Source organism: Tetrao urogallus (assembly GCF_951394365.1).
Source record: "Tetrao urogallus genome assembly, chromosome: 32".
In the NCBI taxonomy this organism is placed as follows: domain Eukaryota; kingdom Metazoa; phylum Chordata; class Aves; order Galliformes; family Phasianidae; genus Tetrao; species Tetrao urogallus.
The window spans coordinates 933184-1004221 of record NC_136845.1 but is presented as its reverse complement, the minus strand read 5'-3'; the positions used below and the strand labels follow the sequence as shown (position 1 = coordinate 1004221).

The 71038-nt window shown below is 49.1% G+C and overlaps 5 protein-coding genes and 1 pseudogene across 6 annotated transcripts in view; 2 read left to right on the top strand and 4 right to left on the bottom strand.

Moving 5' to 3' along the window:
* Positions 1 to 24213: 24213 nt before the first annotated feature.
* On the bottom strand, positions 24214 to 25173 carry LOC306956557 (olfactory receptor 14A16-like; the record flags this gene model as incomplete). The annotated part of the gene is made up of 1 exon (XM_079547836.1): positions 24214 to 25173. The coding sequence occupies one exon, from the start codon at positions 25171 to 25173 to the stop codon at positions 24214 to 24216; it is 960 nt and encodes a 319-aa protein (XP_079403962.1).
* An 8696-nt stretch (positions 25174 to 33869) lies between these two features.
* LOC306956599 (olfactory receptor 14I1-like) lies at positions 33870 to 34790 on the top strand (the record flags this gene model as incomplete). The annotated part of the gene is made up of 2 exons (XM_079547874.1): positions 33870 to 34163; positions 34527 to 34790. 2 exons carry the CDS (start codon positions 33870 to 33872, stop codon positions 34788 to 34790), a joined length of 558 nt encoding a protein of 185 aa, XP_079404000.1.
* Positions 34791 to 46215: 11425 nt separating this feature from the next.
* Positions 46216 to 47194, top strand: LOC306956553 (olfactory receptor 14A16-like; annotated as a pseudogene). The gene has a single exon. The product of its transcript is annotated as an olfactory receptor 14A16-like (transcript).
* Positions 47195 to 51479: 4285 nt separating this feature from the next.
* The window catches only part of LOC306956598 (olfactory receptor 14J1-like), a gene marked incomplete at both ends in the record, with an annotated part of 171431 nt that continues 151872 nt past the window's right edge, over positions 51480 to 71038 (bottom strand). The window contains one exon of the mRNA XM_079547873.1: positions 51480 to 51680. Coding sequence (XP_079403999.1) covers positions 51480 to 51680 — 201 coding nt within the window. The remainder of the gene's footprint in view (positions 51681 to 71038) is intronic.
* Positions 64824 to 65542, bottom strand: LOC306956565 (protein MANBAL-like; the record flags this gene model as incomplete). The annotated part of the gene is made up of 2 exons (XM_079547843.1): positions 64824 to 64931; positions 65393 to 65542. The coding sequence occupies 2 exons, from the start codon at positions 65540 to 65542 to the stop codon at positions 64824 to 64826; spliced, it is 258 nt and encodes an 85-aa protein (XP_079403969.1).
* Positions 70368 to 71038, bottom strand: part of LOC306956564 (protein MANBAL-like) — a gene marked incomplete at both ends in the record, with an annotated part of 719 nt that continues 48 nt past the window's right edge. Inside the window, 2 exons of the mRNA XM_079547842.1 lie at positions 70368 to 70475; positions 70937 to 71038. The exon at positions 70937 to 71038 is cut by the window's right edge and continues 48 nt beyond it. Coding sequence (XP_079403968.1) covers positions 70368 to 70475; positions 70937 to 71038 — 210 coding nt within the window. The remainder of the gene's footprint in view (positions 70476 to 70936) is intronic.

The window sequence follows — 71038 nt, the reverse complement described above, 5'->3', positions numbered from 1 at the left end:
ATCAGTGACATTGACAGTAGGGTGGAGTGCACCCTAATGACACCGAGCTGCGGGGTGCAGTGACACACCAGAGGGACAACGCCATCCAGAGCGACCTCAACAGGCTGAGTAGTGGCACTCAGCAATGTGCCTTCCTGGCCCAGAAAGCCAACTGTATGCTGGGCTCCATCCAAAGATGCGCGGTCAGTAGGCGAAAGGAGGCGGTCCTGCCCCTCTGCTCTGCGCTGTGAGACCTCACCTGGAGGTGCTGTATCTGGATGTGGACACCCGCAGTGCAGGACAGACATGGAGCTGTTGGAGCACATCCAGAGAACGGCCACGAAGATGAACCGAGGGATGGAATGCCTTTCCTGTAAAGAGAGAGAGCTGGAGCTGCTCAGCCTGGAGAAGTGAAGGCTCCGAGGTGTTCTGGTAACAGCCTTTCAATACCTAAAGGGAAGAACAAGAAAAGATTCAGCTTAGATATAAAGAAAATCTTGTACAGTGAGGGTGGTGACACAGTCGAACAGGTTACCCAGACATGTGATGGATGCCCTGTCCCTTCCAAGGTGAGGCTGGGTCAGGCTCTGGGCAGCCTGATCTGGCTGTGGATGTTCCTGTTTGTTGTGCAGCAGTTGGACGAGATCACCACCAATGGTACCAGGTGCTCCAGCTGGGATAATCCACATCTGTCACAGAGCCTCTCTGGGCCGGTCCCAGTATTCAGCAGACCAGGGTCTTCATCACACTGTTGGGAACCAGAGCTGCAGAGCTACTGAATGTGGGTCAGGGGTTGGGAGGAAGAGGAATTGGGGTTTGCAAGTCATACAGATTAGGAAACTAACAACATCTCCAGACAATTAGGATGGAGATATCTGGGGTGATGCTGAGTACAGCAGTCCAGAAGAGGACAATCCTTGGCTTTCTATAAAGATAAAGCCAGATCTGCTGTTCAAACAGAAAGGACTGTAGGACCCCAAGGTGGTCAGTCACAATGTGCTCTGAGAACGATGCCTTGGGATCCATTACCATTGATGAATTTGTAAGGGAGATACAGGAGAGAACCAGACAAAATAGGAACAAATACCTGTTATCACTATGCTCGAGTGGTGCAGACTGTATTATGCTCAATGAGGATGAAGCAAGTGGCCACTGAGGTCCAGGACTGTTCTTCAGGTTCTGGTTGATGCACCTCACTCTACCACCAGCCGCGTAGCGCATTGGGCTGGGAGAATAGACCCCATGGAGCGACCCATTCGATCCCTAAGTGAGCTTCCCACAGTCATCAGAAACCTGCCAGCATACAAGCTAGTGCACAAACATGGGGCTCACGATGTTCCGTTATCTGCTCAGATCTCACAGTGCTTACACCACTGATTAGACAAGCTCTGGAGATCCTTAAACCCCGTCAAGCTGAAAAATTAGATCAGCTGATTTATTACACCTAAGGGTGCACAGAATGCCCTTAAACAACTCTGCATCATTGGAAGCAGTGCATAACAGCCCTGAAATAAAGAAAGAATAAATTACTGCATTCCAAAGATGAACACTCAGCCCACAGTGCCAAGGAAGCAGTGTCCAGGTAGAGATGCTACCCTTATGGCTTCCACCCCTTAAATGTGGTCAGCATACTGGGAAAAAAAAAAGATTGCAGCCCTGAAATAAAGAAGAAACCACTTACACCCTTCTCAAAGACCAAAACTCACCCATGCTCCACAGGAGACAGCCTCCAGAGATCAACACTGCCCTTACATCTGCCAGCACTTCAATGTGGTTAGGATGCCCCCAAAACAGGAAAGACTACAGCCCTAAAATAAGAAGGAATCACTCACCCTTGCTCAAGGACCAGACCTCACCCCACACTCCCAAGGAGACAGTCTCCAAAGACAGACACCACCTTAAAGGCTGCCAGCCCTTAAGTGGGGTCAGGATCCCCCCAAAAACAAAATATTGGAACTCCGGAATAAAGAAAGAATCACTCACCCTGTTTCAAGGGTTCACCCCACATTCTAAAGGAAGCAGCCTCCAGGTACAGTAGCTGCTCCTTCTGCTGGCAGACCGTAAATGTAGTCAGGAGCCCCCCAGAAAGTGAAATTACAATCCAGCAATAAAGAAGAGATCAATGAACCCATTCCAAAAACACTCAGCCCACACCCCCAAAGGAAGCAGCCTCCATGGAGAAATGCTGCCCTTATAGCTTTCAGCCTTTAAAAGCAGTCAAGATCCCCAGAAACAGAAAGACCAAAGCCCTGCAATAAAGCATCAGTCACTCACCCCATTCCAAAGAGCAGAACTCACTCCCAATGCTCCCAAGGAGGCAGTTCCCAAGCACAATGCTGCCCTTGCTGTTCCCAGCCCTTAAATATGGGCAGGGAGGGGTGGAGCCAAGCTCAGCCCTATCCAGTCCCACAGGTAAATTGCTTCCACCTGTACTGGCAGGGCTGGCCACACCCCTCACCAGGTGCTCAATCACTGCTTCAGACTGTAAACAACAAAAAAAAAGACTGATAACGAGCAGGTGATTGGATCTGCCTGTCCGGCAAGGGGAGTTTGATCAAAGGATGAGCAACAATGGCAAGCGTATTTTGATTGAAGTCTGTCCTCAAAGGCATTCGGTAAAATTTCTAATTGATAGGGGAGCACAAATTTCAGTACTGATACAGCACACAAATTTCAGTACTGATACAGCAAGGTGCTGAAAAGCTGTGTGTGCAGCCTGGATGGCAGAGTTGAGATCACCGGTGTGATTGGAGCGAGCGCTGTTTGCCAAACTAGTGGGGACAGCTTGTGGCTCTGCAGTGAGAAACATGTCGCCTACTTTCTTTGCAATTAAAGACCATCGTGAAAACAATTCAGGATTTGACATCCTCAGTGGGTGAACCTGGCACCTGCCTGTATGGCAGTGTGTGGCCTTTTGGGTCAAGTTTCAATCCCAGACTCTGAAGAAATAGGGAGGCTGCAGCGTGTGTAGTTCACGCAGCCCCTGTGCTCCCTGAAGCAGGGGTCACTAATCGGGTCGCTAACCCCTGTATTTCTGCTGCACAGCATGCTGTGCGATTTCTGAACTCATAGCAGGTTTGGAGAAAAGACAAATCGTTTCCAGAACAGACTCCCCACATAACTCATTGTCATCTGGTTTGGAAACCAGATGGAAGGTGGTGATTAACAATCGATTATCGGTGTCTGAAAGCTTATACAGCCCCGCTAGGAGCTGCTGTCCCAAACCTTGCTTACTTGGCAAGCAAGTTGGGGTGACGCCATGGAGTGATGCTGGGATGACACTGGGGTGGAGTTGTGGACTGAGCCTGGAGAGTGACGCTGGGGGGTGATGCTGGGGTATCATGGGGGGGAATCAGAGAGAGAGAGATACTCGATGGAGACACTGGGGTGACTTAGTGTGATGTTGGGGAGTGACATTGTTGGCACAACTCTGGGAGTGACATTAGGGTGACACTGGAGAGTGATTCTGAAGTGTCATTGTAGTGGCATGGGTGATGTTGGGGCTTTTTGGGGAGGAAGGGTGGGTGACATCAGAGAGTGAACACTGGGCAGTGACGTTGTTGGGGTGTTATACTGGGGACCTAACGGCCCTTGACTGAAGAATGGTCCTGGAATTGAATAAGGTATTTTGGCAGTTTTAAGGGAGTTGATATTTGTGGCTGTGGCTGCAAATGTTTTGTAGAGAGAGCTATCCCTGGTATTTGGTCTTGCTCTTGCAAAGACTTGTTTTGCAAGCCAATGTTCTGCTTGGGCTCTTGTATGGGAACTGCTGAGTCACAACCTGAACCCCTGATTGATCACCTGGGGCGGGCACTGAGTCAGCCAGAGGAGCACAGGTGAAGGCAATTCAATTCACCTGTGCTGCCGGAAGGGGTGGAGCCTGGCTGCCCCCTCCTAGAGCTATTTAAGAGCTGGCTGCCAGGGAGGCAGGATCTCTGCTGGAGATCTGCTCTGCTGGAGTTTTGTGGGTGAGTCCAGGGTAGGGGTAAGCCTTCTGTTTATTCTTCTTTGTTATCATAGCCTGCTTTGTCTAACTATTGTTTATTTTTGTGATTGTAGCTTCCTAAAATTCTTTGATTGTACAGCTCTGTATTGTGCACTGGCCATACGGGTACAGCATGGAAGTGGAACAAACCTTGCAGACCCTGGGGAGAATAAAATGGGAGAAAGAGTGGAAATGCGCTTTGAAGTAGGGGATGCCCTGCTGGTGATGTTGATCAAATCCACTGCTGGCATGTTCCTTCTCTTTCCTTTTCGGTGCCTTGCCATCTCTCAAGGGTCAGATTACTGTTACTAGCACACTTGCTTAGGGAGATTCTGCTTCTCACTTAATGGAATTATCTAAAATTTCAGAGTGACACCTGGAGGGAGTGACAGTGTGGTTATGTTGGAGTGATGTTGGGGTATCAATAGATAGATGTCAGGGAGTAGCACAATAGGGTGACATCACTGGGAGTGATGTGGGAGTACCACTGGGATTTAACATGAGTGACTGATCCTGGGGTGAGAGCGTTGGGGTGACACTGGGGGATGACAATGTTGGAGTGATGCTGAGGGTGGATATTGTGGCGATGTTGCGGGGTGACATCAGCAAGTGACTCCATGGTGACATTGTTGGGTTGGCACTGGTGGGTGATGTTGGGATGACAGGGAGGTGATATTAAGGAGTAATGCTGAGGGAGTGATGCTGGGGCATCCCTAGGGGTGACGTCAGGGAGTGGTGGGACTGATGTTTGGGACTAGAGTTTGGGGAAAATAGTAAGGATTTGGGGCTGTCATTTGGGATGAAATAATAAGGTTTAGGAGCTCAATTTGGGGTGAATTAGCAAGGACATGAACCTGGAGTTTGGTGTGAAATACTGATGATTTGGGGCTGGAGTATGAGGCGAAATGGGCTTTGGAGCCTATTTGGATGTCAGTTTTCAATGTAAAAAATGTTCTTTGTAGTTTCCTTGCAGGAAGAGGACAAATAAAAGTTTGCTTTCACACAGGAGGGGATACGAGATACCTTTAGCTGACTCCCACAGGGGTGTAAACAGTCTCCCACTATTGCTCAAGCCACCTCAGTGAGCTTTGACAGAGTTTCACTGCCTTAGGATGTGTATTGTGTGTAGATGATATTTAATTGCAGGCCCATACACTGGGAAGGTGGAGGAAGTGGCAGCAGCACTAGGTGACTCAGAAATTGAGATTCCACCTGCAAACTGTCAGGGACTAAGTAAAGAAGTAAAATTTTAAGGCAGCAAAGGCCAGCAAAATTGTGCAGACTTGAGTGAACTAAAGGTACGTGAACCAGTGTGAACAGAAGCGAAGCCACGCAAAATTTTACAAAACCACGTGAACTTCATGGAACCTCAGGGAAGACCGGTGATCCTGCAAAGTCTGCAGTGAACCAGGGTGGATTTCTGTAAAGCCCAGTAAAAACCCACAAACCTGTACAAAAATACCATGAATCCGCATGGACAATACAAGGAACCCAAGTGAAAACCCACAAAATCGGGCATCCTTTGGTTTATTCAGGTTTGGAATCCGGCAATGCAACCCAGCTGGATAAGGCTCTTGTAGACTGACAGTATTTTCCTCATGAATACTGAAATCTGAATCAGTGGGACATCATTCGTGACCTATTACCTGACTCTTACCTTCTCCTTGCCCGGTTTCTCATTGCCTGAGTACTTCAGGTTCACGGAAGACAAAAGCGGAGGGGGAAAAAAAAAAAAAAAGGGGAAGGGGAAAAAAAAAAAAAGGAAATGATAAAAGGGAAACAAAAATGAAAAAAGAGAAAAAGAAAGGTGAAAAGATGTATAAAAAGAATAATAAGAGAAAACAGAGAAGGAAAAGGAAAAAATTGGAATTATGAAAAGAAAAACTATTAGAAAAAGAAAAAAGAATAACGCATGCGCCTAGAAATGCGGAAGTGGCGGTGCGGCGGGCGGGGGGGGGGGGAGGGAACGGCAGCCTCGCGCATGCGTGGTGGGGCCCCAGGCCGGCACGGCTCCACCGCGCATGCGTGGGGGCGAAGACAGGGAACGTGGCTCCGCGCGTGCGCGAAGGGCCCGGGGCTGGGATTTTGTCCCAGGAATACCTGTTTTTCCCCAAAAATATGGCTTTTTTGCCCAGAAATACCCGTTTTTCCCCTTAAACGTGGCTTTTTCTTCCAAAAATACCTGGTTTTCCCCAGAAAGCGGGGTTTTCTCCCAGAAGTACCTGTTTTTTTCCCCAAAATATGGCTTTTTCTCCCAGAAATATCTATGGGGGGGGTGCGGGACGGGACACCCTATAGAATCTATAGGGGGCGGCTTTTTTTTGGGGGGGTGGTTGGGGGGGAACCCCTCCCCGTGCGGCGGCTGCCCCCCAATCAGCAGCAGAGTTATTTGCGCCTCGTTTCCATGGCAACGGTGGAGGCACCAAAAGTCCATCGGCATCGCTCCGGGTGGGGGGAGGAGGTGAGAATAAAGGGGGGGGAGAGGAGGGGGCAGCACACGTGTGTTTGTCCCCGCCCCGCCCCCCCCCCCCCCCCCCTTTCTCCCCTCATTTGTTCCCTTTTTCTTAATTATTATTATTACTGCTTTTTTTGGGGGGGTCCCGAATTCCACCCCTTCGTACAACGGCTGTAAGCAAAACCCCCACCCCGTCACCCCATTCATTTGAGGGGGGGGGGGGGTCCTTCCCCCTCCCCATCAAATAGCCTTCGGGGGGGGGGGGGGGGGTGGGAAGGGGGGGGGGGAGAAATGGAAAGGGGCATGGCTTGATTCGGCCCCGCCCCTCCATGCCCACGGCCCGCCCCTTTCCCTTGCCCCCTCCGCCCCCTTCCCCCCCCCATCACCCTTTCATCGCCATCACTGCATCAGGCCCCCCCAGCACCCCCCCATTCCCCCCCATCTCCCTCTGAACCCCCCCACGACCCCCCCCATCATTCTCCCCCCCATTTCGCCCCCACCTCCTTCAACCCCCCTCCCAGATTCCCCCCCCTTATACCAATTCCATTCCAACCCCCCCCTCCCCCCAATCTCTCTCCGGACCCCCCATCATTTTTCTTCGGACCCCCCCGGATCCCCCTTCCCCTTATTCTTCCCCATTCCCCCTAGGACCCCCCCCCCCACCCAAAGACTCCCCCTCTCCCCCCCCCCCGGGACCCAAAGAAACCCCCAGAATACCCCCCCAGAACCCCCCCAAGACCCCCCTCACGACCCTCTTTATCCTCCTCAATTCCTTCAAAACCATTCCCACGACCCCCCCCACAACCCTCTGACCCCCCCCCCCCTCTCGGTACCAAACAGCCCCCCCAGAACTCCCCCTCCCGGAACCCCCCCAAGACCCCCCCCATTCACGCCCTCGTTTCCTCCCACACCCCCCTCATTGCTCGGCCCCCCCCCGAACCCCCCCCATCTCCCTCCAAACCCCTCATCCTCTTCTGAACCCCCCCAAACCCCCCCCCCATAACCCTCTCATTCCCCCCATCATCGCCCCCCCCATCACCCTCACGCCCCCATAACCCCCCCCATTTCCCCTATTTTCCCCTACAACCCCCATAAACCCTTATTCACCCCCACACCCCCACCCGCCCCCCCATACCCCCCTCATTTCCCCCCAAACCCCCCTTTATTTTTCCTACAACCCCCCCATAACCCCCTCTATTCCCCCCATAACCCCCCCGTATTAGCCCCATTTTCTCCCCTTAATCCCCCCATTGCCCCCCAACCCTCTCTATTCCCCCTATAACCCCCAAAATCCTCCCTATTCCCCATAACACCCCCATTCACCCCAACCCGCCCCCTCCAAATCCCCCCATGCCCCCTCATTGCCCCTGAATCACCCCTATTCCCCCATAACACCCCAAATCCTTCCCCCCCCTTATTCCTATTCCCATTCCTTCCCCCTTTTTAAACCTCCCAACCCCCCACACCAATGGAGGGCGCCCCCGGTCCTTCCCCCCCCCCCCCTTCCGGACCCCCCTCCGGACCGTGCAGTCAAATACCTGCTGGATCTGAACCGGATCATCGCCACCCAACGGCATTTATTGAGCGCTCAGCGGCGCCGCATCGCACAGTTGGAGGGGCAGCTGCAGCGGCTGCAAAGGGAGAACCGGCATCTGAGGAGGGGGCACCGGGTGGGGGGGGGGGAATTATGGTGTGTGGGGGGGGCTGGGCGGTCTGTGGGGTTATGGGGGGTGTGGGGGGTTATGGGATTTGTGGGGGTATGGGGTTATGGGGTCTATGGGGTGGGGGGTTATGAGGTTACGGGGGGGTCTGTGGGGTCTGTGGTGTTATGGGGTCTATAGGGCCTGTGGGGCATGGGGGTTTATGGGAGAGTCTGAGGGGTTATGGGGGGGTCTGTGGTGTGTGGGGTTATGGGGTCTATGGGGGGAGTCTGGGGGGTTATGTGGTTATGGAGTAATGGTGGGGTCTGGGGGTGTGGGTTGTTATGGGGTCTATGGAGTCTGGGGGGTCTAGGGGGTTATGGGGTCTTTGGGTCTATGGGGTCTTTCTTTGCAGTCTTTGGAGCCTATGGCATTATGGGATACATGGGGACTATGAGGTCTGTGGGGGTGCATGGGGGTCTATAGGGCATGGGGGGTTGCGGGGTCTATGGGGTATTTGGGGTCTATGAGAGCTTGAGGCCCACTCCAATTTATAGGAGGGAGAGGAGGTTCTTTTATTATCTATATACCCAGCGTGAGATTAAGAAGCAATGGTTCAAATGTTGGTCCGAGCAGTTTGTTACAAATCTTAATCAGGGAAATGGGGAAGGGGAGGATGGACACTATTATGAATGAGGGTAATGGGGAAGGGAAGGAGGGTGATAGAAAAGAAAGAAAAGAAGCAAGGAGTCTTTATAGGCAGCAAGAGGGACATAGTCACCACCATGGATCCAGCGTGGTTCGTAGTTCAGTCTTTGATCTTCAGTAGTGGTGGGTCATCGGGCAGAGTTGTTCTATTGACAACAACAACGACGACCATGGTGATGATGGCCCCTTTTCAATGCTTTCAAAGTGGTCAAGTCAGCTGTCTTTGGAGTGGCAGCTTCTGGCTCTGGGATCTTAGCAGAAAGTCCTTTGTTCTCATCTTCTGGGCCTTGCCAGCAGATAAGAGGGAGCAGGGATGCCCGTCTGCATCCTGTTTCTCACAGAACACAATGGTATCATTCCCCAATTTTCCTATACCTAGCTGGAGCTGTTTAGTCACAGGCCAGATCTTCAGTGAACACTTGAGCACTCTCATCCGCTCTTCTACAGAGCAAGCAGCTCTGGAGGAAGGGGCTTTCAAATGTTCCCAAAGCGATGTCGATTGTCACATGGTTAGCACCCATCACTTGCCTCCTTAACAAATCACTCAGAGTCTTATCACAAGCAATACCTCAGGAAGCAAGCTTTGAACCAAAAAACAAAGAAGGACTCTCACACCACCCCGTGGCTCAAAGATTGCTTGAAATGAAGCATAAGTGACCTTCCACGGTGGTGAGGAAAAGAAAAGGGAGAAAATAAGCAAAGAAGCAGGAGGGAAAGAGGAGGGGGAAAAGGGTGAGATAATCGTTACACAATTACTATGAAAGATTTCTTGGGCTTGGTTACAGATGTTGCCCTGATCTGTTGGACTTGTCCATCATCAGTTGAAGTGGTTACAAAGTACATGGAGGATACAACACGTTGTATAAGTTGAATAAAACATGGAATCATACAAGGTACAAACACAAGAGTTGCAACAACATACAGTAGAGAAAATAGGATACGTTTGACCCATGGGCCATCTGGAAGCCAGGAAAAGAAATCAAAGTCTGGGCCTTTCCAGGTTTGGACAGGAACATGGGCTATTTTCTGTATACCCTGGGCAATTTAACAACTTCACCATTGTCATCAATCTTAGACAACAATTAGAATCATTCAATTTGCCACAGACAACACTCAGTGATACCTCAGGAGTGGTGACACGAATGTTACAAGATGAATAAAAGGTGGAAAGTGAAAAGAGTACATTTGACAATGACCATACATTTAACAACAAATAATAATAACAAATAATAATAACAAACAAATAATAATAAATAAATAAGTAAAAAAAACAGAGTTTGTTTTACAAATATTTGTGTCAGCTGCTTTCCCCACCCAGGAACTCCCAGTGTAAGCCAGGATCCAGATGGGAATTCTTCAGTAGAGGTTGTGGTGTTTATGAATAGCCATACAGTATTACACTTCAGTTAATTCACTAAAAGCGTATCTAGACGAATTTGACAATATGTGGACTTGCCATGTAATGTTTTCTAAGATGATTTAGTGTCTTGAGAACTTTCCACTAGAGCATTTCCAAAGCAATTCAAATGCTGAGAGGCAAGTTCAAGTATTGTTACAGTCCACAGAACTTTTCCCAGGATGGTGTGTGCAGGATACCCCCACAGTACAAACCATCAAAGAGGGGCAATCCCAGAAACATACACATCTCTTATTAAAACTTAGGCACTTTCCAACAACCATGTTTTGGATGGAACTCCTGGACTGGTGTGACACTGAAAAGCATCAGTGCAAAGGGCTTTCTGATAGATTTCTTTTGTGACCACATCTAACAGATATCAGATGGGTCCCTTGATTCATTTCCCAGTTTGTTAGGAATTTGGAAACATTGTGGAGGAGTTACATGCAAATCATAATCAGTTTGGTAAAAAGGGGTGAAAGAAGCAGTCAGAAGAAATGGTATTACTGTGCAGGGAGTACCAGTAAGCCAGGATGACCTGTAAAAAACCTGAACCCAGTTGTGAAGTTTAACAGATCCAGGGACTGATACCAATCACCACCCACACCCACAACAACACAGAACATAACACTACTGCAACCAAAAAGTGCAATCAAGAGATACATTCAGTATTCTAGCATGATCAAATCTTCAGTATTTCTGTCACAAAACACAAATAGTTAAAATCAGCTATTAGCCTTTTTGTGTTCTGTCAAGGTCCCACGGGGATCTTCTGTTAAAATAAAACAAGACACCGACTTGCCCTTGTTGGACTTTGTTAATATGGTTAAAAAATGAGGGAACAATCCAGTAAGTGTTGATTTCATATTCCTTTTTCGGGGTGTCTTTAGCCTTCCAAGCATATTTGTTAAGGGACTCCATTAAGGTTAGGGGAAACTGGCCTTAGGCTAGCTGAGTCAATCAACACAGTCTGGCCAGGGAGGTAAGAGTGTTTTCCTGGCTTGTCAGCCAATGGATCGTGACTCACAGGGATAACTGGCAAGAGTGGTGAGGCCTTTGGCAGAAGGTGTTAAATCGAGGATCTTGTTTCCCTTTGTTGTGAGCTTTCTCATGCATCCACCCTTCAGCGCCCCCTCCCCGCTCACATGGGAGGGGCGAAGACATCAGTTTTCTAATGGCTTGGATAGCCGTTCAGGTTCCCTGAAAGAGACCCTAGGACCTGGGGTTTTGCTTTCCTCAAGATTCTGGAGTTTTTGTTCTGGCCACCTGTCATGGTTCTGTGTTTTTTTGTTTTTGGGTTTCAGCATTCCACATCAAAACATCATGTAGTGTACGGGGCATTAAAGTGTCACTGCCCCAATCCCAGGTTCCTATCCCTGTGCATCACAGCAGTCACGGGATCTGGCCCTTCCGGGTGGGGGGTCGCTCTCTTGCTGCCTTGCAGTGGGTGCTGGAGGTGCTTTCCTGGCCGTTCCAAGCTGTTCAGGTTTGACTCTGTCCCGGGAACTCTCTCTCTCATCTTGTCTGATTTATTAATCTCAATTTCAATTAAATTGTATATGTTGTGTTATCTTGTATTCCGATATTATAGTAAAATAAGTTTTCCATGATAGATTGCTGCCGCTGCTCTTTTCCTTCCTTCCTTCCTTCCCATTTTTTGTGGGACTGGGGTGGGGGGGGAGGGCAGAGGCCTGTTGCCCCTGTCACGGACATCGATGGATCTGGTCAACTCCGTGACATATAGTAATCTTTCTAAAGGTCACAAATCAGGCAGACAGTTGGGAGGAATCTGAGTGAAGAGTGAGCTAGGGATGGGGAAATCTGGAGAGCAGTGGGAAGAGCATGTGTCCAGATGGCTTGCTAAAAAACATGCCCTGAACCATGGTGATTGATTTAGGAGAGCTGGAGACACCTGGAGGATGAGGGACATCAAATACGCAGCAGGGCAGAGCAGCGGTGGACGCTGGGCATTGGTCACTCTCACAGAGCACAGTCGCCCTTCCTTGGCTCCTCACCCATCCATCATAAAGTCTTTGTATACCCTTTGTGCTACAGTCCAGTTGTGCAAGTCATTTCACCGTGTCCCTGTGGTCCAAACAAGAGCTCAGGCCTACAACTCCACCAACATTTCTAGCTCAGCATGTGTTGGTGTTCTCATTAGTGTGAAAACACATAAGGCAACAACCTATCCAGAATGAATAATTGGATTTAGTGCATCTATGTTATTTTTGTTCAGAAGGTGGCACACCATCATTAGACGCATAGTGAGGCTTGGAGTTGTCCAAGCAGCACAGACACTCCTAGGGAATGGATTTCCTGAAGGCCTTGTGTGGCATTTGCAGCTGCATGTGATTGTTGTGGACAGCCCAGGGAACTGGCATGGCATTCGGCTGCTTCTGATGCCACTCACATGTAGGCCCAAAGAAAACTGAGTTTTCATCAGTTGAAGAATAAAGATGTGTGTCAGCTCTGTAGTTAGCTCTTGAGCTGCAGAATATGCAGCAGATGGAGGACAGAGAAAGATGTGCCTCCTCTTTCATGAGCTCAGCCATTTAGTTAGCTGCATAACTCTGCTTGCTCCATGCAGACAGGTAAAACAGGCACACCTGAGTGCCATAAATACAATACTGTTGTCATTTAGAATGGCCAAGAATAGCTCTGTGCCCTCTCTGGCCCTCAGCTGATGCTCAGGAAGGAGGTGTCTCTCTCAGGGATATCCCACACGCTTCACAAGCAATAGCACACATCCAGGAGCACCCCAGGTCATCACCCAGGGTCTGTGTGTGAGCAACTGACTCCCTGCTGAAGGACCAAGGAGTCAGAGCAGGAGCTCACATGCAGGCAACTCCTTGTGCACTCCTGAACTGAACCAGAGGAAGCCCTGAAACTCCTGTGGGTCCATGGGGAGCAGAATCCCATTTCAGCCATAGGATTTCCATCCAGGGCTGAGATGCTTGCACTGCCTCATCTGGATCACTGCCCTGCACAGGGGAAGTCCACCCCTCCCTGTCCTTGTCTGTGTGCCCTTTTGTTACAGTAAACACTCTCTGGTAGGACTAACCATATGTCTGCAATTATTCAATGTCCACTGGACATTTGGTGCTGAATTCAGCAGATTTAGACGTACCATCATGACACTGCTGCCTTTCAGGAGCTGTTGGCTGTGGAGACCCAGGGTTTTCTCAAGAGTGATCAGTGGGGAAAAAAAAGAAAAATGACGTCCTCTGCTTCTGAGCTGAGCCGGGCTCCTGGGACACAGGGAGCTCATACAAGTGGGCAGTGCTGCAGGGTGACAGCTCTGAGTAAGAGCAGCTCCCCTGTGCTGTGCATCAGTACTAGGGGCACGTTCTGCACGTGACATGAAGATGGAAGAGAAAGGAGAGAGGGATTACAGGCTGTGTGGGGTGTGAGCAGGCTGCGACCTCACTGCAGGAGCATTGCTTTCAGCCACGGACACGGTAAGTCTCTCAATATGGGTAACTCAATAAACCCTGGGAGTTCTCTTAGGTTTCCTTTTCCACTTGAAAAAATGAACATGCACTTAGGTAGTGCCCTGCAAACAGGGTGGGTTCTGGACAGCAGATAGGAATGCAGTGTGTTTGGGCTGGTGTCTGTATACGCAGTCAGGGAAATGAGAGGAAAACAGCCCCCAGGATGAAAATCTGCAGACCACAGGGATATGATCAGGGAATTACTCCCTTCAGTGGATAAAAGACCTTCCTCTGAGCAAGCTCCGACCTAGAAACAGATCTGCCCTCGTGACCATGGGGTCCAAAGCACGAACCACCTCCTGTGCAGGCAGGGCAGCATCTCCCCAGGCACGTGTCCATCCCCCTCTGCAGTGCACAGGGGCTGAGAGCAACTGCCTGGGGCTGTGGGCAACGCAGTCTGTGAGGCCGGGAAGGAGCTGGCTTTTCCTTAATGAGATGCCATCATGAGGACACATCTCCCTGAGGTGTCCTTCAGAGCTGTGAGCTGACCTTCAGAATGCAAATCTTTCCCATAACCTGGAAGTCAAAGTCAGTGAAAGAAGCAGAGATGCAATATGCAAGGAAATGCTGTGGGGCTGGTGAAATGAACGTTAGGTTTCGATTGCAGGATGTGTGGTGATGAGGGATTGCTGAAGTACCTTGAGAAAGGGTGAATACTGAGTGATGGGCAATGGACTCCTGTATTCTGAGCTGGATCTGACTTCAGAATTTTATGGGAGTGCAATTGTTTTGTGTCTGCAAAGTAGTCAAGCTCAGAGCAAGTAGAAATAAAGTCAGTCAGTTCCCCTTACCCTGCACTAAGCAGCAGTGAATCCCTTTGCATCTCAGGTCTTACAGCTGTTCAGACTTCAGCAAGCACTCCTTAGGCATGGTGAGCAGGATGAGAATTTGTAGGAAAAACGTGATCCCTAGAACTTCTAGTTTTGGAGTACAATTTTTGGCATTACAGTTCGGATGCTGATCGGCACTTCTGCACTAGAAGTTATTATATCTGATACATTCTAAAACGAGCTGAAGAAACACTCCCCACATAGAAAGACTTGTCTTTGACTTTTTTCCTCCTTGAACAGGTCCTGGTGCACAGAAGTACCAGATTGCCCAACAGCAGCTCCATCAGCGAGTTCCTCCTCCTGGCGTTGGCAGACACGCGGCAGCTGCAGCTCCTGCACTTCTGGCTCTTGCTGGGCATCTACCTGGCTGCCCTCCTGGGCAACGGCCTCATCAGCACAGCCGTAGCCTGCCACCACCGCCTGCACACCCCCATGTACTTCTTCCTCCTCAACCTCGCCCTCCTCGACCTGGGCTGCATCTCCACCACTCTCCCCAAAGCCATGGCCAATGCCCTCTGGGACACCAGGCACATCTCCTACACTGGGTCCCTATAAATCTCTATAGGTCCCTACAGGTCTCTATGGGTTCCTATGGGTCCTTATGGGTCTGTATGGGTCTCTACGGGTCCCTATGGGCCTCTATGGGTGCCTTTCCCAAACCTGGTCTCAGCAATTCACTCACAGGTCTGTTCTCTGAAAAGGCCCATTGCTCTGATTGGGTTCTCTGTGGATTGAGGGGACAGTTTCACAGTCCCACAGTAACCTGAGAGGCATGAAGGCCCAACCTTTTCGGTTGCAGGGCGTCCCAGGGCTATTTAGATCAACCTGTGCCCATGACAGGAAACAGCAGGGCTGTAAGACCCTGGACCCAAAATGGGAAGGGAAAAGGGGAAGGGTAGGGATATGGGAGCTGGGCCCAAAACAGAACAGCTGCAACAATCCAAGGAGGAAAACTTAATTTTACTAAACATGAAATCAAGAAGCAAGATAACACAATATATAATACAATCAGAGGCGGATGTTGGAGGTATGGCTGTAGAGGCTGAACCTTCCCACCAGTGTCCCATTACATGTTGCTGCTGTGTGACAGATGGCAGCAGAGGGGCAGTCTGACAGAACGGCATCTGACATGGCAGTGCATATGAAGCAAAGGTGTGCCGCTGAATTCCTCCAAGATGAAAAAAAGCTGCACTCCTTGACATTCACCAATGCCTGCTGAATGTTTGTGGAGACCAAGCAGTGGATGTGAGCAGAGTGAGGCAGTGGGCAGTGTGTTTCAGCAGTGGTGACGGTGGGTCACCTTCGCTGGTGCAGATGGTGATGAGTATGGTATGCAGGCTCTTGTTCATCACTGGCAAAAATGCATAGCTAATGGTGGCGACTGTAGAAAAACAGTGCTTTGTAGCTGAGAATTTGCTCTATCCAATAGTGTTATTGTGCTCTTTGTGTCTGTTGTAGTTCCCATGGAAATAAATAGGAAGCCTCGCTTTTGAAGGAACTTAAGCGTATGCAGCCTGAGAAAACTTCCATTCACTAAATGTGGCCCAGGTGAGCCCAAAGGTTGGACACCCATGGGCCAAGGATTAGAGTGGGCAAGAGAGTAAAGGCATGGCTAGGGTATTGGAGTTCTGAATTTGGGCTTCGGGAGAAGCTTTGAGGTTCAGCGCTATTGCGGTGGATTCTTGTCAGGGTGAGGAATGCACTTCGAGGTACAAAGAAGGCTTAAGGTCTGTGGGTTTTGCAGTCTGAGTGAGTCATAGCAGCACCAACGTTGCCTGAACCCCTCTTTCCTTTTCCGTGTCTTCATTTATTGCAGGGCAAGCTCCTCTTCCCTCCCCTCCATCTCCCATCTCTGTTCTCCAGGCTTCTCCTGATCTCCCCATCTCATTAGAGGCAGCTTTCTACCTACCAGCCTATGCTCCAGGATGGCTGCTACAGGTCCTGGGTAACTTTTGTCAGATCTTTGTACATGATTTCTCTATCACAGATCATCCTGAAGACAGAGGAATCCTCTGTGTGCAAAATGGAGAAGCCCTTAAGGAAGACTGGAAACTTCTGAGATGAGAACCCATATCCAAGTCCTTTTACTATGCAGGGTGTCACAGGGACTGAGGAAGAGGGGATCTCACAACCAACTTGCAAACCAGGTGCTGCTGCTGGCCTGTCAGAGGCACTGGCAGATGTGAGCCTGCAAGCACAGACCCCAGCCAGGAGCCAAGGGATGGCCAGTCAGCTATTGCAGGCTGAAGTCACCACACAGTTGGATTAACAGCCATATTCTTCCTGCTGGATTGTGGGTTTCTGAGAACAACTGACCCCAGCAGCTCCAGAAATGTCTCCCAGGAAGGAAGACAGACAAAGTCACTGCATGTCCTTTGTTTTGTTAGGCTTCACAGAGAGTCTGGTTCTTCATATACAGTGTTTCAGGGCTACACAGCATAGCTACAAGCCAAATAGGAATTGATAGGCATAATGTTGTTTCAGTGAAAAACATTAGAATACATAAAACAGAGAATAAAACATTCAATAAATTACACTTTGACAATGAATACACAAACCAAAAATATACAGTTTGATACTGTTAAAATCTGCATTACAATTCTTAGATAGAAAAAGTTGGGCAGCTCACTGATTTCAAAACTCATTTGTTCAACAGTTTCCACACAGCATCCTTGAGTTCCTTATTCCTCATGCTGTAGATGAGGGGGTTCATTACTGGAGGCACCACCGAGTACAGAAATGACACCACCCGGTCCAGGGCCCGGGAAGAGATGGAGGGTGGCTTCAGGTAGGCAAACATCACAGTGCTGACAAAGAGGGAAACCACAGCCAGGTGTGGGAGGCACGTGGAAAAGGCTTTGTGTCGTCCCTGCTCAGAGGGCATCCTCAGCACGGCCCTGAAGATCTGCATATACGACACAACAATGAAAACAAAACACACAAATACGGCAAGAATGGTGGCAAGACATGATGGTGAGAATGCAATACTCCGCTGAATACAGAGATGCAAACAGAAAGGTCTGGGCAACACATCCAGTGTAGGAGATGTGCCTGGTGTCCCAGAGGGCATTGGCCATGGCTTTGGGGAGAGTGGTGGAGATGCAGCCCAGGTCGAGGAGGGCGAGGTTGAGGAGGAGGAAGTACATGGGGGTGTGCAGGCGGTGGTGGCAGGCTACGGCTGTGCTGATGAGGCCGTTGCCCAGGAGGGCAGCCAGGTAGATGCCCAGCAAGAGCCAGAAGTGCAGGAGCTGCAGCTGCCGCGTGTCTGCCAACGCCAGGAGGAGGAACTCGCTGATGGAGCTGCTGTTGGGCATTTGGATCTTCTAGGCACCAGGACCTGTTGAAAGAATAAAAGCATCAAGGACAAGTATTTCTGTGTGGGGAGTGTTCATTCTCACACTCCTGGGAGTGTCCCAGGAGCCCAGAGTAACTCAGCAGCAGAGGATGTCATTTCTGTCCTTCCCACTGATCTCCCCTGAGATGTCCCTGGTCTCCTAGGCCAACAGCTCCTGAAAGACAACATCATGATTGTACTTTGATATCTGCTGAATTAACCACCAAATGTCCAGTGGACAGTGACTAATTGCATACATACGGTTTGTCCTACCAGAGAGTGTTTGCTGTAACGAAAAGGGCACTCAGGCAAGGACAGCGAGGTGTAGACTTGCCCCGTGCAAGGCAGTGATCCAGCTGGGGAAGTGCAGGCATTTCAGCCCTAGATGGAGACGCTGTGGCTGTTTGGGATTCTTCTGGTTGAGTTCAGACTTGCACAAAGAGTTGCCTGCATGTTAGCTCCTGCTCTGAGTCCCTGGTCCTTCAGGAGGGAGTCAGTTGCTCACACACAGACCCTGGGTGATGACCAAGGTGCCTGGGGTGCTGCTGGATGTGTGCTATTGCTTGTAAAGTGTGTGAAAAATCCCTGAGATAGACACCTCCTTCCTGAGGCCCAGAGGAGGATTAGCAGTGTTCTTGGCAATCCTAAATGAGAACTAACCCCTGCATTTACGGCATCTTAAAGTGCCTCTCTCACCCGTCTCCATGGAGCATGCAGAGTTATACAGCTGACTAACTGGATGAGCTCTCAAAGAAGATCAGATCTTCCTCTGTTCTTCATCTGCTGCACATTCCGGAGCTCAAGGCAGTACAGAGCTAACACACATCTGCATTCTTCATCTGAAGAAGCATCAGTTTTCTATGGTCTCACATGTGAATGGCATCAGAAGCAGCTTAGTGTCAGGCCAGTTCCCTGGGCTGTCCAGCACACACACAGATGCAGCTGCAAATGCAGCACAGGGCCCTCAGGAAAGCCATGCCCCAGGAGTGTCCGTGCTGACTGCATAACCCTGTGCTCCACAATGTGTCTAATACCTGCGTGCCACCTTCTGAACACAAATACCATAAATGTGCTGTACAGCCACTCTAAATCTAATGATGCTTCCCAATTAGGATGTTTACTTATGTGTTTTTATGCTAATGAGAACACCAACACCTGCTGAGTCACAAGTCATTGTACAGTTGCATGCCTGAGCTCTTGTTTGGACCACAGAGATGTGGTTAAATGGCTTCCACAACTGGATTGTAGCACAAAGGGCATTCAGAGTCTTTACAATGGATGGGTGAGGATCCCACTGTTTCTTTGAGATACTTGTTCCACAGCTGTCCCATGCCTCACTCCACGATTGTTGGATTGCAAGGAATGTCTTCAAAATGTCGAATGTAAATCTCCCTTTTAGTTTATTGTCATTCTTCCATGTCCTATGTTAGTCTTCAACTTTTTATTTTTTTTTGTCATTCTTCCTATGTCCTAAGTTAGTCTTCAACTTTTTTTTATATGTACAAGAGCACGGCTAGGAGATGGAGGGAAGGCATTATCCAGAATAGTGCCTCCTCATTTGAGATCCCCAACACAAGTAATATGACAGCAAGCTGGAGTGGATTTGGGAAGGCTCAGGTAAAATGATTCAGGCTGGAACACTTCACCTGCGGAGAGAGGCTGAGGGAGCTGGGCTTGTCCAGCCTGGAGAAGGGAAGCATGAAGGGGATCTCAGTACAGCCTGCCAGAACCTATGAGATGATGGAGAGCACAGAGCCGGGTCCTTCTCTATGGTGCATGTGGGAGATAAAAGAGAATGTGTGGGAAGTGAGAGAGGAGAGGTTCAGCCTGTGCATCAGAAAAGCACCATTTTCACCACAAGTTGATACAAGAATTAGTGCAGGTCACCCAGTGATGCTCTGCAGTGCCTACCCATGGAGGTTTTCAAAATTCATCAGGAGTAAATGCTGAACAACTTGATTTGTCCCTCTTTCTGATGGTTTGCACTGAAGACATCCCCCAGGTTCCCTTCCAGCTTGGCTTTTCTTGTGATCCTATGTCCTCAAGGCCTATGGGAAGAGAGCAGATGTTCACAGAGCGTGAAGAGTCCTGTGCTGCACGTACGTGATCATCTAAAACAAGATCGGAGAAAAATGAGAAGAACTCAGGACCACAGTGTGACTCAGTCAGAGCAAAGACTGAGAGATGTCATGCACAGGTCTGAGCAGGGAAATTCTGTGGACACCAAGATCTGTGCAAGACACAAAAGGATCTTCTCTCATTTGTGAAGCTGTAAGTTTGAAAGATATTCACTAATGTCAATGAAATTGAAAGAATGGTTTGAAGACAAAGATAGAAATCAATAAAAACACACTAACACACTTCTCAACTTCTAATCATCTCATGACTCCTCACTATTTTTAGGTAGAAAACACTAGACTTTGGGTGATTTTGTGTCTTCTTCTGTTTTTCGTTTTTCTTAAATACAATATTTTCCAGAACTGTGTCAGCAGGACACAGATGCCTTCAGGTGCAGGGACACAGACAGTGGTGCCAGTGCCAATGCCCTGTGACTGATGCCCAGTGTCCACCGCTGCTCCACCCTGCTGCGTATTTGATGTCCCTCATCCTGCAGGTGTCTCCAGCTCTCCTAAATCAATGACCATGGTTCAGGCCATGTCTTCAGCAGGCCCTTTTTATCTGGACACATGCTCTTCCCACTGCTCTCCAGATTTCCCCATCCCTTGCTCTTTGTTCACTCAGATTCCTCCCAAATATACGGATGATCTATCACCTTTAGGGAGATTATTGGAAATTGCTCCACCTCTCCAAAGTTTGATGGACTCTTTCCTCAACTCCTTAACCATGATTATATCTATCTCTTCATATCTCCGTCTAACTTATTTACTGTACAAATATTCCAGTGAAAGACAAATCTTGTTAGATGCAGCTTGAACAAGGCATGCAGTTGCTCACTGTGTTTTACTGCTCATTCAATTGCGTCACATTTCTTTCTGTTTGTTGGAAAAAAATAAAAAAAAAAAAAAGGAAAAAAAGAAATCTTTCCTGCCCATGTGCATCTGGTTCTCTGAGGAAAGCCGGGTGAGTTGGTGCATAGAATTTTTAACACTGAGCAGATGACAGCAGAGGAGAAGAGTGACGTGAGGAAAAGTGATGCAAGTCCCATGTGGCCAATGGGAGTAGAAAAGGGGTGGGGAGGTGGAGGAGGACATTTTACACACAGTGAAAGAGCAAAGCTCGTTAGGGTACATCCTGGATGAATATAAATTGCCAGGTGCTGCTTTAACTTCTTGTTTACACCTAATTACATAGAAATGAATAACTGGACTTTGTAAATGCCCATCAGTCTCTTCCTCTTTAAGCTCTCTCCAGATATCTCTCCAGTTATCTATACAAGTTCTGAACACCTGAAGAAGATGACAGGAAGGCACAAGGCAGAGCAGGGCTCTGCAGGTAGTAATGGGCTCCAGGGGGCATTTGCTGCTGAGTCCATCAACCTCCAGCGCACAGAGAAGATTGTACAAAGTGCTCAAGGAGACCAAGTCAGAAGGAACAGTGAAGTTTCTTGGAGTATTAATGGGCCCCACTGAGGGCCATTATCAAGCAAGCAAGCTTCCCCAAGGACTTGTTAGAGCAGAGAATTGGAAGCCATGATTGCAGGCAGACCAAGGCACTGGGATGGTGGCTGTGATGCTGAGAAAAGCCTCCTTTATCTTGTGAAGCAGAAAGGCCAAGCCCTGATCCCCAGAGCCTCAGCAGGGAGATCCTGTCCATCCTGCTGGCTCAGGGCCCTTCCTGGGGCAGTGGGATGGAGGTTTGTACGATGTCAAATGAAAGAGCAGGGGACAGCAGCTCTCAGACTCTGCACGGGGTGCAAGGATGCCGTGAGGCCCAAGTCCCATGTGGGCAGTGTGTCTCATCCCAGGATGTGGGATGTGAGAAGGGCCCACTCTGAACAAGTAGTCAATCCCAATGAAACTTTGATCAGAGCTGCACACATGCTGGATGCAGTGGGGATATTGCCACCTAGATTCCATACCAGAAGGCAAGAAATGCACATGCTTAAAGAGCAGGCTGCTTACATATGCATTAGATGTCCAAAGAATAGGCTGGTTTATTATTTTGTGACTCACTGAGTCACAAAAATGACTCTACACCAGGTTTGCACACTCTTTACTTTGAGTTATGCTTATGCAACTCTGGGTGCACTCAAACCTAACTCTCAATTTTACTCATACTTTACTGCACGTTTACTAACACTTTACTTCGGCTTTACTCACACTTCATTTTTGAGTGTGTTTCACATGCACTTTAATCAAGGTTTATTCAAATTGCTCTTCAACCTTACACACACTTTACACAGGGCTTACTCTCACTTTTCTCAAGGTTTTACAGACACCCTATTCCAGGTGCGAACACTCTGTCATCCGGGCCTATCCACACTTTAATCCGGGTAGACTCACACCTTACTGTGGGTTTTCCTCAAACTTTACTCCACATTTACTAACACTTTGCTCCGGACCAGCCCACACTTTGCTCTGGGAGTTTCTCACACTTGACTCCGAGTTTACTCACTTTGGACACCTAGTTTATTCACGATTTTCTCCAGGTTTTACTCACATTTTGCACCAGACATGCACACTCTTCACTCTGAGTTTAGTCTTACTCTACTCTGGACAGATTCACATCTTACTCTGGCTTTTACTCACACTTTACTCTGGGTTTATGAACACTGTACTCTGGGTTTACTCATACTTCTGTTTTGACTGTGTTTCACTCACACTTTACTCAAGGATTCCTCAAACTTTTCTTCAACATTACTCACACTTTACTCCTGTTTTACTCACACTTTTCTCCAGTTTTTACTGGCACCCTACCCTGGATGTGTACACTCTCTCTTCAGGCCTACCCACACTTTACTCCAGGATTGCCTCACACTTGACTCTGAGTTTACTCACACTTCACTCCATGTTTACTATAGGAAAGAAAGAAGATTTCAAAGGGCACCCAAGAAAAATGTTTTCTGATTTTACAAGGTGCATCTTGTTGCTTTTGGAGCACCATTGTCCAACTGATGTTGATTGAGGGTGTCTCCTAAGGAGATCTGCATAGGCAGGAAAAGCAATTGCTTGAGGTCTCACACAGTACAGACAACCTGACTGCTCACCTCCCCAGGCCTGATGTGTCTGCTGTATGCCACCTGGCACTTGCATCACTTTCCCCTACACCAGAATTCTCCACTGAAGTCTGCAGCTGGATGGTACAGTTCCTTTACACCATTCCTTTACCTGCTTCCCTTAGAGAACTGTCTGCACACAGGCATAGGATGTTGCTTCCTACTTTAAAACAAACAACAGTAAAGCACAATACATTTTGCCTAAAAAGAGAACACACTCCTCAGCCATATCCCACCAGTGTGGTTCACCTTCCCACTAGGATAAGTACTTTACATAAGTAGACAGGAAATGATAATTATTAATGGGAAAAAATGAAAAGAAGCAAAGCTCCAATGTGTGATCACAAGCATCCCATGCCATCTCCAAGGGCCCCAGAGATCCTGTCTGGGACAGGCAGCTTTCTGAGAGGACCTGCAGGAGAGCAGAGCCCTCTGGAAGCTGCAGATGGGACTTGCGAAGAGGGTCTCAGGGCAGTACACTGCCAACATTGTTTTTGTCCCTGTAGCTCCAGCCTCAGATTCCTGGGGGTGACCCAGTGCTGAAATGGCCACTGGGAAGCCAAGAAACTGATTTATTCTCAATGAACACAAACATCCATGAACCATTTTGGGTCATCATTGTCAAACTCTCTCTACTGCTGAGTTCCTCTCCATCTGCCCTGCTAGCTCAGCAGCACCACTGCAGAGCCCTAATTTGCCTGTGGGCTCCCCAGCTTCCCCTCTTGGGGTGGGCCCAGAGGAGGGCACTAAGATGATCAGAAGGCTGGAGCAGCTCTGCTATGAAGAAAAGTTGAGGGAACTGGACTTGCTTAGTTTGGGGAAGAGAAGATTTTGAGGAAACTTCATTGTGGCCTTCCAGTACTTCAAGGGAATGTATAAAGAGGAGGGTGAATGGCTGTTTAGGAGAGTGGCTGGTGATAGAACAAGGGGGAGCGGTTTTAAACTGAGGCTGGGGAGGTTTAGGCTAGATATTAAAAAGAGGTTTTTCACCCAGAGGGTAGTAAAGCCCTGGGACAGGTTGCCCACATAAGTTGTGGATGCCCCATCCCTGGAGGCTTTCAAGGCCAGGCTGGATGAGTGGCTCTGGGCAGCCTGCTCTGGTGGTTGGTGACCCTGCCTGTAACAGTAGGGTTGAAACTAGATGATCTTTACAGTCCTTTTCAGTACAGGCCATTCAATATTTCTAAGATAACATAGACATGTTTCAGAAAAAACTGAGTCATTTGTTCAGACAGATGAGAAGACGATCCCTATTGAAATTTGTCCATGCCATTTTCCTCACTGCATCCTTGAGCTCCTGGTTCCGCATGCTGTAGATGAGGGGGTTTAGTGTTGGAGGCACCACCGAGTACAGAAATGAAACCACCAGGTCCAGGGATGGGAAGGAGAGAGATGGGGGCTTCATGTAGGCCAAAAAGTCAGTGCTGAGAAACAGGGAGAGCACAGCCAGGTGTGGGAGGCACGTGGAGAAGGCTTTGTGTCGTCCCTGCTCAGAGGGCATCCTCAGCACGGCCCTGAAGATCTGCACATAGGACACAACAATGAAAACAAAACACGCAAATATGGCAAGAAGACTAAACACAATGAAACCAATTTCCCTGAGGTAGTCTGATTCAGAGCAGGAGAGCCTGAGGATGTGGGGGATTTCACAAAAGAACTGATCCACAGCATTGCCATGGCAGAGAGGCAGTGAAAATGTACTGGCAGTGTGCAGTACAGCATGGAGAACTCCACTGGCCCAGGCAGCTGCTGCCATGGTGGCACAAGCTCTGCTGTCCATCAAGGTCCCGTAGTGCAGGGGCTTGCAGATGGCAACGTAGCGGTCATAGGACATGATGGTGAGAATGCAATACTCCGCTGAATACAGAGATGCAAACAGAAAGGTCTGGGCAACACATCCAGTGTAGGAGATGTGCCTGGTGTCCCAGAGGGCATTGGCCATGGCTTTGGGGAGAGTGGTGGAGATGCAGCCCAGGTCGAGGAGGGCGAGGTTGAGGAGGAAGAAGTACATGGGGGTGTGCAGGCGGTGGTGGCAGGCTACGGCTGTGCTGATGAGGCCGTTGCCCAGGAGGGCAGCCAGGTAGATGCCCAGCAAGAGCCAGAAGTGCAGGAGCTGCAGCTGCCGCGTGTCTGCCAACGCCAGGAGGAGGAACTCACTGATGGAGCTGCTGTTGGGCATCTGCAGTTCCTGGGCATGGAGTCCTGTTCAGAGTGCAGAAGATAATGACAAGTCAAGAGCTTTTTCAGAGACACTCCTCCCCCTATACTACAACAGTTTTTCTTTCTCTTAGGACAGGGTTCATTTAACTCCATAACTTGAATTTACATGAGCTTCACCATCCCTTGAGAAGTCGAAGATGAAGGAGCTCTTGCTTTCCTCTCATTGTCTAATCATATCCCAGCCTCCTGGATACTTTCTTCCTATGACATATTTCCATTCCTCGTATCTTTCGTCTGTCTGCACTCAGAGTGCCCATTCCTACCTCTATGCGCTTGAATTTCTACTAGAGAAAGCTGCCTGTTTGCTGGACAAGTGCATTATTCATATCTGCAGAGAAGTACGGAAATTTCAGCTGGTGCAATCCTTTGGGAGAAAAGAGGCTGAAAGCACATGAGGAGTTTGTGCATATAACTGCAGACTGAGAAACGTACAGTTCAGTACTCTCATAGCTGTGTTCATATTTCACATCTCCTTTCAGATTTCTGCCTCCAACTCATTCTCCTTCCCTAAGGACAGGTATGGGAAAATCCCTGCCTTGTCTCTCCTCTTGCAAAGTGCCCTTGGTAATACTCTGGGAGCGCTGAAGCTGTGATCCCCATGCCCCCGGCACCTGAAGGCCGCTGCCCTTCCCTGCCCTGCCTTGCCCTGCCGGGGGGGCTCCTTCCCCCCACACATCTCCCCGCAGCACCCTGGGCAGCTCCCCAGGCAGGCTGAGCACCAAGCCTGGCAGGCAGCAGAGTCATAGCCTGCACTGAGACTTACCTTGTCAAAGGCCGTCAGCGATGCTCCTCCAGTGAGCTCACAGCCTGCTCACACCATACACATCCTACAAGCTCTCTCTCCTTTCTCTGCTCTCCTCCTGTCACCTGCAGGTTGTGCTGTGTAGAAGAGCTGCTCCTGGGCACAGCTGTCTCTCTGCAGCACTGCCCACTTTTATGAGCTCCCTGTGTTCCAGAAGCCCGGCCCAGCTCTCCAGCAGAAGATGTCATTTTCTCTTCCTCACTGCTCTCCCTGGGGATCTCCTTAGGTCTCTGCATTGGCAACTCCTGATAGACAACAGGGTCATCTCTGCAAAACGTACTTTGAAGTCAGGTGAATTAATCACCAGTAGACAGACTGATTCCTGAAGCATTTTTTGTCCTAGCAGATGGTGTGTGCCTAGCAAAGCTGCAAATGTCCCATCTGGTGTCATGGTTTTATGATTCTTGTTATTGGTACTCCACATCATAACATCATGTAAAGCACAGGGAATTAAGGAGTAAATACTCCAGTTCTGTGGACGGACAACTTTCTGGATACCTGGCTCTCAGGAGAGAAGAACTGCATACCCAGAGGACTCTGAGTTCAGAGAGCGGAAGATCACTCATGGGAGGAAGTCCCAGGATCTCTCCCTTGCTTGCTGCCCTGCAGTGTGTGGGTTCGCTCCCCAGCTGTGCGACTCCAGTTCAAAGCAAGGCTTTTGGTTTCAGACGCTCGCTCTCTCATTTTATATGATTTATTACCCTAAATTTCAATTTTATTTTATAATATTGTGTTATCTTTTATCTTGCATTCCAATATCATATTTAGTAAAATCATGTTTCCTCCTTAGATTGTTGCCGCTGATTTGTTATTATTATTGTTGTTGTTATTATTATTATCATTCATACTTTAGTTTTTGACCAGTAGGACTGCAGGCCTGCTGCCCTCTGTCACGGGCACAGATTGCTCTAGATAACTCCGTGACAAGGCAACACACTCAGTCATATGGTCTGATTTTAGGGCAGATGTGTGGAGCCAAAAGTTGGACTTAATGATCCTTATGGGTCCCTTCCATTGCGGAATATGCCAGGATTCTATGATAGCAGGTACAAGAACAATGATGTTGAAGTCACTGTGCTGTCACAGTGGATAGGAGTTCAGCAATGCCACAGTGGTGTATCAGAAATGCGGAGAGCAGTGATGTCAGAATTACTGAGTTGTGGCAGTGGTCAGTATTACAGCGATATCAGAGTCACTGTACTGTAAAGGAGAGACAAACTCAGTGATTTCAGCTCCACTGTGCTGTCACAGCTGATATGAGCACAGTGGTGTTGCAGTTGTTGTTCTGTGACAGTAGGCAGGAAGATTATGACGTCAGGGTCACTGTGCTGTCACAGTGGGAAGGAGCAGAGTGATGGCAGATCCACTGTTCTGTCACAGCAGGCAGCAGCACAGTGATGGTGCATCAATACAGATTAGAATCATAGAATCACAGATTCATAGAATCGCATGGCCAGAAATGACCTGTGAGATCATTGAGTCCAACCGTCCTCCCATCATCATTACTACCACAAGCACTAAACCAGATCTCACAGCTCCTCATCTAGACATCTGTTGAACGCTGCCAGGGACGGAACCTCCACAACCTCCTGGGCAGCCATTCCAGTGCCTGACCACTCTCTGAGAGAAAAAGTTCTTCCTTATGTCTAACCTAAAGCTCCTCTGGTACAACTTGTGGCCACTTCCTCGGGTCCTGTTTGTTTCCTGGCAGAAGAGCCAAACCCCTCCTCATCACAACCTGCCTTTAGGATGTTGGAGAGTGCAAGGAGGTCTCCCCTGAGCCTCGTCTTCTCCAGTCTGAACAATCCCAGCTCTCTCAGCTACTCCTCATAAGACCTGTGCTCCAGACCCCTCACCAGCTTTGTTGCCTTTCTCTGGACAAGTTTCAGTGTCTTTCTTGTAGTGAGGGGCCCAAACTGAACACAGTACTTGAGGTGTGACCTCACCAGTGCTGAGTACAGGGGGTGATGTCCTCCCTGCTCCTGCTGGCCACACTATTTCTAATGCAGGCCAGGATGCCGTTGGCCCTAACGGCCACCTGGGCATGCTGTCTGCTCACATTCAGCCAAGCATCAACCAACACCCCCAGGTCCCTTTGCTCTTCACAGTCATCCAGCCACTCATCCCCAAGCCTGTAGTGCTGCATGGGTTTATTGTGGAAAAAGTGCAGGACGCAAAAGGAGCTCTGTATGTGGGCTAGTATCACACATGGCATCATGAGAGCCAAACTTCCCAGTGAGGAAGTGGTGCCTTCACCTTGGCCCTGAGAGATCTGAAGTTCAATGTTTCATTGGGATTGACTACTTGTTCAGAGTGGGCCCTTCTCACATCCCACATCCTGGGATGAGACACACTGCCCACATGGGACTTGGGCCTCACGGCATCCTTGCACCCCGTGCAGAGTCTGGCAGCTGCTGACCCCTGCTCTTTCATTTGACAGGAAGGGCCCTGAGCCAGCAGGATGGACAGGATCTCCCTGCTGAGGCTCTGGGGATCAGGGCTTGGCCTTTCTGCTTCACAAGATAAAGGAGGCTTTTCTCAGCATCACAGCCACCATCCCAGTGCCTTGGTCTGCCTGCAATCATGGCTTCCAATTCTCTGCTCTAACAAGTCCTTGGGGAAGCTTGCTTGCTTGATAATGGCCCTCAGTGGGGCCCATTAATACTCCAAGAAACTTCACTGTTCCTTCTGACTTGGTCTCCTTGAGCACTTTGTACAATCTTCTCTGTGCACTGGAGGTTGATGGACTCAGCAGCAAATGCCCCCTGGGGCCCATTACAACCCACAGAAGCCTCCTGTGCCTTGTGCCTTCCCGTCATCTTTTTAAGTGTTGAGAACTTGCACAGCAAACTGGAGAGGTATCTGGACTGACCTTAATGAGGAAGAATCCAACAGACATTTATTTATTATTTATATATAGTTGTGTTTAAAACAAGAATTTTAATCAGCACTTGGCTACTGATACTGATCCAGGATTTTCCCTTATGAACTTTTCTCTGTCACTGCGAGGACAAAATTGATCCTCAACGTCCCCACCCCATTTCTACTGCCATTGGCCCCATGGGACTTGCATCACTTTTCCTCACATCACTCTTCTCCTCTGCAGTCACCCGCTCAGTGTTAAACCTCCTTTGAAATAATTCCCCCTGGCATTCCTCAGAGAACCAGTTGTACATGGGTAATGAAAGATTTCTTTTTGACAGTTTTTTGGTCTTTTATTTATTTTATTTTTTCCCAGAGATGGAAGGAAACGAGATGCAATTGAATGAAAAGTAAAACACAATGTTCAACTGTATGCTTTGTCCAAGCTGCATCTAATGAGGTTTGTCTTTCACAGGGAATATTTGTAAAATAAATGAGTTAGACAGAGATAGGAAAGGATAGATATAATGACACCTAAGGAGTTGAGAAAAGAGTCCATCCAACTTTGGAGAGATGGAGCAAATTCCAGTAATCCCCCCGAAGACCAGAGATCAGGCAGATAGTTGGAAGAGAGAAATCTGAGTGAACAAAGAGCAAGGGATGGGGAAATCTAGAGAGCAGTGGGAAGAGCATGTGTCCAGATGGCCTGCTGAAAACATGGCCTGAGCCACGGTCATTGATTTAGGAGAGCTGGAGACACCTGGAGGATGAGGGCCATTAAAAAAGCAATTAAAAAACAAAAACAAAAACAAAAACAAAAACATAAACAAAAACAAAAACTAAAACTAAAACTAAAAACAAAAACAAAAACAAAAACAAAAACAAAAATAAAAATAAAAATAAAAATAAAGTAAAATAACAGACACAATACCCCCATAATATGAGCATTCTCAACTTAAAAATAGAGATTACACATGAGAATATTTGAAATTGGGAAGTGTTAACACATTTTTATCAACTCCCACTTGCAGACATCTTCCTTGTTCTGGGGATCTGAAATGTGGAGGCACTACTCTGCATTATGCCTTCCCACATCTTCTAGCCAATGCCTTGTTCAAATAAAAAAGATGGAGACTGAATTCTTACATCATTTCTGAATAATAGGACCAGGACGAAACACAATAAACCATAAGAGAGATTTACATTAGATGTTTGGAAGGAATTTCCAACATTCCGTAGATCAGGATGTGAGGCATGGAGCTGGTATGGAACAGGCAGCCCAGAGCAGATGGGGCTGCACCACCCCTGGAGATGTTCGAGATGTCAAGGGCCCCAGGCATCCTGATCTACTGTGTGACAGCACACAGCAAGGGAGATGGAACTGGATGGTCTTTAGGGTCCTTCAATCCAAACCATTCAAAAATCCTACAATACTTGTCAGCCTCTACCAACATGGGATCCTGTTTGCTTAGGTATTCCCTCATCACCTCTTCTTTCACCAACAGTACATCTGCCTTGCACCAACATTTCATAGCTCTCTCTGGCACTCAGGATTCCAAGAAGCCCAGACCAACTAATAAACCGTGAGGAAGGAAATGAGTATCAGAGACTTTTCCATGTCGTGTCTCACCAGGTTCCCTGCCCCATTCTACACTGGGCCCACATTCTCCCTAGCCTTCCTTTTGTAGACTACACTGCATTTCTTCAAGCCCTCCTTGTCTGTGATATGCCTGGGCTCATTCAATTGCAATTGAACTCTGACTTTCCTAAACTCATCTCAGCAGGAACACTGGACAAAGTCTCTGCATTGCTGCCAGGTGACCTCTTCTTGTTTCCACTTCCTGCACGCTTCCTTTCTGTGTTTGGGTGAGACCAATGCAATCCATTCCCAGTCATGCAGGAATTCTGACATTTATATTTGGCTTCCTTTTCCTTGGAATGGGCTTTTTCTGCTTTGAAGCCACGATCCCTATATTGTAACCACATTTTTTGACCCCATTCACCTCAGAGCCTTTCCCTGCTGTACTGTATGTCACAGAGAACTGAAGAAGCCAAGGTGTGCTCTTCTGAAGTCCAGGGTTCTGAGCTTGTCTTTTACCCTCCCTTCAGGCTCCTCAGCTCCACCATCCTATGGCCACTGCAGCACAGGTTCACTTTCATCTTCACATTCACATTCCCCACCAGCCCTTCCTTGCCAGTGAGTTTGAGATCCAGCAGAGCACCTCTCCTCTTGGATTCCTCTATGGCTTGCTCAAGAAGCTGCCATCTGTGCTCTCCAGGGATCTCCTGCATCGTGCATGCTCTGCTGTGCTGTCCCTGCAGCAGACACTGCAGTGAAAAAGGACTCCAAATGGCCAGACAAGATGAGGCTCCAATCAGTCTGCAGAGGGTACCTTCCACTTGCTCTTTCTGATCAGGAAGCCAGGAACAGACACTGCTGGTCTCCTTTGATTGCCGTTTCTATTTGCTCTGACCTGGCTGCTCTGCCATCCCCAGGAGAAGTTCAGTGCACTCTCCCAGAGCTCAGTCACCTTTCCTTGTCTCCCACTCATCCATCACAAAGACTGTGTATCCCTCTTGTGCTGCAGTCCAGTTGTGGAAGCCATTTAAACGTGTCCCTGTGGTCCAAACAAGAGCTCAGGCCTGCAACTGAACAAAGACTTCTAGCTCTGCATGTGTTGGTGTTCTTATTAGTGTAAAAGCACATAAAGAAACAAGCACCATTGTTCCTAGCATGGCTGCATAACACATCTACGGTATTTGTGTTCAGAAGGTGGCACACAGGCATGAGACCCACTGTGAGGCTCAGAGTTGTCCAAGCAGCACGGACACTCCTAGGACATGGATTTCCTGAGGGCCCTGTGCTGCATTTGCCAGCAGCATCTGTGTGTGCTGGACCACCTAGGGAACTGGCATGGCACTAGGCTGCTTCTGATGCCATTCACATGTATGTCCATAGAAAACTGTGATTTCATCAGTTGAAATATGAAGATGTGTGTCAGCTCTGTAGTGCCTCTGTAGTGCTCCAGAATATTCAGCAGATGGAGAACAGGAGAAGATCTGGCTCTTCTTTTGTGAGTTCAGCCATTCATTCAGCTGCATAACTCTGCATGCGCCATGGAGACAGGTAAAGAAGGCAAACTTGGGTGCCATGAATGAAGGGGTCGGTTGTCATTTAGGATGTCTGAAAATACCTCTATTCTCTTTCTGGCCGTCAGCTGATGCTTAGGAAGAAGGTGTCTATCTCAGGGATTTCCCACACACTTCGCAAGCAATAGCACACATCCAGGAGCACCCCAGGCACCCCAGGTCATCACCCAGGGTCTGTGTGTGAGCAACTGACTCCCCGCTGAAGGACCAAGGACTCAGAGCAGGAGCTCACATGCAGGCAACTCCTTGTGCACAACTGAAATGAATTCCAGAGGAATCACTGAAACTCCGGTGGGTCTGTGGGGATCTGAACCCAATTTCAATCATAAGGTTTCAATCCAGGGCTGAGATGCTTGCACTGCCTCATCTGGATCACTGCCCTGCACAGGGGAAGTCCACTGTCCTTGTCTGTGTGCCCTTTTTGTTTCAGCAAACACTCTCTGGTAGGACTAACCATATGTCTGCAATTAGTCACTGTCCACTGGCATTTGGTGGTTAATTGAGCACATTTCAAAGTACAGTCATGACACTGTTGTCTGTCAGGAGCTGTTGGCTGTGGAGACCCAGGGACATCTCAGGGGAGATCAGTGGGGAAGATAGAAATGACATCCTCTGCTGCTGAGTTACTCTGGGCTCCTGGGACACAGGGAGTTCATACAAGTGGGCAGTGCTGCAGGGAAACAGCTGTGCCCAGGAGCAGCTCCTGTGCAGCACACAGCAGGACAGATAGAGGAAATAAGGAAGAGAGCTGACAGGCTGTGAGGCACGTTAGGCTGTGAGCTTACGGAAGGAGCATTTCTCACAGCCCTTGACCAGGTAAGTCTCTCATTGCAGTCAATGTAGTGGCTTTAATGCAGGAATCAGTAAATTTGGGACATCCCATTGCAGGTCAGGGTGAAGGCACTCCATGTTTCTTTATTTTGGATAAAAACCTCCTCCAGCTGAGGGCTTCCGTGCTGCAGCATCAGAGCACAGCCCTGAGGGCTGCGTGTCCCAGGACGGCTGCAGGCTGTGCCGCTGGGGCTGCAGCTGGTGCCCAGGGCTGTCCTGCAGAGCAGGTCCCTGCTGTGCCCCAGGGGCTGTGTGCCGGGGCAGGGACTCTGACACCTGCCAGGCTCAGCACTCAGCCTGCCCGGGGAGCTGCCCAGGGTGCTGCGGGGAGACGTGTGGGGGGAAGGAGCCCCTGCAGGGCAGGGCAGGGCAGAGCAGGAGCCTTCTGCTGCCACAGCTACTGCCTGGGGCAGGGGGATCACAGATACACTGCATGTCACAGGGTGTTTCCAGAGACACTTTGCAAGAGGAGAGACAAGGAGGGGATTTTCCATTTCCTGTTCTGAGAAAAGGGAAAAGGATTATAGGCAGAAATCTAAAACAGGCTGTCAACATCAAACACATCGCAAAGAGTCCTGAATTGTACCTTCATCTATCATTTGTTTTGCGTACACTCACACAGTAGCTTTCAACCTCTCCTTTCATTTTCTACATACATGAATAATGCACTTATCCTGTGAAAGGCCGCTTTCTCTAACAGAAATTTGAGGGCAGAGAGGTAGGGGCAGGAGACTTGAACAGCAGTTGGGGTGAAGATATGAGACATGGAAACAGATGAAAATATCTAGCAAGATTGGGTAAGATCAGAAAATGAGAGGAAGACAAAAGATCCATGTGCTTCTTCTGCTTTTGGAATGCTGAGCTTCATGAAATTAATTTCAAGTAATGGAGTTAATGAGCCCTGTCCTAAGAGAAAGAAAAAGTGTTGTAGTATAGCAGGAGCGACTCTGAGAATATTCTTGTCATTATCTTCTGTATTCTGAACAGGACTCCATGCCCAGGAACTGCAGATGCCCAACAGCAGCTCCATCAGCGAGTTCCTCCTCCTGGCGTTGGCAGACACGCGGCAGCTGCAGCTCCTGCACTTCTGGCTCTTGCTGGGCATCTACCTGGCTGCCCTCCTGGGCAACGGCCTCATCAGCATAGCCGTAGCCTGCCACCACCGCCTGCACACCCCCATGTACTTCTTCCTCCTCAACCTCGCCCTCCTCGATCTGGGCTGCATCTCCACCACTCTTCCCAAAGCCATGGCCAATGCCCTCTGGGACACCAGGCACATCTCCTACTCAGGATGTGCTGCACAGGTCTTCTTTTTATTATTCTTCTTTGGCGCAGAGTATTGCATTCTCACCATCATGTCCTATGACCGCTACGTTGCCATCTGCAAGCCCCTGCACTAAGGGACTCTGTTTGGAAGTAGAGCTTGTGCCACCATGGCAGCAGCTGCCTGGGGCGCTGGGCTTCTCTATTCCCTGCTGCACACTGCCAATACATTTTCCATGTCTTTCTGCCTTAGTAATGTTTTGGAGCAGTTCTTCTGTGAAATGGCCCAGATCCTCCAGCTTTCCTGCTCAGAACCAGACTACCTCAGGGAAACTGGGATTATTTATTTCAGTCTTTGTTTAATCTTTGGGTGTTTTGTTTTCATTCTTTTCTCTTATTTGCAGATCTTCAGGGCCGTGCTGAGGATGCCCTCTGAGCAGGGACGACACAAAGCCTTTTCCACGTGCCTCCCACACCTGGCTGTGGTTTCCCTCTTTGTCAGCACTGTGATGTTTGCCTACCTGAAGCCACCCTCCATCTCTTCCCGGGCCCTGGACCGGGTGGTGTCATTTCTGTACTCGGTGGTGCCTCCAGTAATGAACCCCCTCATCTACAGCATGAGGAATAAGGAACTCAAGGATGCTGTGTGGAAACTGTTGAACAAATGAGTTTTGAAATCAGTGAGCTGCCCAACTTTTTCTATCTAAGAATTGTAATGCAGATTTTAACAGTATCAAACTGTATATTTTTGGTTTGTGTATTCATTGTCAAAGTGTAATTTATTGAATGTTTTATTCTCTGTTTTATGTATTCTAATGTTTTTCACTGAAACAACATTATGCCTATCAATTCCTATTTGGCTTGTAGCTATGCTGTGTAGCCCTGAAACACTGTATATGAAGAACCAGACTCTCTGTGAAGCCTAACAAAACAAAGGACATGCAGTGACTTTGTCTGTCTTCCTTCCTGGGAGACATTTCTGGAGCTGCTGGGGTCAGTTGTTCTCAGAAACCCACAATCCAGCAGGAAGAATATGGCTGTTAATCCAACTGTGTGGTGACTTCAGCCTGCAATAGCTGACTGGCCATCCCTTGGCTCCTGGCTGGGGTCTGTGCTTGCAGGCTCACATCTGCCAGTGCCTCTGACAGGCCAGCAGCAGCACCTGGTTTGCAAGTTGGTTGTGAGATCCCCTCTTCCTCAGTCCCTGTGACACCCTGCATAGTAAAAGGACTTGGATATGGGTTCTCATCTCAGAAGTTTCCAGTCTTCCTTAAGGGCTTCTCCATTTTGCACACAGAGGATTCCTCTGTCTTCAGGATGATCTGTGATAGAGAAATCATGTACAAAGATCTGACAAAAGTTACCCAGGACCTGTAGCAGCCATCCTGGAGCATAGGCTGGTAGGTAGAAAGCTGCCTGTAATGAGATGGGGAGATCAGGAGAAGCCTGGAGAACAGAGATGGGAGATGGAGGGGAGGGAAGAGGAGCTTGCCCTGCAATAAATGAAGACACGGAAAAGGAAAGAGGGGTTCAGGCAACGTTGGTGCTGCTATGACTCACTCAGACTGCAAAACCCACAGACCTTAAGCCTTCTTTGTACCTCGAAGTGCATTCCTCACCCTGACAAGAATCCACCGCAATAGCGCTGAACCTCAAAGCTTCTCCCGAAGCCCAAATTCAGAACTCCAATACCCTAGCCATGCCTTTACTCTCTTGCCCACTCTAATCCTTGGCCCATGGGTGTCCAACCTTTGGGCTCACCTGGGCCACATTTAGTGAATGGAAGTTTTCTCAGGCTGCATGCGCTTAAGTTCCTTCAAAAGCAAGGCTTCCTATTTATTTCCATGGGAACTACAACAGACACAAAGAGCACAATAACACTATTGGATAGAGCAAATTCTCAGCTACAAAGCACTGTTTTTCTACAGTCGCCACCATTAGCTATGCATTTTTGCCAGTGATGAACAAGAGCCTGCATACCATACTCATCACCATCTGCACCAGCGAAGGTGACCCACCGTCACCACTGCTGAAACACACTGCCCACTGCCTCACTCTGCTCACATCCACTGCTTGGTCTCCACAAACATTCAGCAGGCATTGGTGAATGTCAAGGAGTGCAGCTTTTTTTCATCTTGGAGGAATTCAGCGGCACACCTTTGCTTCATATGCACTGCCATGTCAGATGCCGTTCTGTCAGACTGCCCCTCTGCTGCCATCTGTCACACAGCAGCAACATGTAATGGGACACTGGTGGGAAGGTTCAGCCTCTACAGCCATACCTCCAACATCCGCCTCTGATCTTATGGCCCAACTTAATAAAATGGTGGCATTACTTTTGAGGCAGCTCTCATCACTGCAGGTCGGTGGCCCTCCCTGTGGCAGGGGATTGGAACCTGCTGATCTTTGGAGCTCCTTCCCAGTCCAACCATTCTATGTCTTATGATTCTCATAAAATATGTAATATTGTTAATATAGAAGTAACAAAACATTTCATTTAATATATTGTTCTTATAATATTCATTAAAACAAAGAAAAAAAAAGCAAACAAACAAACAAAAAACCATAAAACCAGTAGGATATTTGACCCTGTTTTTGTGAAGCTAACACACCAATCTGGTCAGATGGCAGCAGTAGTGATTCTTACTGAGGTCTCAAGGTGTGCAGCAGAGACTTTGGATGAGATTTTATTCTTCCTGTACTTCCCTCTTGACAATCTTTGTTCAAAACATGTGTGTTCAGCCAACAAGCAATGACACGAATAAGGTGTGATTGTGAAATGAAAGGGCTGAGATAGGGATTATGAGGATCTGTTAAAGAGACATGATCAGTTTTTGGAGTTGGATATCTGATTAAAATTCCATCCATTCCACTTGAAGATTTTCCTGTCATGTGTTTATATCAACTGAAAATGGTCTCACAAACATAAAGAGATGATTTATTTTGTCAGTCCTGAAGCCCCAAGCTGTGGGTTGTGGTCCACAAACCCGAAGGACGGGATGCCATTCAGAGGGACCAAGTCAGGCTGAGCAGTGGTCCCAGGAGAACCTCAAGAGGTTGAAGAAATCCAAGTGCAAAGTGTGGCAGCAGAGTTGTGACAGTCCCCACTATCAGTACAAGCTGGGGGATGAAAGCATGGAGCACAGCCCTGCTGAGAAGGACCTGGTGGGTACTGGTGGATGGCAGCTGGACATGAGCCAGCACTGTGCCCTCACAGCCCTGAAAGCCAACCGTATCCTGGGCTGCATCACAGAAATCACAGAAACACCAAGGTTGGAAAAGACCTACAAGGTCATCCAGTCCAACCGTCCACCCATCACCAATAGGTCTCACCCAGCCACATCCCTCAACACAACATCAAAGCATTCCTTGCACTCCTCCAGGGTCAGTGACTCCACCACCTCCCTGTGCAGCCCATTCCAGTGACTGACCACCCTTTCAGTAATGTTTTTTCTAAAGTCCAGCCGGTGCAACTTGAGGCCATTCCCTCTTATCCAATTACTGTCACATGAGAGAAGAGGCTGACCCCCAGCTCCCTGCAACCTCCCTCCAGTCACAGAAAGCAATAAGGTCTCCCCTGAACCTCCTCTTCTCCAGACTAAACAATCCCATCTCCCTCAGCTGCTCCTCAGAAGACTTGTGCTCCAGACCCCTTACCAGTTTCCTTACTCTTCTGTGGACGTGCTCCAGGGCCTCAATGTCTTCCCTGCAGTGAGGGTCCAAAAAGTGAACACAGCACTGAAGTTGCAGCGTCATCAATGTGAGTACAGAGAGCCAATGACTTCCCTACTCCTGCTAGCAGTGCTATTTCTGATACAAGCCAGGATGCCATTGGCCTTCTTGGCCACCTGGGCACACTGCTGGCTCATGTTCCTCTGATCATCAATCAATACCCCCAGGTCCATTTCCTTTACACAGTCTTCCTGCCACTCCTTCCCATGTCTGTAGCCTGGCATTGCTGTGGCCAAAGCACAGGACCCGGCATTCAGTCTTGTTGAAATTCAAACCGCTGGCTACAGCCTGTCAGATCCCTCTGTAGGGCCATGCAACCCCCAGGCAGATCGACACTTCCTGCCCAACTTGGTGTCATCTGAAAGTCAAGGATATTCAAAGAATGTTTGGAATTTCTGTTGAGGGACCTGGTCTAGTGAGAACTATTGGTGATGGGTGGATGGGAGGACAGGATGATCTTGAAGGTCTTTTCCAACCTCGGTGATTCTGTGATTCTGTGATGATGACAAAAGCCTTATGGGGGTGGTTATAGCAGTGGGAACAAAACAACTGTAGGAAATATTGAAATAATTTATCAGGATAGTATGTCTGACAAAGCAGAGATCTCCATCCTGCCCCTTAGATCTCCTGCAAGCAGGAGAGCACACAGAAAACAGCATTCCATCGTTTTGCCCTATTACTTGACGCTTATCTCTTTCTCCCCTGGTTCCTCATTGGCTGAGTGCTTCACAGTCTTTCTGACACTCAACTAAACATATGGATACTGGCTAAACATCAACTGCTGCTAACTAAGCATATATTGCTCATCAGTTAACTTCTCACACTTCCTTGTTCAACACTTGGTCATTGTTTCTGGACATCTGCTCGTCCTTGCATAGAGATAAGTTTGGAAGGAGGATAAGGGGGAGTATCTTGATGCCTGCTGTTGCATCCCAACCTACCCACAGAGCAAGGCAAGCCAGCCTTGTGTGGAGACCCTGGCTTCTCTGATGTTTGTTAAGTCTGTTTTTCCTTTGCTGAGGGTCTCTTATCCACACAAAATAGCCGTACAATGTGCTTTCTAGTCCATAATATCATACCTATATTATTTGGAATATTAGAAACGACCGCAGATTGGTGGAACAGCTTGTGCTGGATGTCATCTCCTGACAACTGGAAGAAAAGGAGGTTATCAGGAGTAGTCAGCACGGGTTCACCAGGGGGAGGTCGTGCTTGACCAACCTGGTGGCCTTCTATGATGTTGTCTCTTGCTGGGTGGATGGGAGGAGAGCAGTGGATGTGGTCTACCTTGATTTCAGCAAGGCTTTTGATACTGTCTCCCACAACATCCTTATAATAAAGCTGAGGAAGTGTGGGATAGATGAGTGGACAGTGAGGTGGGTTGAGAACTGGCTGACTGGCAGAGTGCAGAGGGTCGTCTTTGGCGGTGCAGAGTCTGGCTGGAGATCTATAACCAGCGGTGTTCCTCAGGGGTCTGTGCTGGGTCCGGTCTTATTCAACATCTTCATCAATGACCTTGATGAGGGGATAGTGGCCACCCTCAGCAAGTTTGCTGATGATACGAAGTTGGGAGGATTGGCTGACAGCCTGAAGGCCGTGCTGCCATTCAGCGAGACCTGGACAGGCTGGAGAGCTGGGCAGTAAAAAACCGGATGAGGTTTAACAAAGGAAGTGTAAAGTCTTGCATCTGGGGAGGAATAATTGCATGCAGCGGTACAGGTTGGGGGATGAGCTGCTGGAGAGGAGCTCTGTGGAGAGGGACCTGGGTGTCCTGGTGGACGGCAAGTTGGCCATGAGCCAGCAGTGTGCCCTTGTGGCCAAGAGGGCCAATGGCATCCTGGGATGCATTAAAAAGAGCGGGGCCAGCAGGTCGAGGGAGGTGATCCTCCCCCTCTACTCTGCCCTGGTGAGGCCTCATCTGGAGCACTGCGTCCAGTTCTGGGCTCCCCAGTACAAAAAGACAGGGATCTCTTGGAAAGAGTCCAGCGGAGGGCCACAAAGATGGTGAGGGGCCTGGAGCATCTCTGCTATGAGGAAAGGCTGAGTGAACTGGGTCTGTTCAGCCTTGAGAAAAGAAGACTGAGAGGGGACCTGATCCAGGTCTATAAATATCTGAGGTGTGGGGGGCAGAATGGCGAGGACAGACTCTTTTCAGATTTGAGTGGAGACAGGACAAGGGGAAATGGCCGGAAACTGCAGCATAGGAAGTTCTGCACCACTATGCGAAGGAACTTCTTTACAGTGAGGTGACGGAGCACTGGAACAGGCTGCCCAGGGAAGTGGGGGAGTCTCCTTCCCTGGAGGTGTTCAAGACCTGCCTGGATGCCGACCTGTGCGACCTGGTGTAGGGAACCTGCTTTGGAAGGGGGTTGGACTCGATGATCTCTGGAGGTCCCTTCCAACCCCTACAATTCTGTGATTCTGTGATTCTGTGAATGTTAGAAATTCCTTCCAAATGTCTAATGTAAATCTCTCTTTTCATTTAATATCGTTCATCCTGGTCCTATTATTCAGAAATGGTGAAAGAAGTCAGTCTCCACCTTTTTATTTGAACAAGACCATGGGTAGAAGATGTAGGGAAGGCATAATGAAGAATAGTGCCTCCACATTTCAGATCTCCAACACAAGGAAGATGTCTGCAAGTGAGAGTTGATAAAAATGTGTTAACACTTCTCAACTTCAATTATTCTCATATGTCCTCTCTCTTTTTAAGCTGAAAATGCTCATATTTCAGGGGATGCTGTGTATTTTATTTATTTATTTATTTACTTGTTTATTCTAAAAGGACAGTGTTTTCAAAAACTGTGTCAGCAGGACACAGATGCCTTCAGGTACAGGGACACAGACAGTGGTGCCAGTGCCAATGCCCTGTGACCAAAGCCCAGCGTCCACCGCTGCTCTACCCTGCTGCATATTTGATGTCCCTCATCCTGCAGGTGTCTCCAGCTCTCCTAAATCAATCACCATGGTTCAGGGCATTTTTTCAGCAGGCCATCTGGACACATGCTCTTCCCTCTGCTCTCTAGATTTCCCCATCCCTTGCTCTTAGTTCACTCAGATTCCTCCCAACTATATTGCTGATTTGCGACCATTAGGGAGATTACTGGAATTTTCTCCATCTCTCCAAATTCTGATGGACTCTTTGATCTGCTCCTTAACTGTGATTATGTCTATCCCTTCCTACCTCTGTCTAATTTTCTTCTTTTACAAATATTCTGTGTGAAAGACAAACTTCATTAGATGTGTATTGGACAAGGCATGCAATTGTTCATTCAGTTGCAACATGTTTACAACTGTTTGTAGGCAACAAAAAAAAAGAAAAATCTTTCCTAGTCCAAGAGCAGCTGGTTCTCTGAGGAAAGCCCGGGCGAGTTAGTGCAAAGGAGATTTAACACTGAGTGGGTGACTGCCGAAGAGAAGAGTGATGTGAGAAAAAGTGATGCAAGTCCGATGGGGCCAAGGTGAGTAGAAATGGGGTGGGGAAATTGAGGTGGATGTTGGTTCGTACAGCAACAGAGCAAAGTTCGTTAAGGGACATACCGGACCAGTATCAGTTGCAAAGTGCTGCTTTAACTTCTTGTTTAAACGCAACTACGAATAAATAATCAAATAATCTTCATAAATGCACGTCATTTTCTACCTCTTTTAGGTCTCTCCAGATATCTCTCCGGTTTGATGTACAAGTTCTGAAGTCCTGAAGATGACAGGAAGGCACAAGGCACAGCACGGCTCTTCAGGTTGTAATGGGCCCCAGGGGGCATTTGCTGCTGAGTCCATCAACCTCCAGTGCACAGAGAAGATTGCATGAAGTGCTCAAGGAGACAAAGTCAGAACGAACAGTGAAGTTTCTTGGAGTATTAAAGGGCCCCACTGAGGGCCATTATCAAGCAAGCTTCTCCTGGGACTTGTTAGAGCAGAGAATTGGAAGCCATGATTGCAGGCAGACCAAGGCACTGGGATGGTGGCTGTGATGCTGAGAAAAGCCTCCTTTGTCTTGTGCAGCAGAAAGGCCAAGCCCTGATCCCCAGAGCCTCAGCAGGGAGATCCTGTCCATCCTGCTGGCTCAGGGTCCTTCCTGGGGTAGTGGGATGGAGGTGTGTATGATGTCAAATGAAAGAGAAGGGGACAGCAGCTGCCAGACTCTGCATGGGGTGCAAGGATGCCGTGAGGCCCAAGTCCCATGTGGGCAGTGTGTCTCATCCCAGGATGTGGGATGTGAGAAGGGCCCACTCTGAACAAGCAGTCAATCCCAATGAAACTTTGAACTTCAGATCTCTCAGTTATACTGCCTTCCTTCTTACAGTCTGCCATAGTTTTATGTCCTTTATGTTCTGCAGTGCCCAGAAGTGCACCCAGTGCTCCAGGTGTGGCTGCAGCAAAGTGGGACAATCCCTTCCCTCACCCACATGGCAATGCCATGCTCAGTGCATCCAGGGGACAGTTGGCCTTCCTGGCTGCCTGGGCACACTGCTGACTCACATTCAATTTGCTGTTGACCAGGACCCCCAATCCCTTTCAGTGGGACTTCTCTCCAGTTTCCCATCCCCAGTCAGTGAATATGTCCAGGGTTGCCTCTACTCAGCTGCAGAATCAGGCACTTGTTCTTGTTACACTTCATGTGGTTGGTGCTTACCCAGTTCTCTATCTTGTCCACATCTCTCTGCAAGGCCTCTCCACCCTCAGTGAAGGCAGCAGCTCCTCCCAATTTGGTATCATCAGCGAATTTGCTCAAAACATCTTCTAGTCCTACACGAAGTCATTAATGAAAACATTATAGAGAAGAGGCTCTGAAGTTGCACCTTGTGGAACCCTGCTAGTGACCATCAGCCAGCCTGATGAAACCCCATTTACTGCAATCCTTTGGGCCCATTGGCCAATTGCTCACCCATCACATTATGTTTCCCCCTAAGCCTTTGCTGGATATTCCCTCGGTCCACTAGATGTGTGACCTTGTCATAAAAGGACATTAAGTTTAATAAGACCTTCCCCTAAGGAACTTGTCTGTGACCAATGACAGAATTGTCCTTCAGCTGTTTCTCAGAAACTCTCTGCAGCATTTTCTTCATAATTTTAACAGGAACTGAAGTGACAGTGACAGCTCTTCAATTGACTATGTCCTCTTTCTTGCTCATGTTTAAAATTGCAACAATATTTGACAGCTTCCTGTCAACTGGGAACTGACATGACTCTAGATTTCTTCTGATGCCCGTTCTCATTGGAGCCCAGAGCAAACTCAGGTGTCATCAGTGAAAGAATGTCATGTATGAAATATGTCATAGCTTTGTAATGCCTTGAACTCCAGAGTATGCCACAGATGGAGCTGAGAGGAAGATCTGGCTCTGCTGTTGTGAGCTCATCCATTTTGTGGAATAAAAGTGGAATAACACGGCATGCCCCATGGGGACAGGTGCAAAAGGCACGCTGGGTGCCCTAAGCACAGGGCTGTGGTGGCATTTAGGATGGCCAAGAATGCCTCCCTTCTCTCCCTCAGCTGATGCTCAGGAAGGAGGTGTCTGTGTCACAGATTTTCCACCACAGTGTGTTGTCTCACAGATTTTCCACCACCACAAGCACCAGCACACAGCTAGGATCAGCCCAGGCACCTTGGTCTTCACTGAGTGCCTGTGTGTGAGCAGTGCAAGCCCTGTTGAATAAAGACCAAGGATTCAGATGAGGGGCTCCCACACAGACACCTCATTGTGCACATCTGAACTCAACTAAGAGGACTCCTGGCTCCCATGGTTCTGTGAGGAACTGATCCCATTTCAGCCCCAGGGTTTTGCATCTGAACATGAAATGCCTAAACCTAGTTTTAGGGTGGGATGGGCTGATAGAAACAGGACAAGGAGAAATTGCTTTAAATTACAAAGAGGATACTGAGGTTAGATGTTAAAAAGACATTTTCTACACATTGGCACTGGAGAAAGTTGCCCAGAGTGACTGTGGATGACCCATCCTTGGAGGCATTCAAGGTCAGAATGGATGAGATGCTGGGCAGCCTGATCTGGTGGATGGCAACCCTGCCCGTGGTTGGGGGTTTAGAACTAGGTTGTCTTTGAAGTCCCCTCCAACCTAAGCCTTTCTACGATTCTGTAATGTTATGACTGCACTTACAAGTCATGAGTGGAGGTTTCCAGATTTGCCATTTGTTTCCCTTATGGTCAAATTTCTTTCAGTAGGAAAAACCGTGCTTCTGGAATCCAGCGAATGTGTTGATTAATTGAGCTGACTTAGACCCTGCTTCTTTGCAGGAGCTGTCAGGTCAGGAGAAGCATGGATATCTCCATGGAGAGAAGGAAATCACATCCTCTGCTTCTGTGCTGGGCGGTGCTCCTGGGACACAGGGAGCTTATAGAAGTGGGCAGCACTGCTGAGAGACAGCTTTGTCCAGGAGCAGCTCCTGTGCAGCACACAGCAGAGCTGGGGGCACGATTTGCAGGTGAGAGGGTGACGAGAGAAGGAAGAGAGATTACAGCGTGTGAACAGTGCGAGAAGGCTGTGAGCTCACTGGAGGAGCACTACTGACAGGCTTGATGCGGTAAGTTGCTGCAGACAATGCATCTCTTTTACTGCAGAGATGAATAAATTTGGGACATCCCATTGCAGATCAGGCTGCATATACCCCATGCTTCTTTATCAAGGAAAAACAACTGCTCCAGCTGAGGCTTTCCTGCAGCAGTGTCAGAGCACATCCCTGAGGGCTGCAGCCAGGTGCCCAGAGCTGTCCTGCAGATCGGATCCCTGCTGTGCCGGGGCAGGGACTCTGCTGCCTGCCAGGCTCAGCACTCAGCCTGCCTGGGGAGCTGCCCAAGGCGCTGCGGGGAGACATGTGGGGGGAAGGAGCCCCCCAGCAGGACAGGGCAGGGCAGGGCAGGGCAGGGCAGGGCAGGGCAGGGCAGGGCAGGGCAGGGGCCTTCTGCTGCCACAGCTGCTGCCTGGGGCTGGGGCCCTTGACACTTCTGTGGAGATTTTCCATGTATCCATCATTCAGATAAGGACCTTGCAGACTCCGAGCTTTTATTTTTTACTTAAATGAGAGCACAAATGTGTTTGAATTAATCACCGAGACTCTTGAATCAAGAAGGAGATGTGGGAAGCAGCTTCTGTAAGTCACAGCTTCTGTATGTAAACGTGGGCACAGAGAAACAAAGATCTTTTGACAGTAAGGCTCTGCAATGCGCTTTTCGACTGTACTGCCGGGGAGGTGTGTGTGCAGATGGGTAAGGAGAAGACTTCCTGAAATGTCTCTGGCAACAGCAGTGCTGATACGGGGTGTTTAAGTTCCAGTTCTGCCACTGATCCTGTCTTAGGGGAGGTTTTTTTTGACCACAACTCCTTGACACTTCTCATGACTGCTGCAGTGTGATGGTTTCTGATTAAGGAATGAGCTTGCTCTCCCCAGGAGACATCAACTCAAGGCTACCAATGTGGGGGTGCCCTGGACAGCTGCCACAAGCTCCAAGATGGGCACAGCTCCTATGTGCTCATCCTCCAATCTCAGAGACTTTGCTCCAGCCCCATGAATCAGAAACCCCACCGTGTCCTTTTCCTCCTTCCCCCCACAGGTGGTCTGAGAGAGAGAGCAGCTGGACACTGGCCCTCTGCACAGCTCGGGCTCTTCTCCAGAGCAACCTGTGTGTGCAGCCATCCTCCAGCTGAGCAAGGGACAGCACGGGTCAGGTAGGAACAAACCTAGTGAACAGAACAGCTTGACTCTTCTCTAAGTGACAGTAAGGGAGTTTTACCATAGTGCACTGACTTGCACTTACACCTGGAAAGCAAACATGAAGATATTTACAATTTCATGATCTATTTTGTGGGGAATCCAAATCCAAAAATAAAAAATGCTCTTTCCTCTTCTAGAGAGCAAGGTGTGAAGTTGACTTTAGTCAGTGGGAGACTGCTTACAGCAAAGCTTTTTAAATCCTATTACTCATACAGGATCTGAAGAAACAGAGCATACTGCAAATTGATTTGAAGTCAGGCTCTCCCCTAACAAAATGACAAAATGTGAAGAGGTTTGGTTCTGTGCTGCTCTCTCTCTCCCTTGCCCAGCATGGCAGTATGAGGTCTGTGATTCTGATACAATGGACCCATCTCTGAAAGATGGAAAAGAAGGATGAGATGAATCCCATCTCCTTCCCTTCCCCTGGGTGGTGGACAGTGTTCCAATTTCATGTCTTACTGTGATAAACAGAGAATATCCCCAAAGAGCCACTGGACAGAATCTGAATAATTGAAAACAGGGATCCAGGTGCAGAAAACGTCCCCTTTCAAATCTAGGAGACACTGCTGGAAACTTCCACATCCCCAAAGGATTAGAGCAGGACTGACGGCTCTGGAGTCTTTCTTACCAACAACATGTCTTACCCTCTTCTCACAGAACCACATCTGCGAAGGCAGCAGATGTCCAATAGCAGCTCCATCAGCGAGTTCCTCCTCCTGGCGTTGGCAGACACGCGGCAGCTGCAGCTCCTGCACTTCTGGCTCTTGCTGGGCATCTACCTGGCTGCCCTCCTGGGCAACGGCCTCATCAGCACAGCCGTAGCCTGCCACCACCGCCTGCACACCCCCATGTACTTCTTCCTCCTCAACCTCGCCCTCCTCGACCTGGGCTGCATCTCCACCACTCTCCCCAAAGCCATGGCCAATGCCCTCTGGGACACCAGGCACATCTCCTACTCAGGATGTGCTGCACAGGTATTTTTCTTTCTCTTCTTCATTTCAGCAGAGTGCTGCATTCTCACCATCATGTCCTATGACCGCTACGTTGCCATCTGCAAGCCCTTGCACTACGGGACGTTGATGGACAGCAGAGCTTGTGCCACCATGGCAGCAGCTGCCTGGAGCACTGGGATTTTCTATTCCCTGCTGCACACTGCCAATACGTTTTCACTGCCTCTCTGCCATGGCAATGCTGTGGATCAATTCTTCTGTGAAATCCCCCAGATCCTCAAGCTCTCCTGCTCAAACTTTTACCTCATTGAAGTTGGGCTTATTGTGCTTAGTGTTGTAATCTTATTTGGGTGCTTCACCTTCATTGTGCTTTCCTATGTGAATGTCTTCAGGGTCGTGCTGAAGATGCCCTCTGAGCAGGGACGGCACAAAGCCTTCTCCACGTGCCTCCCTCACCTGGCCGTGGTCTCCCTGTTTCTTAGCACTGGCATGTTTGCCTACCTGAAGCTGCCCTTCATCGCCTCCCCATCCCTGGATCTGGTGGTGTCATTTCTGTACTCGGTGGTGCCTCCAGCAGTGAACCCCCTGATCTACAGCATGAGGAACCAGGACATCAAAGATGCTCTCTGGAAACTGATGACGAGATGTGTTTCAGAAGCAATGAACTGCCCATCTTTATCTACATAGGACTTGTAATGCAGATTTTAACAGAGTCAAAGTGTCTTTTTTTTGTTTGTGTTTTCATTAAGTGTAGTTTGGTGATCCTTGGTATCCCTTAGAACCCAACCATTCTGTTTTATGATTTTATGATTCTCATAAGGCAGGCCATATTGTTAGTATATAAATAACAAAACATTTCCATTTCAAATATTTTTTCTTACAGAATTCATTAAAAAGCAAACAAACAAACAAAAATGAGAGGAAGAAGAAGAAGAGGGACAAAACCATAAAACTAATGAAATATTTGACCCTGTTTTTCTGTAGCTAACATACCAGTCTGGTCAGATGGCAGCAGTAGTGATTCTTACTGAGGTCTCAAGGTGTGCAGCAGAGATTTTTGATGAAATTTTATTCTTCCTGTACTTCCCTCTTGACAATCTTTGTTCAAAACATGTGTGTTCAGCCAACAAGCAATGACACAAATAAGGTGTGATTGTGAAGTGAAGGGGCTGAGATAGGGATTATGAGAGTCTGTTAAAGAGACATGATCAGATTTTTGCATTGAATATCTGATTACAATTCCATACATTTCACTTGAAGATTTTCCTGTCATGTGTTTATATCAACAGAAAATGATCTCACAAACATAAAGATGCGCCAGGGCCTCAATGTCTTCCCTGCAGTGAGGGGCCAAAAATTGAACACAGCACTGAAGTTGCAGCCTCATCAATGCTGAGTACAGAGAGCCAATGACTTCCCTACTCCTGCTAGCAGTGCTATTTTTGATACAAGCCAGGATGCCATTGGCCTTCCTGGCCACCTGGGCACACTGCTGCTTCATGTTTGTCTGAGCATCGACCAGTACCCCCAGGTCCATTTCCTCTGCATAGTCTTCCAGCCAGTCTGTCCCATTCCTGTAGCATTCTTTAGGGTTGCTGTGGCCAAAGCCCAGGACCCAGCACTCATTCTTGTTGAACTTCAAACCATTGGCTACAGCCTCATGACCCTCTGTAGGGCCATGCAACCCCCAGGCAGATCGACACTTCCTGCCCAACTTGGTGTCATCTGAAAGTCAAGGATATTCAAAGAATGTTTGGAATTTCTGTTGAGGAACCTGGTCTAGTGAAAACTATTGGTGATGGGTGGATGGGAGGACAGGATGATCTTGAAGGTCTTTTCCAACCTCGGTGATTCTGTGATTCTGTGATGATGACAAAAGCCTTATGGGGGTGGTTGCAGCACTGGGAACGAAACAACTGTTGGAAATATCGAAATAATTTACCAGGACGGTATCTCTGATAAAGCAGAGATCTCCATCCTGCCCCATCGATCTCCTGCAAGCAGGAGAGCACACAGAAAACAGCATTCCATCGTTTTGCCCTATTACTTGACGCTTATCTCTTTCTCCCCTGGTTCCTCATTGGCTGAGTGCTTCGGGTTCACGATCTTCCCAGCACTCAACTAAACATATGGATACTGGCTAAACACCAGTTTTCACTAGGTAAGCATAATCTCTAATTAGTTAACTTCTCACACTTGCTTGTTCAACACTTGGTCATTGTTTCTGGACATCTGCTCATCCTTGCATAGAGATAAGTTTGGAAGGAGGATAAGGGGGAGTATCTTGATGCCTGCTGTTGCATCCCAACCTACCCACAGAGCAAGGCAAGCCAGCCTTGTGTGGAGGCCCTGGCCTCTTTGTTGTTTGTTAAGTCTGTTTTCCTTTTGCTGAGGGCCTCTTATCCAAACAGAATAGCTCTACAATATGCACATGTATGTAGTACATGTAAAGAGCATGTTGGGAAAAGCAGTTTGGGTCCTTCCAGCTTCTGGAAAGGGCAAACCTTTCCTCTGTGGAACTGTTTTTGCACAGGGACTTGGGTCCACCTGGTGGGTGATGGAGAAGGATGGGGATGTTCAATGTGTACCACAAGGGAATTTGAATTTCGGGGAGTGCAGTCAGTAATTCTATGTATATATATATGTATATATTTATATAGACATGTGTGTCTAACGCATTTTAATTATTCTTTTCTGTATATATGAATTAAGCACAATATGGTGAGGTAGAGTAAGGGGTGGAGTGCCATGGTTTTACAATTCTTGTTATCAGTATGCCACATCATAACATCATGTAAAGCACAGGTAATAAAAGAGTTAATACTCCATTTCCGTGGACTGACAACTTTCTGGATACCTGGTTCTGAGAAAAGAAGAAGAGCTGCATATCCCTGGGGACTTTGCATTCAGAGAGGAAGATAAGTCATGGGAGGAAGTCATGGGATCTCTCCCTCTCTCGCTCCCTGGCAGTGTTGTGGTGTTCCCCACCCACGCGCCTTCAGTTCAAAGTAGAACATTCCGTTTCAGACGCTCTCTTTCTTATTTTATTTGATTTATTCATCTCAATTTCAATTAGATTGTATTATATATTGTGTTATCTTGCTTCTTGATTTCATGTTTAGTAAAATTAAGTTTTCCTCCTTGGATTGTTGCAGCTGTTCTGTTTTGGGCCCAGCTCCCATATCCCTACCCTTCCCCTTTTCCCTTCCCATTTTGGTCCAGGGTCTTACAGCCCTGCTGTTTCCTGTCATGGGCACGGATTGATCTAAATAGCCCTGGGACGCCCTGCAACCGAAAAGGTTGGGCCTTCATGCCTCTCAGGTTACTGTGGGACTGTGAAACTGTCCCCTCAATCCACAGAGAACCCAATCAGAGCAATGGGCCTTTTCAGAGAACAGACCTGTGAGTGAATTGCTGAGACCAGGTTTGGGAAAGGCACCCATAGAGGCCCATAGGGACCCGTAGAGACCCATACAGACCCATAAGGACCCATAGGAACCCATAGAGACCTGTAGGGACCTATAGAGATTTATAGGGACCCATAGAGATTCATAGAGACCCCTAGGGACCCACTGAGATCTATCAAGACCCATAGAAATCCCATAGAGACCTACTAAGACTAGGATAGAGAGCCACAAGGACTCATAGGGAATCATAGAGACCCACACAGACCCATAGAGACCCATAAAGACCGATAGAAATCCATAACGCCCCTGCCATGAGGGCTGTCAGTAGGAAACACATCATGCCCAACACACACAGGGAGGGAAGGGTGCCCAGATTTGCAGCTTCTGGTTGGATAAGTGAAACTGACACTCAGTGTCCAGACACAGTCATCAGTTTTAAGGCTAATCTGAGCACTATGATTATCTGTAAGGTACTGGCACTTCTACAATTATTTCCATGTGCAGCTACACTTTGTGATGTTCTAAGAAACCAAAGTAAGTCTTGTGTTACTTAACATCTTTATGAGAGGAAGAGAAAGAAAAGAGAGAGACAGAGTTGGGTCAGGAAAGAGAGAGAGGGACAGAGAAAGAAATCACAGGTCTGGGTTCCAGCTTTGATCCAGCCAACGGAGGTGGGGGGTGCTTGGCTTGTGAGCATGCTTGACCCATAACTTTGTAGCATGGAAGTCTCAAAACAGAACCTCAAGGATCTCTCTGGCATCCTTCTTTGGCTCCTTGGTTTACAGGTGGGCCACCCAGGGCTGTGAGTGAGTTGGCAATAAACAAGTCCATCAAAAAGAAGTTTGCAGTCAGAAATTCCTATAGCACAGTGAAAACATTTTGGACAGAACAAGGCTGTGTCATTTTTCATAGGATTCCTTCCTCCCCCAACTCTGTAGCCTTCATCCTGTTGACATGGCAATGCTCTTCCAAGCCTTTGAGACAACTCCAGGCACACCACAGGCAAAGTGTTTTTTGTTGGTCTGCTACATAATGCAGGACCTGAGGGCTGACACAAGTGCAAGGAGAATGGAGAACAGCGTGGTGGTGCAAAGAGAGCAGCGCTGAAAAGACCACGTCCTGCTGCTGCCCATGGCTGTGGCTCCAGGGAAGCAGCAGCACAACTCAAAGGCAGCAGAGAGGGAGCACCCAGTGGGCGGTGAGGGGCAGCCCCACAGACACCAGGGCTGCTGCTCCGTGTGGCACTGGGCTCTTGGTTCCTGCACCGCTCCTCTGAGATACAGCTGATAGTCTAATTTTTTTCTTATTGTTTTTATTTTTTTAATCTTCTCAAGCAGTCTACTGCTTGAAGAACAATAAAGCTTTCAGAAGTAAGAAAAAAAATGTGGATGGAAAATACCAATCAGTAGTATTATGTAAGTGGAGTAAAAACTATTGTAAGTATTAAAAATAAATGAGGAAAAAATATATGAAGTATTACATGATGCCATTCCTAGCTTTTCTTGAGTTTGTGGTACTCATGTGAAGATAATGAAGATAAAATTAATGCTGAAGAAAAAAATATGTAAAGAGTTTCCTGAGGGTATCTTTGAGCTCCCGATTCCTCATGCTGTAGATGAGGGGGTTCAGTGCTGGAGGCACCACTGAGTACAGAAATGGCACCACCAGGTCCAGGGATGGGGAGGAGAAGGAGGGTGGCTTCAAATAGGCAACCATGCCTGTGCTGAGAAACAGGGAGAGCACAGCCAGGTGTGGGAGGCACGTGGAGAAGGCTTTGTGTCGTCCCTGCTCAGAGGGCATCCTCAGCACGGCCCTGAAGATCTGCACATAGGACACAACAATGAAAACGAGACAAGCCAAAAAAATACAGGCACTAGATATGATAAGTCCAACTTCTCTGAGGTAAGAACCAGAGCAGGAGAGCTTGAGGATCTTGGGGATTTCACAAAAGAACTGATCCACAGCATTGCCATGGCAGAGAGGCAGTGAAAATGTACTGGCAGTGTGCAGTACAGCATGGAGAACTCCACTGGCTCAGGCAGCTGCTGCCATGGTGGCACAAGCTCTGCTGTCCATTAAGGTCTCGTAGTGCAGGGGCTTGCAGATGGCAACGTAGCGGTCATAGGACATGATGGTGAGAATGCAATACTCTGCTGAAAACAGAGATGCAAACAGAAAGGTCTGTGCAGCACATCCTGTGTAGGAGATGTGCCTGGTGTCCCAGAGGGCATTGGCCATGGCTTTGGGGAGAGTGGTGGAGATGCAGCCCAGGTCGAGGAGGGCGAGGTTGAGGAGGAAGAAGTACATGGGGGTGTGCAGGCGGTGGTGGCAGGCTACGGCTGTGCTGATGAGGCCGTTGCCCAGGAGGGCAGCCAGGTAGATGCCCAGCAAGAGCCAGAAGTGCAGGAGCTGCAGCTGCCGCGTGTCTGCCAACGCCAGGAGGAGGAACTCGCTGATGGAGCTGCTGTTGGGCAATCTGGTACTTCTGTGCACCAGGACCTGTTCAAGGAGGAAAAAAGTCAAAGACAAGTCTTTCTATGTGGGGAGTGTTTCTTCAGCTCGTTTTAGAATGTATCAGATATAATAACTTCTAGTGCAGAAGTGCCGATCAGCATCCGAACTGTAATGCCAAAAATTGTACTCCAAAACTAGAAGTTCTAGGGATCACGTTTTTCCTACAAATTCTCATCCTGCTCACCATGCCTAAGGAGTGCTTGCTGAAGTCTGAACAGCTGTAAGACCTGAGATGCAAAGGGATTCACTGCTGCTTAGTGCAGGGTAAGGGGAACTGACTGACTTTATTTCTACTTGCTCTGAGCTTGACTACTTTGCAGACACAAAACAATTGCACTCCCATAAAATTCTGAAGTCAGATCCAGCTCAGAATACAGGAGTCCATTGCCCATCACTCAGTATTCACCCTTTCTCAAGGTACTTCAGCAATCCCTCATCACCACACATCCTGCAATCGAAACCTAACGTTCATTTCACCAGCCCCACAGCATTTCCTTGCATATTGCATCTCTGCTTCTTTCACTGACTTTGACTTCCAGGTTATGGGAAAGATTTGCATTCTGAAGGTCAGCTCACAGCTCTGAAGGACACCTCAGGGAGATGTGTCCTCATGATGGCATCTCATTAAGGAAAAGCCAGCTCCTTCCCGGCCTCACAGACTGCGTTGCCCACAGCCCCAGGCAGTTGCTCTCAGCCCCTGTGCACTGCAGAGGGGGATGGACACGTGCCTGGGGAGATGCTGCCCTGCCTGCACAGGAGGTGGTTCGTGCTTTGGACCCCATGGTCACGAGGGCAGATCTGTTTCTAGGTCGGAGCTTGCTCAGAGGAAGGTCTTTTATCCACTGAAGGGAGTAATTCCCTGATCATATCCCTGTGGTCTGCAGATTTTCATCCTGGGGGCTGTTTTCCTCTCATTTCCCTGACTGCGTATACAGACACCAGCCCAAACACACTGCATTCCTATCTGCTGTCCAGAACCCACCCTGTTTGCAGGGCACTACCTAAGTGCATGTTCATTTTTTCAAGTGGAAAAGGAAACCTAAGAGAACTCCCAGGGTTTATTGAGTTACCCATATTGAGAGACTTACCGTGTCCGTGGCTGAAAGCAATGCTCCTGCAGTGAGGTCGCAGCCTGCTCACACCCCACACAGCCTGTAATCCCTCTCTCCTTTCTCTTCCATCTTCATGTCACGTGCAGAACGTGCCCCTAGTACTGATGCACAGCACAGGGGAGCTGCTCTTACTCAGAGCTGTCACCCTGCAGCACTGCCCACTTGTATGAGCTCCCTGTGTCCCAGGAGCCCGGCTCAGCTCAGAAGCAGAGGACGTCATTTTTCTTTTTTTTCCCCACTGATCACTCTTGAGAAAACCCTGGGTCTCCACAGCCAACAGCTCCTGAAAGGCAGCAGTGTCATGATGGTACGTCTAAATCTGCTGAATTCAGCACCAAATGTCCAGTGGACATTGAATAATTGCAGACATATGGTTAGTCCTACCAGAGAGTGTTTACTGTAACAAAAGGGCACACAGACAAGGACAGGGAGGGGTGGACTTCCCCTGTGCAGGGCAGTGATCCAGATGAGGCAGTGCAAGCATCTCAGCCCTGGATGGAAATCCTATGGCTGAAATGGGATTCTGCTCCCCATGGACCCACAGGAGTTTCAGGGCTTCCTCTGGTTCAGTTCAGGAGTGCACAAGGAGTTGCCTGCATGTGAGCTCCTGCTCTGACTCCTTGGTCCTTCAGCAGGGAGTCAGTTGCTCACACACAGACCCTGGGTGATGACCTGGGGTGCTCCTGGATGTGTGCTATTGCTTGTGAAGCGTGTGGGATATCCCTGAGAGAGACACCTCCTTCCTGAGCATCAGCTGAGGGCCAGAGAGGGCACAGAGCTATTCTTGGCCATTCTAAATGACAACAGTATTGTATTTATGGCACTCAGGTGTGCCTGTTTTACCTGTCTGCATGGAGCAAGCAGAGTTATGCAGCTAACTAAATGGCTGAGCTCATGAAAGAGGAGGCACATCTTTCTCTGTCCTCCATCTGCTGCATATTCTGCAGCTCAAGAGCTAACTACAGAGCTGACACACATCTTTATTCTTCAACTGATGAAAACTCAGTTTTCTTTGGGCCTACATGTGAGTGGCATCAGAAGCAGCCGAATGCCATGCCAGTTCCCTGGGCTGTCCACAACAATCACATGCAGCTGCAAATGCCACACAAGGCCTTCAGGAAATCCATTCCCTAGGAGTGTCTGTGCTGCTTGGACAACTCCAAGCCTCACTATGCGTCTAATGATGGTGTGCCACCTTCTGAACAAAAATAACATAGATGCACTAAATCCAATTATTCATTCTGGATAGGTTGTTGCCTTATGTGTTTTCACACTAATGAGAACACCAACACATGCTGAGCTAGAAATGTTGGTGGAGTTGTAGGCCTGAGCTCTTGTTTGGACCACAGGGACACGGTGAAATGACTTGCACAACTGGACTGTAGCACAAAGGGTATACAAAGACTTTATGATGGATGGGTGAGGAGCCAAGGAAGGGCGACTGTGCTCTGTGAGAGTGACCAATGCCCAGCGTCCACCGCTGCTCTGCCCTGCTGCGTATTTGATGTCCCTCATCCTCCAGGTGTCTCCAGCTCTCCTAAATCAATCACCATGGTTCAGGGCATGTTTTTTAGCAAGCCATCTGGACACATGCTCTTCCCACTGCTCTCCAGATTTCCCCATCCCTAGCTCACTCTTCACTCAGATTCCTCCCAACTGTCTGCCTGATTTGTGACCTTTAGAAAGATTACTATATGTCACGGAGTTGACCAGATCCATCGATGTCCGTGACAGGGGCAACAGGCCTCTGCCCTCCCCCCCCACCCCAGTCCCACAAAAAATGGGAAGGAAGGAAGGAAGGAAAAGAGCAGCGGCAGCAATCTATCATGGAAAACTTATTTTACTATAATATCGGAATACAAGATAACACAACATATACAATTTAATTGAAATTGAGATTAATAAATCAGACAAGATGAGAGAGAGAGTTCCCGGGACAGAGTCAAACCTGAACAGCTTGGAACGGCCAGGAAAGCACCTCCAGCACCCACTGCAAGGCAGCAAGAGAGCGACCCCCCACCCGGAAGGGCCAGATCCCGTGACTGCTGTGATGCACAGGGATAGGAACCTGGGATTGGGGCAGTGACACTTTAATGCCCCGTACACTACATGATGTTTTGATGTGGAATGCTGAAACCCAAAAACAAAAAAACACAGAACCATGACAGGTGGCCAGAACAAAAACTCCAGAATCTTGAGGAAAGCAAAACCCCAGGTCCTAGGGTCTCTTTCAGGGAACCTGAACGGCTATCCAAGCCATTAGAAAACTGATGTCTTCGCCCCTCCCATGTGAGCGGGGAGGGGGCGCTGAAGGGTGGATGCATGAGAAAGCTCACAACAAAGGGAAACAAGATCCTCGATTTAACACCTTCTGCCAAAGGCCTCACCACTCTTGCCAGTTATCCCTGTGAGTCACGATCCATTGGCTGACAAGCCAGGAAAACACTCTTACCTCCCTGGCCAGACTGTGTTGATTGACTCAGCTAGCCTAAGGCCAGTTTCCCCTAACCTTAATGGAGTCCCTTAACAAATATGCTTGGAAGGCTAAAGACACCCCGAAAAAGGAATATGAAATCAACACTTACTGGATTGTTCCCTCATTTTTTAACCATATTAACAAAGTCCAACAAGGGCAAGTCGGTGTCTTGTTTTATTTTAACAGAAGATCCCCGTGGGACCTTGACAGAACACAAAAAGGCTAATAGCTGATTTTAACTATTTGTGTTTTGTGACAGAAATACTGAAGATTTGATCATGCTAGAATACTGAATGTATCTCTTGATTGCACTTTTTGGTTGCAGTAGTGTTATGTTCTGTGTTGTTGTGGGTGTGGGTGGTGATTGGTATCAGTCCCTGGATCTGTTAAACTTCACAACTGGGTTCAGGTTTTTTACAGGTCATCCTGGCTTACTGGTACTCCCTGCACAGTAATACCATTTCTTCTGACTGCTTCTTTCACCCCTTTTTACCAAACTGATTATGATTTGCATGTAACTCCTCCACAATGTTTCCAAATTCCTAACAAACTGGGAAATGAATCAAGGGACCCATCTGATATCTGTTAGATGTGGTCACAAAAGAAATCTATCAGAAAGCCCTTTGCACTGATGCTTTTCAGTGTCACACCAGTCCAGGAGTTCCATCCAAAACATGGTTGTTGGAAAGTGCCTAAGTTTTAATAAGAGATGTGTATGTTTCTGGGATTGCCCCTCTTTGATGGTTTGTACTGTGGGGGTATCCTGCACACACCATCCTGGGAAAAGTTCTGTGGACTGTAACAATACTTGAACTTGCCTCTCAGCATTTGAATTGCTTTGGAAATGCTCTAGTGGAAAGTTCTCAAGACACTAAATCATCTTAGAAAACATTACATGGCAAGTCCACATATTGTCAAATTCGTCTAGATACGCTTTTAGTGAATTAACTGAAGTGTAATACTGTATGGCTATTCATAAACACCACAACCTCTACTGAAGAATTCCCATCTGGATCCTGGCTTACACTGGGAGTTCCTGGGTGGGGAAAGCAGCTGACACAAATATTTGTAAAACAAACTCTGTTTTTTTTACTTATTTATTTATTATTATTTGTTTGTTATTATTATTTGTTATTATTATTTGTTGTTAAATGTATGGTCATTGTCAAATGTACTCTTTTCACTTTCCACCTTTTATTCATCTTGTAACATTCGTGTCACCACTCCTGAGGTATCACTGAGTGTTGTCTGTGGCAAATTGAATGATTCTAATTGTTGTCTAAGATTGATGACAATGGTGAAGTTGTTAAATTGCCCAGGGTATACAGAAAATAGCCCATGTTCCTGTCCAAACCTGGAAAGGCCCAGACTTTGATTTCTTTTCCTGGCTTCCAGATGGCCCATGGGTCAAACGTATCCTATTTTCTCTACTGTATGTTGTTGCAACTCTTGTGTTTGTACCTTGTATGATTCCATGTTTTATTCAACTTATACAACGTGTTGTATCCTCCATGTACTTTGTAACCACTTCAACTGATGATGGACAAGTCCAACAGATCAGGGCAACATCTGTAACCAAGCCCAAGAAATCTTTCATAGTAATTGTGTAACGATTATCTCACCCTTTTCCCCCTCCTCTTTCCCTCCTGCTTCTTTGCTTATTTTCTCCCTTTTCTTTTCCTCACCACCGTGGAAGGTCACTTATGCTTCATTTCAAGCAATCTTTGAGCCACGGGGTGGTGTGAGAGTCCTTCTTTGTTTTTTGGTTCAAAGCTTGCTTCCTGAGGTATTGCTTGTGATAAGACTCTGAGTGATTTGTTAAGGAGGCAAGTGATGGGTGCTAACCATGTGACAATCGACATCGCTTTGGGAACATTTGAAAGCCCCTTCCTCCAGAGCTGCTTGCTCTGTAGAAGAGCGGATGAGAGTGCTCAAGTGTTCACTGAAGATCTGGCCTGTGACTAAACAGCTCCAGCTAGGTATAGGAAAATTGGGGAATGATACCATTGTGTTCTGTGAGAAACAGGATGCAGACGGGCATCCCTGCTCCCTCTTATCTGCTGGCAAGGCCCAGAAGATGAGAACAAAGGACTTTCTGCTAAGATCCCAGAGCCAGAAGCTGCCACTCCAAAGACAGCTGACTTGACCACTTTGAAAGCATTGAAAAGGGGCCATCATCACCATGGTCGTCGTTGTTGTTGTCAATAGAACAACTCTGCCCGATGACCCACCACTACTGAAGATCAAAGACTGAACTACGAACCACGCTGGATCCATGGTGGTGACTATGTCCCTCTTGCTGCCTATAAAGACTCCTTGCTTCTTTTCTTTCTTTTCTATCACCCTCCTTCCCTTCCCCATTACCCTCATTCATAATAGTGTCCATCCTCCCCTTCCCCATTTCCCTGATTAAGATTTGTAACAAACTGCTCGGACCAACATTTGAACCATTGCTTCTTAATCTCACGCTGGGTATATAGATAATAAAAGAACCTCCTCTCCCTCCTATAAATTGGAGTGGGCCTCAAGCTCTCATAGACCCCAAATACCCCATAGACCCCGCAACCCCCCATGCCCTATAGACCCCCATGCACCCCCACAGACCTCATAGTCCCCATGTATCCCATAACGCCATAGGCTCCAAAGACTGCAAAGAAAGACCCCATAGACCCAAAGACCCCATAACCCCCTAGACCCCCCAGACTCCATAGACCCCATAACCCCACACACCACAGACCCCCCCATAACCCCCCAGACTCTCCCATAACCATGCCCCACAGGCCCTATAGACCCCATAATACTGAAACCCAAAAACAAAGAAAACATAGAACCATGACACATGCCTCCCCATATTTGTACTTTTTCCATCGCCCTTCCCCCCAGAGAGGTTTCATCCTCTTGGCTTGTTGTGGCACGTGTCACAGTTATGAATAACCTGTGCAGTAGTGTCCATAGCTAATTCCACCCCTTGGTCTCCAGCCCATTTGTATGTTGCATCTCTTCCTTGATGGTGTGAGGTCTCATGGGCCCATCAAGCCTGAAATAATTCACCCTTGTTTTCTGCCAGTCCAGGTCTATTTGAGCCACCTCAATCCTGGCAGCTCGGTCTACCTGATGGTTGTTTTGCTGTTCTTCAGTAGCCCGACTCTTGGGCACATGAGCATCCACATGATGCACCTTTACAGCCATATCCTTTATTTGGGCAGCAATGTCTTTCCACAGTTCAGCAGCCCAAATAGGTTTACCCCTTCTTTGCCAGTTATTTTGCTCCCACTGCTGTAACCACCCCCATAAGGCATTCACTACCATCCATGAGTCAGTGTAGAGATAGAGCACTGGCCACCTCTCCCATTCAGCAACATCTAAGGCCAGCTGGACAGCCTTTATCTCTGCAAATTGGCTTGTTTCTCCTTTCCCTTCAGTGGCCTTGCAACTTGTGGCTCCACACAGCAGATTTCCATCTGCAATGCTTCCCCACAATACGACATGATCCATCTGTGAACAGGGCATATTTCTTTTCATTTTCTGGTAGTTCACTGTATGGTGGGGCCTCTTTGTTGGAAATATCCAAATAATTTTCTAGGACAGTATCTCTGATGAAGCCGATTTTATTCACAATTGCAGTGGAGGGCCTCCTGCAAGCAAGAGAGCACCCAGAAAAACAGAATTACATCTTTTATTCTGTATTCCCCAATGCTGATCTCTTTCTCCCCTAGTTCCTCATTAGCTGAGTGCTTTAGGTTCACAATCTTCTCGACACTTCACTAAACATGCAGACACTGGACAAACATGAATCTTTGCAGCCTAAACATAGATCTGTAATTAATTAATTAACTTATTCCACACTTGATACTTCTTTTGCAGATATCTTCTTGTCTTCCCTTCCACAAAGACAAGCTTGGGAGAAGAACAGAGGGGAGTATCTTGGTGCCTGCTCATCACATCTCAAACTTCTCACGGAATCAGACAGTTCAGCCTTGTGTAGAGGCCCTGGCTTCTTTGATGTTTGTTAAATCTGTTTTTCTTTTGTAGGGAGCTTCTTATCCTAATAGAACAACTCTACAATATGTTTTCTAATCCCTAATACTATACACACATTGTTTGGAAAATTTAACAACTATTACAGTTTCGCAAGAAAGAATTAACATATAAAACATAATTCAGTAACAATGTTTCTAAAACATGCTGCTCACATATACAGTATTTTACTTCTTATATCAACTATTTCTAAGGATGTTACAGAATATGAATACATTGTGTTCTACTTCTTCAAACCAATTGCTCTTTTTAATATCAAATGCAGAAACAACAGTAGAGGAAGAGTAAATCCAGAGTAAAGAGTGTGCAAACCTGCTAGAAAGTGTGAGTAAAACCCAGAGAAAACTGTGAGTAAACCTACAGTAAAGTGTGAATAAACTCAGAGTAAAGTGTGAGAAACATCTGGAGTCAAGTGTGCGTAGGCCCAGAAGAGAGAGCGTACACAGCTGGAGTAGGGTGTCAGTAAAACCTGGAGAAAAGTGTGAGTAAAACCAGAGTCAAGTGTGAGTAATGTTGAGGAAAAGTTTGAGTAAATCTTGAGTAAAGTGTGAGTACAACGCACTCAAAAAAAAAAAAAGTGTGAGTAAACTCGGAGTAAAGTGCAAGTAAACTTGGAGTAAAGAGTGAGGTAAGCCCAAGTCAAGTGTGAGAAAACCCAGACTAAAGTGTTAGTAAACATGGAGTAAAGTGTGAGTAAAAGCCAGTGTAAGGTGTGAGTCCACCCAGAGTAGAGGAAAAGTAAACCCATAGTAAAGAGTGTGCAAACCTGGGGAAAATTGTGTATAAAACCCGGAGAATACTCTGAATAAATCAGGATTAAATGTGAGTAAACTCAGAATAAAGTGTGAGAAAAACCCGGAGTAAAGTGTGGGTAGGCCTGGAACAGAGGGTGTACACACCCAGAGTAGGGTGTCAGTAAAACCCAGAGAAAAGTGTGAGTAAACCCAGAGTCAAGTGTGGGTAAATTTAAGGAAAAGTTTGAGTAACTCTTGAGTAAAGTGTGAGTCAGAGATACTTGAGTAAAGTGTGAGTAAGCCTGGAGTAAAGTGCGATTAAACTTGGAATAAAGAGAGGTAACTCCAATGTCATGGTTTTGTGTTTTTTGGTTTTCAGCATTCCACATCATAACATCAAGCAGTGCACTGGGAGTTAAAGTGTTCATGCTGCAATTCCAGGTACCTGTCCCTATACATTACTGAAGTCATGGGATCTGGCCCTTTGGATGGGGCGCTCTCTTGCTGCCTTGCAGTGGGTGCTGGAGGTGCTTTCCTAGCCCTTCCAAGCTTTTCAGGTTTGACTCACTCAGGAACTCTCTCTCTCTCCTATCTTACTTGGTTTATTAGTCTCAATTTCAATTAGATTATATGATACTGTGTTATCTTGCATTCCAATATCATAGTAAAATAAGTTTTCCTCCATAGATCATTGCTGCTGTTTTTGCTTTTTTCCTTCCTTGAGCCCAGCTCCCATCTACGTATCTCTTTTCCTTCACCCTTCCCATTTTGTGGGGCTTGGAGGGGGGCCAGGGGCCTACTGCCTGCTGTCACGGGCATAGACTGATCTAGATAACTCTGTGACAGAACCTCACCATCATCTTCCAAAGCACCTGCCAGTTTCCAGGTAGACACAACTAAGTCATGTCCCTCCTGCTATTGAGTTGTGAACTCACACAGACGAGCCATCACAATTCCTCACACAAACCTCCTTCTTCCTCTATGGGCCCTACCAGGTGCTCAGGCAGAGAGGATCCCACAGGCAACACGTCAACCTGGCACTTTCTGTCAGCCTCTCAGGCACACTGCAGATGTGATCCTGTATGCACAGATCCCAGCCAGAAGGCAAGGGCTGACCAACAGCTGCTTCAGGCAGAAGGCAGCACACCATGCCTTTCTGGGGCTGGCCTGTCAATTCCACACACAGAAGTGATCTCACAGCCACCTTCACAGCCTCGTGCCACCTGCAAGCCCAGGAGGTCCTGAAGTAGAGCTGAGCTCATGGCAGCATTCCTACCCACCTCCTCCTGATGGCCTCAAGCTGATCAGTCACATCACCTCCTGTACATACATCACCTCACATTCATCACTGCATTACACGCATTTGCTCAAAGACTCCACGATTCCTGCTCTGCCCTGGACAGCCAAGTACCCAAAGTATAGGGTTAGGGAAGGGGTTGAAGGTGAGGAGGGCAGAGCACAGGAGCAGGCTCTGTGGGTGTTGGGTGTTCAGGACAGGAATTAAGGGTTAGAATTCATTTTATGTGGCAGAGATTAAGCAAAGGTTCAGTGAGAGGGCTTGGTGTTCTGCTAAGGTTTTCAGGACACTATTAGCGTATGGACAAGCATTATGGATTAGTGTTTTGACGTGGGCTACAGTTTGGGCAAGCATTAAATACAATCTTTGAATGTTATCAACAAAGCTTGGTTTTAGCATGAGTAGGAGAGTAAGTGTGGGAACCTGTGCAGTCCATTCCTTGGGAATGTTCTTGGCAGCAACTTTCAAAAAGGCCCTGAGCCTTCAGGCACCGCCATGAGGAGATCTCCATTAGCGACAGACTTGCTGTGGTGGAAACAATCTGTGTGACAGAAGTGCCCACTGCGTGTCCTTGCCTGTGTTTGCAGCCACACAGCAGCACTGTCACCAAGCCACAGGAGCTCCAAGGCTGAGGGGCAATAGGGTTGAGTTTCAGCTCAACACACCACCACCACACCACTGAATTCTGTCTCTGAGTGCAACACTGAGCCTTTTCTTGAAAAGTTTCTGTCTCACCTCTGCTGGCTGTTCCATTCCTGAGATGGAAGTGGCACCTTACTCAGGAAGGAGAAGGACACAAACTTCTGCAGGAGGAACTGCCTGCAAATTCATGCTCCAGAATGTCTCCTGAGAGTCCTGGGAAACCTTTCCTGTACTCTCATGCATACGTCAGCTATCCTAGGGCATCCTGAAGGCAGTGCCCACCTACCTCTGTGAGGCAAATGGAAAGAAATTTTCAGGGAAAGGTTTAAACCTCTGAGATGAGAACCCATATCCAAGAACTTTTCCTATGCAAAGTCTCATAGAGACTGAGGAAGAGGGGATCTCACAACCAACTTGCAAACCAGGTGCTGCTGCTGGCCTGTCAGAGGCACTGGCAGATGTGAGCCTGCAAGCACAGACCCCAGCCAGGAGCCAAGGGATGGCCAGTCAGCTATTGCAGGCTGAAGTCACCACACAGTTGGATTAACAGCCATATTCTTCCTGCTGGATTGTGGGTTTCTGAGAACAACTGACCCTAACAGCTCCAGAAATGTCTCCCAGGAAGGAAGACAGACAAAGTCATTGCATGCCCTTTGTTTTGTTAAGATTCACTGAGAGCTTGGTTCCTTATGTACACTATGTCTGGGCTACACTGCATATGTACAAACAGAGCAGTAATTGATGTGGATAATAGCATTTAAGTGGAAAATATTAGAATACATAAGATACAGAAAAAAATATTCAAAAAATTACACAAAAAATAAATACACAAACCGAAAGAAGTCTGGGTCTGTTCAGCCTTGAGAAAAGAAGACTGAGAGGGAATCTGATCCAGGTCTATAAATATCTGAGGTGTGGGGGGCAGAATGGCGAGGACAGACTCTTTTCAGATTTGAGTGGAGACAGGACAAGGGGAAATGGCCGGAAACTGCAGCACAGGAAGTTCTGCACCACTATGCGAAGGAACTTCTGTACAGTGAGGTGACGGAGCACTGGAACAGGCTGCCCAGGGAGGTGGGGGAGTCTCCTTCCCTGGAGGTGTTCAAGACCTGCCTGGATGCCGACCTGTGCGACCTGGTGTAGGGAACCTGCTTTGGAAGGGGGTTGGACTCGATGATCTCTGGAGGTCCCTTTCCACCCTTGCCCTCTTCTCCTGCCCCACTCCCAGCGCTGCTCTTCACACCAGCCCACCCGCACTTGAACTCCTCGCGGCTCAACGGGAGCCTGACGTGCAGGCCACGGCTGCCCGCAGCTGCAGCTGGCCTTCCCAGGCCAAGCAGGAACAGTCAGTGCTACACAAGGCTGAAAAAGCCACCAGGCAAGCTGCAGAGACAAGCTCAAGGGGCTGAGTGCAGGGACACCTTTCTTCCTCGCGCGCTGCTTCCTCTCCTTTTGTTTCTCTCAGTCCTCACAGAGCAAGCTGATGCTCACACTCTTCGCTAGCAGTTACGCTTGGGCTGAAAGGCCACCACTTGGCAAGACCAACATGGAAACGCGGGAAAAGCAGCTCCATCTCCAGGGAGGGACGTGAAGCCGGCCGCTTCATCGCCCTGCCGCTGCCAGCCCAAGCCAGGCATGTTTGGACCAGCTACTGAAAGAGGCAGCACCACGTGGAAAAGGTTTCTTTCCCTTTTATTTTAAACGAAGGGATTTGGGTTGCATTCTGTAGATATGTCAACAGACAATAAAATAGCCTGGATACTGCTCATGACCAGCGACACGCGGTAAGTTCACCTCATCATCAACATTCTGAAACAGCTATCGAGCTGAAGGACCCTGAAGGAACGCAGCGTCCCCAGCTCTTGCCAGACATGAAATCCCGCACAGGCAAAGTCCCATTTGTTTGGCACGCATCAGAAGCCCTTCCAGCTTCCTCAGTTCCTCTCCAATGTCCGGGCAAGGGAAAGCACGGCCACGCCACAAAACCAGACGTACAGTCCGCTGCCTTTGCAGCACCTCTCAGCAAGCATTCCCGCTGCTTCCTTTGGCCTTGGAGGCTTATCGCTCAAGCCCTCACCGTTGCTTTTTGCTTTCCTTCTTGGCTTTCTTGCTTAGCTGTGCAGCACTTGCCTTTGGTTTCTTCGCCGTCTCCCAAGTCTTAGACTCCAAGCCGTCCCAGTCCTACAGGAATCAATTCACAAACAGTCAGGGAACTTTCTGACAATTGCCCCACGGCTCGCTTTGGGAGCTCAAGTCACCTGACTGGGCAGCTTTGGGTGCCAGTGCTGCACATTGCCTTCCTGACATCAGGGCACAACAGAAACTCCACCTCTCTCTTGTTCCCCAAAATCCCACGGAAGCTACAGTCTACAGGCCTTCCTGCAAGGCAGTCCCTGCACAGGGGGATGCCCTGCCTGGCGCTCACAGGACACAGCAGCAGCAGCACGATAAGATGAGCTTGCACCTCCAGGCTCCTTGCGTGCCACCAGGAACAGCACGCACGCCAAAGGAAGCACAGAACAAACTGCCGCACTCTCAGCACTGCCGGGGCGCGCTACCGTAGGCAACGGCTCCAGCTGGTTCCCTCCCAGCCCATTTCCTCAGCATTTCTAGCAACCTCTATCAAGCAGAGCGCTACTTACTGTCTCTGGGCGCTTGGGAACTGGCAGGGTTATGGCCAACACGCACACAAGCTGGAAAACGGCTCCAAAGAAGAGGCCGGAGCGCAGCACCTTCTCCATCAGCGTGGGCTCAGGGGTCTCAGGGGCCGAGAAATGCAGCTCAGCGGCCATAGCGCACACAGCCTGCTGCTCTGCTGCTCTCCAGGAGGCTGCTTTCTACAAGGGGGAAACGAGAGCCATCATTCCATTCGTGCGCTCCGACGCTGTGACTTCCTGCTAGCAAAAACTCCCAGCCTGACTCAGAGACGTGCTCTCAAGACATCCTTGCTCTTCCCACCCAACCACAAGGAGGGACGCCAAACTTGCATTTCAGCAAGAGCTGAACAGGCAAGAATCAACTTCTCCCTGAGCTTGATCACACACGCACGACCCCTGTCTCATCAACACTAACAACAATAGTATTCATACCAGCAGTTGCACATTTGCATCTACCTGGGAACGTACGTGTTCACGGCCTTGCTGCTGCTGCTGTGCCGTACGGCACCAAGCACAGCAATAAAGCACGCAGAAAGCCCAGCTGCTGAGGACAGGGGGATGAGCTGGGCTCACGCCTAAGCACTGCTTACTGCCAAGGAAGGCACACCTACCTGGCAACGGCCACGCAGGATGCTCGAGACACAGGCACACACTGTTCTCCTCAGGCCCAACGCAATGTCGCAGCCACTCACACTCTGCTCCTCGACGGTCTGCAACACAAAAGTCACAAGCTGGAAATTCAGTCCATCCAAGATGCCATCGGGCCTCCGTGCTCACGGCACTCGCACTCATGTCTTCGCATGATCAATCAGGCGTGTGCTTACCGAGTGAGCGCTGCTCACTTCCACCCGACACGAGCAATCGACCCCTAACTGTCAAGTATGAACAGGAACCTATGCCTAACACTAAAAGACTACAAGCAACCTATGCCTAACTCAAGAACAGGAACCTATGCCTAACACTAAAAGACTACAAGCAACCTATGCCTAACTCTAAAACAGGAACCTATGCCTAACACTAAAAGACTACAAGTAACCTATGCCTAACTCTAAAACATGAACAATAACCTACTCCTAACGCTAACACTAAACTTAACACTAAAATCAACAAGAAAAACAACAACTGAACTATAACTCCTGCAGCATTTAAATGGGAAGAGGAGAACTTGGCTCCACAGGAGGCTCGGAGGAGGAGCTGATGGAAACTAATGCCACCCAGCTAATGCTGGGGGCGGGGGCCGCGCAGCGGGTAGGGAGCCGAGCGCCTGGACCAGCGGCGGTGGGACGGCGCCGATGCGGGGCCTGGCACGGTGGTGTGGTGCCAGGCCAGCTGTGCCGCAGGCGGATCCACCTCCATGGGCTCATCCGGAGGTGGATCCACCTCCATGGGCTCATCCGGAGGTGGATCCACCTCCATGGGCTCCACGGAGGTGGTCACAGCGCTGGTCCAGGCGCGATGCAAACGTACTCTCTGCCCCCTCCTCCGCTTGATCTTCAAGGCGGCCCCCCTCCTCCTCTTCGCTTCTGGGAAGCCAAGCTCCCTCTTCCCATTTAAAATAGGGCAAAGTTCGCCCCTCGCTCTCTTCGCTGCTGGCATGGCTGCCAGAGCTCTCAGAGCGAGTGCGTTGGCCGGGGCAGCGGTGACCAAGGTGACGGCTGTGATGCGGCGAAGGTTCTAAAATGGCAGCCGCGCTGCTGGCAATGGCGTTCCACATAGCATGAGGAGGGGGCTGGAGGACAGGGCACGGGACGGCAGCTAGAAGGCGCTCCCTGTGCCCAGCGGGCAGCCCTTCTCTCCGGCAAGCAAGAGGCCACAGAGGAGCCGGCCCCGAGAAAAGGGCCCTCGGCCTCCTTCATCCTCTCCCTTCTTCCACACGCGAATCTGTTGGGGCTGGGACACGCACCACACAGCGCCATGTTCAGGGGCCTCCCGAGCCCAGCGCCAACAACAGCAGGCTCCAAAGCGCACCTCACCACGCCTGCCTCCTGGCACACGGAAGCTCCGCTTTCCACCTTAGCATCCAGCGCCTCTTCTTGCGCCTCACGGCTGGGGATTCAACCATTCCCTACCATCAATACCGCCAGCTGCGGTATTTTCATTACAATCACTCTGACTCCATTCCAAACCCGCTGGCACACACACACACACACACGGGGCCACCCTGGCTCACCCATGCTTCGCGGGGACCCACACAACAGCATGAGCAAAGCACGCAGAAACGTGCCGTGCTCCTGACTGATGGCAGTCTGAAAATCTCCCTCTCCCTCCCCCCCAGCCTACTAAGGCAGCAGTTCTCCCAAGCAACAAACACAATCACACACAACTGCAGCCCTGGCTCGTCCCGACAACGGACGTCCACAGGAAGCACATCTTCACAAACCTTCTTCCAGCTCCGCACCCTCCGGCCAACACAGCACCCGGGCGCCTTGCTCCACTGCCCGCCCGGGCTTTGCTGGCGACAACTAGGCCCGACGGGGCCTCCTCCTTCACACGCCCGAAACACCAACAAAGCTCCGCACTCGCACGGCCTTCCCTGAGAGGAAGCTGCCCCCCGACCCCGCACCACTCGCCGGCGCCGCACGCATCGCCTCTGCGTGCCGGCAGCACCGCCAGCTCCTCCCCCGAGCGCCCCTCCATGCCCCATGCCCCCGCACCGAGGCCCGACCCCGCTCCCAGCACACAGCCCGCTCCTCCCGGCCCCGCTCACCGGCCCGGCGCCGCCATGCCGCGCTGCCCCGGAAGTGCTCTCCGCCGGCACGAAGCACTTCCTGCCCCGGCCCTACCAACCGCCTGCGGCGTCACGTTGCTAAGGGCGGCCTGGGGCCGGCCCGGGGCCTGGACGAGGGGGACGGGCAGCTGGGGGGCCGCCGGCGGCATGCAACTTGTCTTCTTCTCCTTTTCCGCCTTTTCCCTTTCCCCCCTTTTGCTTTCCTTTGCCTTTCTTTTCTTTGCCTTGCTTCTCTTTTCTCTTCCTTTCCTTTTCTCTTTCTCTCTTCCCCTTCACATCTCCCTTTCTCTTTCCTTTCATTTCTTACTCCCCTCCCCTCCCCTCCCCTCCCCTCCCCTCCGTTCCATTTGCTTTCTGTCCACACTCAGTCTGCACATCTCCAATGGACATGCCTGGAGAAGATCACCTACGCAGGCAATAAATGGCTTGTGCTGTGCTTCACTGCTTTGTGCTCTTGAAAGACACTGATTTGTTTTGCCCTTTCCTAACCCCCAAGTATCAGGAGGGCCCGGCTGCCTTTGCTGCGGAGCCTTATCACCCCACAGTCTGAAGACTTGGGGGAAAAGCTCAGCAGCTACGTAGCTGCCAAGGCAAGATTTCACGCCCTGGCCTTCATACAGCCCGGCTCTCCCCGCTCTGCTCTGCGCTCCTGCCATCCCCTGCAGCCCCTGTGCTGCGACAAACACGAGCGCGGCTCGGGCCCAACGCCCTCCCTGCTGCACGCCCTCTCACGGCCCCATGTGCTGCACCCACACCACTGCCCCAGCCCCGCAGCCCTCCTGCAGGCAGCGCAGCCCCACGCACCGGGCTCGGCCCCAGCCCCCAGGAGCTGATGGAGGTGACTCGGCCCCCGCTGCATCCACACCCAAACCTAACACGCACTAACCGCTCCTCAATACTCCGTTTCCCTCCTTTGCAGCCAGCTCCTTGGCTGCACGCAGCCCGACAATCCGCTCTTTCCTCTCCAGCAGTGCAGCAGGCAGGCAGGCGGGCAGGCAGGCGGGCAGGCAGGCGGGCAGGCAGGCGGGCAGCAGAAGGCAGTGCTGTGTAGCACGCTGGACCCAGTGCACCGTGCAGGCTCCTTCGTGGAAGGAGGAAGACGCCGACACGCCAAGCCAAAATGGCAGGCAGACACTCTTGACGTGCGGCCTCTGCTCGCCTCTCCTCTCCTCTGCTCTCCTCTCCTCTCTCGGGCTCCGGCTCAGCAAGGTGCCCTCCCAGCACCCAGACGCTCAACACGCGGCGCTGCCCATGACGCGCTCAAAGCCATTGCAGCTGAAGCAGCGCAGCACGGCTCGCTGCCCTCCCGGCTCACGCCTGAGCTCTGGGCCCGAGGCGCGCTCACCTGCAGCCCTCCCGCTGCCCTCTCCTCCTGCCCCACTCCCACCGCTGCTCTTCACACCAGCCCACCCGCACTTGAACTCCTCGCGGCTCAACGGGAGCCTGACGTGCAGGCCACGGCTGCCCGCAGCTGCAGCTGGCCTTCCCAGGCCAAGCAGGAACAGTCAGTGCTACACAAGGCTGAAAAAGCCACCAGGCAAGCTGCAGAGACAAGCTCAAGGGGCTGAGTGCAGGGACACCTTTCTTCCTCGCGCGCTGCTTCCTCTCCTTTTGTTTCTCTCAGTCCTCACAGAGCAAGCTGATGCTCACACTCTTCACTAGCAGTTACGCTTGGGCTGAAAGGCCACCACTTGGCAAGACCAACATGGAAACGCGGGAAAAGCAGCTCCATCTCCAGGGAGGGACGTGAAGCCGGCCGCTTCATCGCCCTGCCGCTGCCAGCCCAAGCCAGGCATGTTTGGACCAGCTACTGAAAGAGGCAGCACCACGTGGAAAAGGTTTCTTTCCCTTTTATTTTAAACGAAGGGATTTGGGTTGCATTCTGTAGATATGTCAACAGACAATAAAATAGCCTGGATACCGCTCATGACCAGCGACACGCGGTAAGTTCACCTCATCATCAACATTCTGAAACAGCTATCGAGCTGAAGGACCCTGAAGGAACGCAGCGTCCCCAGCTCTTGCCAGACATGAAATCCCGCACAGGCAAAGTCCCATTTGTTTGGCACGCATCAGAAGCCCTTCCAGCTTCCTCAGTTCCTCTCCAATGTCCGGGCAAGGGAAAGCACGGCCACGCCACAAAACCAGACGTACAGTCCGCTGCCTTTGCAGCACCTCTCAGCAAGCATTCCCGCTGCTTCCTTTGGCCTTGGAGGCTTATCGCTCAAGCCCTCACCGTTGCTTTTTGCTTTCCTTCTTGGCTTTCTTGCTTAGCTGTGCAGCACTTGCCTTTGGTTTCTTCGCCGTCTCCCAAGTCTTAGACTCCAAGCCGTCCCAGTCCTACAGGAATCAATTCACAAACAGTCAGGGAACTTTCTGACAATTGCCCCACGGCTCGCTTTGGGAGCTCAAGTCACCTGACTGGGCAGCTTTGGGTGCCAGTGCTGCACATTGCCTTCCTGACATCAGGGCACAACAGAAACTCCACCTCTCTCTTGTTCCCCAAAATCCCACGGAAGCTACAGTCTACAGGCCTTCCTGCAAGGCAGTCCCTGCACAGGGGGATGCCCTGCCTGGCGCTCACAGGACACAGCAGCAGCAGCACGATAAGATGAGCTTGCACCTCCAGGCTCCTTGCGTGCCACCAGGAACAGCACGCACGCCAAAGGAAGCACAGAACAAACTGCCGCACTCTCAGCACTGCCGGGGCGCGCTACCGTAGGCAACGGCTCCAGCTGGTTCCCTCCCAGCCCATTTCCTCAGCATTTCTAGCAACCTCTATCAAGCAGAGCGCTACTTACTGTCTCTGGGCGCTTGGGAACTGGCAGGGTTATGGCCAACACGCACACAAGCTGGAAAACGGCTCCAAAGAAGAGGCCGGAGCGCAGCACCTTCTCCATCAG